This window comes from Pimephales promelas, chromosome 2 (genome assembly GCF_988280905.1).
Source record: "Pimephales promelas chromosome 2, fPimPro1.hap1.1, whole genome shotgun sequence".
NCBI classification, from domain to species: Eukaryota; Metazoa; Chordata; class Actinopteri; order Cypriniformes; family Leuciscidae; genus Pimephales; species Pimephales promelas.
The window spans coordinates 26,756,420-26,828,508 of record NC_142770.1 but is presented as its reverse complement, the minus strand read 5'-3'; the positions used below and the strand labels follow the sequence as shown (position 1 = coordinate 26,828,508).

At 40.6% G+C, this 72,089-nt stretch overlaps 2 protein-coding genes and 3 pseudogenes across 2 annotated transcripts; 2 read left to right on the top strand and 3 right to left on the bottom strand.

Moving 5' to 3' along the window:
• Positions 1-16,200: 16,200 nt before the first annotated feature.
• Positions 16,201-29,420, bottom strand: LOC148995892 (uncharacterized; annotated as a pseudogene).
• Positions 29,421-29,874: 454 nt separating this feature from the next.
• LOC148995891 (uncharacterized) lies at positions 29,875-34,183 on the bottom strand (annotated as a pseudogene).
• Positions 34,184-35,263: 1,080 nt separating this feature from the next.
• LOC148995890 (uncharacterized) lies at positions 35,264-36,807 on the top strand. Its single transcript, XM_089119171.1, has 4 exons — positions 35,264-35,304; positions 35,458-35,751; positions 36,004-36,131; positions 36,311-36,807. Exons 1-4 carry the CDS (start codon positions 35,264-35,266, stop codon positions 36,805-36,807), a joined length of 960 nt encoding a protein of 319 aa, XP_088975297.1.
• A 1,329-nt stretch (positions 36,808-38,136) lies between these two features.
• On the bottom strand, positions 38,137-39,670 carry LOC148995889 (uncharacterized; annotated as a pseudogene).
• Positions 39,671-65,171: 25,501 nt separating this feature from the next.
• On the top strand, positions 65,172-66,476 carry LOC148995888 (E3 SUMO-protein ligase KIAA1586-like). Its single transcript, XM_089119165.1, has one exon. It carries the CDS (start codon positions 65,172-65,174, stop codon positions 66,474-66,476), a length of 1,305 nt encoding a protein of 434 aa, XP_088975291.1.
• The last annotated feature ends 5,613 nt before the right edge of the window (positions 66,477-72,089 follow it).

The window sequence follows — 72,089 nt, the reverse complement described above, 5'->3', positions numbered from 1 at the left end:
TGGGGAGGATGAGGGTGGCCTAGGGGGCATCAGAGACGGGGAGGATGAGGGTGGCCTAGGGGGCATCAGAGATGGGGAGGATGTCCCTGGCAGGATGTCCCTGTTAGGAGTTCCTTGTGAGGAGGCCAATCTTTCTGCCAGTAAATTTGTTGTTCTCTGTATCTGGCGCAGTAATTCGTGCATGTCTTCTTCTGAACTGTTAAAATACATGCACAAATTAAAAACATTTACATACTTTTTATTTATTATATTTGTTTAATTTATGAACTTCAAAAGAACGGTTCACTGAAAAAATGAAAAAAAAAAGGTCATAATTTATTCACCCTGGTGTGCTACTAATGCCCCTTTTTTTCAGAACACTAAAAGGTAAAAAAAAAAAAAAAAAAAGTCCTGTTCATCCAGTAAATATTGTGACCCGCTTTTAAAATAGGGTAGCCTATCTCAAGGTATCAGCACTTCCAATTTAGTACTTTTTGAAACTTTCCAAAACATTTTAAGACTTGAAAATCACTTCAACTTCTATGCATACACACAAAATCACCCTGCTCAACAGAGATATATGAATAAACAATGGGCATTTTTGGCTTTAAATGCACTATAGTAGAGTAAATGTTACATAGGATTATATAGGTGACCATAGCAAAAAATATTTTTGATTTAAAATTTGCTCTGATGGTGAAATAAAAAAAATCCAACATTGCCTTTCTGTGACCTTACAATAGAGGGAAAAATATATTAAAGGGTTAGTTCACCCAAAAATGAAAATTCTGTCAGTATTTACTCACCCTCATGTTGTTCCAACCCCGTAAGACCTTCGTTCATCTTCGCAACACAAAGATATTAAGATCACTCCTGCATACCAGTCCATAGGCTTCTTGAGGGAATGACAATTGATGGCCTCGAAATGTCGTTAAAGACATCGTTAAAATAGTCCAAGTGACTTCAGGGCTCAATCTTAAGTTTATCAAACGACAAGAACACTTTTTGTGCGCAAAAACAACAAAAATAACGACTTTATTTCAACTTTCTTAAATAAAAAATGTATTTATCAACTTTACTTTATATCTCTATGCATGTTCGGAGAGCCCATTCCATGAGCATTCTTGGACACATCAAGGAACATTATGTTACATTAAAGGAATATACACTTATGTTTACACTGCATAAAGAAGGTATTTCTAATTTTTGTTTATACTGTGACCAAACAAAGTTATTTCACTGTGACATGGGGGGAAACACACATACATAAAAGCATTGAATACATTTGTTAAATGTCTTTAACACAACAGAAATGTATTTCTCTTTGTTCAGAGACACTCTGCCACATTCCAATTGTGCCCTAAAGTCTTGTAACTTGATACTCACTGGAGTAAGTGAGTGAGTGAATGTGTGCATGTGTGTGGGAGGAGGGTTGAGTCGCCTGGCAAAGTCCTTACAGAGACATCGGTAATAATATCTGCACGCTATTAATCATTAGTTAAGCATTAGTAAACAGTAGGGCTGTAGTCAACCAAAGAAATCCTTAGTCGACCAAAGTCTTGTCCTGCGCAACGATTAGTCGACTAAAAAAAAAAGTGATGTTTTGATTAAACATTTTTTAAACAATTGTCATTGAGCATTTATAAAACAACAACGAAAAAACATCACAAATAAATAAAACTATAATAATAATAATACAATTCTTTGAAAATTAAGTGATTTTTTTTAACTGCAAAAAGTGAGGAGCTCTAGGTCTATAGTAACAGTCACAATCGCGCACCTGACCACACCACACGGTGCAAAAAAATATAACTGCTAACGTTATCTGCCACATAATGAAAAATCCCAACAAAAGCTCTTGTTTATACAGACTTTATATTCTTCTTTACTTTCAAAGCTATGGGTTAACTTTCGTCCTGACGATCAAGGCGTTTTAAAACAACACACAAAAAACCCAAATAGCCTAAAAACAATCCTAACAATAGGCTGTAGGACCATGTATAGGTTTATTTTCGTTTTGTTGCATTATTTAGGCTATTTTCAAATGCGTCAAGTGTACAAATAAAAACGAAAACATTAAGAAAACACGATCTATTGAGTCAGCATGATATAGCCGTTATAGACCTTATTCAGAGCAGCGCCATGACAGATATGAAAGTGAGGCTGTGAGGGATAGACTTACCATGGCATCCGCTGTAGCGGCTAGATTACTTACAATGTTCCACAGCTTACATTGTCGGGAGTTTTTTGTCAACTGACATTTCTTTGAAAGATATTTTTCCAGTGTTTCATGAGCAGAACAATCTGAAAACACATTAAATAACAGTACAGCCCATTGAAGAGATGCAAGTTTATCCCTCACAGCCTCGCTTTCATTCTCATTAAAAATCAAAGATGGCACTGCCGTGAATAAGGCGTATAAGGCTGCTCACGTCTTTTGCGCGCTCAAGTTCGATTTCAAATGTAGGCGCGCGACATGCGCGCTCATAAATGGCGCCTCTCTCCACAGTCTTGTCGTCTTTGTTTTAAAATGCAGCCAGACAAAAGATTTAGATTTCCTGGACATTTTGTTGACTAAAGCCAAAACAAGCAGCGTTCAAACTGAATGAATACAGCATCCCTTACCAAGCGCGAAGCAGCAGCGCAGCCAGCCACAGGTGCGGTTCCCGAGTATTATGTGTGTGCGCTAAACTGTGGCGCAGTTACAAAAATAGCCTGAATTAAAGCATTTTAAAGTTGGTGACAAAACATATGCTAATTATATTTAGAAAACAGTAATAAATAACTGCTTATAAAGGAATAAATATCAAGGAGTAAATCATTGAAAAATTCTTTCTATTGGTAAAAAAAAATGCAACTGGTCGACCAATAAGAATGTCAGTCGACCAAGACGGCATCGAACGATTAGTCGACTAAACGAGTTGACAGCCCTAGTAAACAGATCATGCATCATTCATAAAGCATTCATAGACGTTAATAAGCGGTTTATAAATACAGCTAAATGTTGTTTTTTTGATTTATAAGCAGATATGTGTTTAATAATTGTATTTTTATACTTTATTAATGATCAATTAATAATTTCTAAATGTATAGATTTCACTATAAGTATAGCATTATTTAAAAACCAGTTATTTAAGAGTTGTCAGTCATGCATACGATCACTTAGAAAGTGTAAGTAAATGTAGTAAATGCATGTAGTTATAAACTTTTAGTAGTGGTCAGTTAAGCTGATCTAAAGTGAGGACTATTCATGCCTTGTAAAGCATTTATAAAGGAGATTTGAAGGTGCATCGGTCTTCTAAACAATAAAATATAATAAACACAACACAGAACAGAAATATTTAATAGCCTTTAAATCTCCTTTATAAATGCTTTACAAGGCATGAAGAGTCCTCACTTTAGATGAGCTCACAAACATAGTTAAATCAATCAATCAGTTTTTATTTATATAAACATTTATTTTATTTAAAAATATTTATTTTAACACCCTATTATAGTCTGATAACACACATTTTAACTACCCTAGGAACAAACATACAACAGTGATCATTTGATCATTATCAAAAAAAGAGCGTGTGTGTTTGCGTGTGCGGTTGCCAGGTTCAGCTGATACGCGTTACTCCACCACATCTGATTCCACCCGTAAGCTTGGAACCTAAAACAAAGTAACAAAATTTTTGTTGGGTCATTGTAAAACAATCAGTATAGGATCAATATTAAGGCCATGTTTTACATAACATTCATAATCAAATATATGACCACAACAATATTATCCTGAAGTAAAAGTACTTATATTGAGTGTTTTTGGTCAAAATTATCTTTCCTCAACATTTTTCTTTGCTTTCTCACGATGTGGAGCATGCTTAAGGGTCACAGCTATCATATCTTCTGCACTCTGGGTCTTGTGGTGTGGGTACACCTTACTGCGGGCACCTTCAACTAATACATAGTCCACAGCAATATTACTAGTACTTGACCCAACTTGAACCATGGCTTTGAAAAAAATTGATAAAAACATGGTTGGTAGAAAAAATATTCTTTTAATCAGCCAGAGGTGACTGTTATTCACTGGAGAGCATCTTCTGGCAACAAAGTAATGTCCATAAGATAATACAAGTTTAAAGTTTAAAGATAATGAGTTTAAAGTAGGGGTGGAACGGTACACAGAAGTCACGGTTCGGTTCATACCTCGGTTCAGACATTACGGTTCAGTACGAGTTCGGTACAATGGAGGGAAAAGCAAAACAAAAATGCAGAAGGCAATTTTTTTTTATTGGGCATGTCTCAGGCTGTAGGCTACCACCTAGTTTAATGCTACATTTGAGTAATTCAGGTAATTAATGTATTACTATTGGATTAAAGGAATATAAATGTCTTAAGCCTTGTATTTTTAAAATAAGTTTTATTAATAAAGTAAATGCATAGAACCAGTTTATTTGTAGTGCATTGACAATAGTTTTATATAATTAGTTTATTGATTAAACTAATAAAAAGACCTTGAGAGATGTTTGGTAATTGTACCTGAATTAATTTAAAATGTATTTGCTATGTTTTCAGATTTGTTATCCTTTATTGTCATCTGAATTATAATTAGTTTATTTCTGTATAAAATAATACTACCATTAAAAAACACATTTGATTTTCTTTTTTAATCAATGTAGAATGTGTAACTTTAAAATAAACATTAGTGCTCTGTTTGAGGACAATAACAGGGTTTCTGCAGGTTTCAGTAAGTCAAATTTAAGACCTTTTTAAGACATTTTAAGACCATAAACATTGAAATTTAAGACCTACACGACGCATTACCAAAAATTTAAATAAGAAAATATTCGTAAAAAATGATTTTATATATGTGTGTGTGTATAGGTGAAATTTGTACTTTGCATTTTATACTGTAAAAATAACACAGTCTCATCCCAAATCGTCATATAACTGACGTTTTGGGACGTATTTTGACCATACGTCAATATCCGCCTTTTTAGGGCCCCCTTAAACGTCGGTAGATGGCGATCCCGGGCCGTCATACAACTGACGCTTTACCTTTAACGTCGGTTAGGTGACGGGTTAGGTTTAGGGTTAAGTTTAGGTATGGGGTAGAGTTAGGATCCCATAACCTCATCTACCGACGTTTAAGGGGGCCCTAAAAAGGCGGATATTGACGTATGGTCAAAAGACGTCCCAAAACGTCAGTTATATGACGATTTGGGATGAGACCGGGTTGGTAAAAACACAATTATAGTTGATTTTAGTTGATCATACCCAGAGATGAAATGGCATGAACATTTAATTTCATGATTGTTATGAAATCAATTTGCCAAATGTATGTCTAAACCCAGCAAATAAAATTAGCATCAATATGCACTTTTTGTTTACATAAACATTAAAATACCATTAAAAATGATGGCCAAATTTTAAAAGAGTGTCTTGCAACAGGTTATCTAGTTAAAATAAAGTCTTCACAAAAATAGTTTTATATAAACCTCACATATTTCAGCCTTTAAATGATCTTTTATAAAAAGATTGAGTCAAAAAATGATAAATTACTGACATTCACATCCCCTTATCTTTAATTATTAATAGTAAAATTTGGGCCGATTTTCCTATATTTAAATGAACTTGAGCGTGCAAACCTGGTGTATGAACGGCCTCTTGGCGAGCTACCTAGTATCAAGCCACGAGCTAATGCTAGCGCGTGAGCGGCGTGTTTGAACCCCTCCCTGCACTAGAGCTCCGCTTAGGCTACGACTCAAATGAACGAGGGTAAAATCTTTTTAAGACCTGACTAAATCAAATTTAAGACCTCAGATGAAAATCTAGCCGTTTTTAAGACTTTTTAAGGCCTTAAATTTAAAGTTCAGAATTTTAGACTTTTTAAGACCCCGCGGAAACCCTGAATAAATTAAAACCAATGCAATATGATGAATGTCCAAAAGATGGCACTCACAGACTGTTTTTAAATGGGTTGGGAAAATAGATAAGATAACAGCTGTCAACATGACTCATGAATATTCATGGTAGCCTAAATGGGTTCCCTTAACATTAAATAGTTTACTGTTATATGTCAACAAGATTCTACAAGACATTTTCACCTGCTATACGCCTTATTCACGGCAGCGCCATCTTTGATTTTTAGTGAGAATGGCTGTGAGGGATAGACTTGCATCTCTTCAATGGGCTGTATTGTTATTTAATGTGTTTTTGGATTGTTCTGCTCATAAAACACTGGAAAAATATCTTTGAAAGAAATGTCAGTTGACAAAAAACTCCCGACAATGTAAGCTGTGAAAAATTTTAAGTAATCTAGCTACTTTATTCAGCTTTTTACAGCGGATGCCATTGGAAACACGGTAAGTCTATCCCTCACAGCCTTACTTTCATACCTGTCATGGCGCTGCTCTGAATAAGGTCTATACCCAATGTTTAGATCTGTTTAATTATATATGCGCTAATTTGCATAAATACCCAGATTATGCACCATTTGTCCATGTGAACAACCTATTGCAAAAAACTTGTAATACATTTTTTGTTTGTCTTGACGTAAGTAACAGTTTATTCACAACTTGATTTGAGTTGATATTAGATATAATATATATCTAAAGCTTAAAATTTTTACTCTTTTCACATGGGAAAAAGAATGAATATTTACTTGTTTTTTTTGTGCACAAACCACCTGTAAAATCCTCCAAATTATTTAAAACCTTGTTTTCTTTTATACTATAGCATCACAGTTTTTAATCAAGTCAAGTCAAGTCACATTTATTTATATAGTGCTTTTCACAATACAGATTGTCTCAAAGCAGCTTCACAGTGATAACATGAAAGTAGTACAACACAGATCAATAATATTGTTAAATATTAAATATTAAGTAACCCCGACTAAGCAAGCCAAAAGCAAGCCAAAAGCAAGGCGACAGTGGCAAGGAACCAAAACTCCATCAGATTGAGAACCCAGGCTCAGTCGGGGGCCAGTTCTCCTCTGGCTTACATTCATATTGTTTATATATAAATATTAAATATAAATATTGTTTATGTATAAAACGGCGCCATAACATATCGCAGGCGTTGAGTCGTCTCTTTACTGGCGTTGGTCTTCTCATCACAGGCGTTGGGGCATCCGAAATCCCCGTGAGAGGCTGGATACAAATCTGGACCTGACGAACGCCATTTTTCCCGGGACAAGCGTCCCGAGATAACAGCAGAAAGGCAGATGGGAAATAATTAGCATGGCTGATGTTCATAATGATTTCCATTATACGGGAGTCGGTATTAGAAAACCACTATCTCACAAACTCTCCGCAACCTGAACTCTTTGCAACCCAACCATACGCGCCGACCCGTTTGACTAAGGCTGTCGAGCCCCACTGTCGCGGAAATGCGTTTCAGTGGCAAACGGTTCCGTATGGCATAACAGAGGACTAAAAGGTAAGCATTATGTGAATGCTTGACTAAAGAGATTAGTCTTTAATCTAGTTTTAAACTGTGTCAGCGAGTCAGAGCCTCGGGCCGTATCGGGAAGGCTATTCCAGAGTTTTGGAGCTAAATGCGAGAACGCCCTCCCTCCTTTACTGGACTTCGATATCCTAGGAATGACCAGAAGCCTTAGTGATCTTAAGGAACACAGATTGTAGGGCGAAAGAAGGTCCGTTAAGTACATAGGAGCTAAACCATTTAGGGCTTTATAGGTCAGTAGCAGTATTTTGTAGTTGATATGTGTCACGAACGCCGGTGAAGATTCCCCTGTCGGCCACCGGAGGTCTCACTTTCCTGAATACTAAACATTAACCCTGAACTACACTTCCCAAGAACCCACATACAGGGACTGATTACAGCACACCTGATCCTCATCACCAGACTATTTAAACCCTGATTGTTCTCACACACATTACGAAGTCTTGTTTGCCCCGGCTACATTTCTGAGCGTTATTATCATCGTATATTCTGCCTGTGTTTTGACCCTGCCTTGGATTAACGACTACGACTCTTCTCAGCCTGCCTTTTGATCGCTGTTTCATCCGGACTTTCTCTCCTGTTGTCAGCTGCCTGTCCTGAATCTCTGCCTGTTTTGACTACGATTTATGCCCTGGCTCTGATACTGTTGTCTGCCCTGGTATTCCGACCCATGACTGTTTTGTACACTGAGCTTGCTATATTTGAATAAACTGCACATGGATTCTACTCAGCCTGCGTCTTCGTTACAGAAGACTTCGCCACCTACAGATCCAGCAGTTTTCAGGCATCTTACCAGCGAGCTTTCTGCCCAAGCGAATCAACTGGCAGCTCACCATCAACAACTAAGTCGACTCACCACCATGACAGAGGAGTTCATGAAAGCAGTACAGAGTCTCCATCAGCCTGTGTCTCCGCCCACTGCCCCAGCTCCGGTACCGACTGAAATGCCTCACAGCCCACTATCTGCTAATCCACGTTTAGCTTTTCCAGAGAAATTTGATGGTTCCCCAAACAAATGTAAAGGCTTCCTTATGCAGTGTTCCATCTTCCTGGCTCAACAACCGTTGCTATACTCAACGGATAACAGTAATATTTCGTTGGTGTGCTCTTTGCTCACGGGAAAAGCATTGGATTGGGCAACAGCCGTCTGGAACAACCAAGGATTCCAGCACACCACTTACAGTAACTTTATTCAGTGTTTACGAGAAGTGTTTGAACATGCTGAAGGAGGAAGGAATGCTGGGGAACAACTTCTTGCACTTCGTCAGGGAAGAGATACTGCAGCTGAATTTGCTCTGACGTTTCACACTCTCGCTGCCCAAACTGTGTGGGTAGACGATACATTAAAACTGCTGTTCCGCCAAGGATTAAATTCTGACTTGCAGTCAGAACTTGCATGTCGTGATGAAGACAAAACCCTAGATCAATTCATTGACTTGGCTATTCGCATTGACAACCTTATTCGGTCTCGGAGATCTTACCGACCTACATGTTCTTCAAGCCAAATGAGTCAACCTAGTGACCCCACTGAACCCATGAAAGTCGGGCGAACCCATCTTTCCACAGAGGAACGTGAACGCCGCCTCAGAAACCACCTTTGCTTATACTGTGGCCAAGCAGGACATCTGAGAGCTGATTGCCCGACTCGACCCTCTCAGGCACACAACCGCAGGGTGAGTTTGCTGATTTCCGCCATATCAACCAATAGATGTATGGAATTACCAATAAAATTAACCTGTCAGTCTAAAACGATCACCACTCAGGCTTTACTAGACTCTGGGGCAGCAGGCAATTTTATTGATAAAGGCCTAGTACGACAGTATAAGATACCACTAACCCGTTGTGAATCTCCTTTGGCAGTGGCCGCACTAGATGGGCGCCCCCTGGGGAGTGGCCATGTTCAGTATACCACCACTGATCTGTGTCTACAAGTTGGAGCACTACATACTGAAACAACACGCCTCTTCGTCATTTACTCTCCACATAACCCAATCATCCTTGGTTTACCCTGGCTGCAGGACCACAATCCACAAATTTCCTGGCGTGAGAAACAGATCATACGTTGGGATCCCACCTGCTATTCCAAATGCCTTAAGCCAACCCCCTTGATACCAGTAAAGACTACTTTCATTACTCAAGAGCTCAACACATATGTAGATATGTACATATGTACCCCCTGAGTATGTTGACTTGATGGAAGTGTTCAGCAAAACTAAAGCCTCAAAACTTCCACCACATCGACCTAGTGACTGTGCCATCAAACTATTACCTGACACCACACCACCTAGAGGTAGAATCTTTCCACTATCCGAAACTGAGGCTAACGCAATGAGATCATACATTGAAGAAGAACTGTCTAAGGGTTTCATTCGACCATCCACTTCACCAGCGGCAGCGGGATTCTTCTTTGTGGAAAAGAAGGATGGGGGTCTCCGTCCCTGCATTTATTATCGGGGTCTAAATGATATAACAGTCAAATTCAGATATCCACTGCCTCTGGTTCCTGCAGCCTTGGAACAACTAAGAACTGCTAAAGTTTACACTAAGCTCGATCTACGCTCCGCCTACAACCTCATACGCATTCGAGAAGGGGACGAATGGAAAACTGCGTTCTCTACCAGCAGCGGGCACTACGAATACCTCGTTATGCCTTTTGGGCTGTCCAATAGTCCATCTGTGTTCCAATCTTTTATCAATGACATATTCAGAGACATGCTAAACCAGTGCCTAATCGTATACATTGATGATATTTTGATCTACTCAGACACCATGGAGGAACACATCAAGCAGGTCCGGGAAGTCTTGCAGCGTCTCATCAACCACCAACTTTATGCCAAGGCAGAGAAGTGTGAATTCCTCCAATCTTCAATTTCCTTCCTTGGTTACATCATCAGTCCGGAAGGTGTGTCTATGGACGAGGGAAAGGTACAAGCGGTTCTAAATTGGCCTCAACCTACTACAGTGAAGGAACTGCAAAGATTTTTGGGATTTGCCAACTTCTACAGAAGATTTATCAGAAACTTCAGCTCAGTCGCCGCTCCGCTCAATGCCATGGTAAAAGGGGGGATCACCAAGCTTTGCTGGACTACCGATGCCATTCAAGCCTTCAATGAACTAAAGAATCGGTTTACCTCTGCTCCCATTCTGCATCATCCTGACCCCAATGTACCTTTCGTGGTGGAGGTTGACGCATCCAACACTGGCATTGGAGCTGCCCTCTCTCAACGCCAAGGTAATCCACCCAAATTCTTTCCATGTGCTTATTACTCCAGAAAACTCTCCTCTGCTGAACAGAATTATGATATGGGCAATCGCGAATTACTAGCAATGAAAGCAGCACTTGAAGAAAGGAGGCACTGGCTGGAGGGGGCTAGACATCCCTTTCTGGTATTGACAGATCATCGCAACCTGGAATACCTACGCTCCGCCAAAAGACTAAACCCCAGACAGGCCAGATGGGCCCTGTTCTTCACCCGATTCAACTTTTCAATCACCTATCATCCAGGATGAAAGAACATCAAAGCCGATTCGCTATCACGCCAATACGACGCCACCCCTCAAAATCCCTCTCCAGACCCCATTATCTCACCTTCTTTAATACTAGCTCCAGTTCAGTGGGACATCATGACCGAAATCACTCAGGCTCACGCACGGAACCCACCACCTCCAGAATGCCCGCTCAACCGAACCTTTGTTCCCCTAGGACTACGAGAAAAGGTAATCCACTGGGTGCATTCATCCACAAGCTCTGGCCACCCAGGCATCACTACCACAGTTAGATTATTGAGAAACGGGTTCTGGTGGGAGACTTTACAGACAGACACTAGCACGTTCGTGAATTCTTGTCACATCTGTGCTGCAGCAAAGCCCTCCAGACAACTACCAACAGGACTACTACAACCCCTACCCATCCCACAACGACCATGGTCCCACATCGCTATTGACTTTGTCACCGATCTGCCAGTCTCGCAGGGTAACACAACCATACTAACTGTCATTGATCGTTTCTCCAAGGCATGTCGACTGATACCACTATCTAAGCTTCCATCAGCATTCGAAACTGCAGAACACCTCTTCCACTTTGTATTCCGCTATTATGGTCTTCCCGAAGACATTGTCTCTGACAGAGGTCCTCAGTTCACATCAAGATTTTGGAAGGCCTTCTTTCAATTACTGAAGGTCAATGTAAGTCTCACTTCAGGTTACCACCCTCAATCTAATGGACAAACGGAATGACTAAACCAAGAGATCACTAAATTCCTCAGAATGTATTGTCAGCAGAACCAATCCGACTGGAGCCGCTTTCTTCCCTGGGCAGAATACGCACAGAACTCAATTCTCAAACCCTCCACAAGATTAACACCCTTTCAATGCATTCTGGGGTTCCAACCTCCACTGTTTCCATGGTCTGGTGAGCCGTCCGAAGTACCTGCTGTGAACGACTGGTTTCAACGAAGTGAGGCTGTTTGGAACCAGGCACATGTCCACCTACAACGGTCCATAAACAGGGATAAAGAACAAGCTGACCACCATCGTCGCCCCAGTCCCAACTACTCTCCTGGACAGTGGGTGTGGCTTTCAACTCGAGACCTCCGTCTGCGATTACCCTGCAAGAAACTCAGTCCCAGGTATGTGGGTCCTTTCAAAATTTTGAGACAAATCAATTCTGTGTCATACCACCTCGAATTACCAGCCACTTATCGCATTTCTCCTACTTTCTATGTTACTTTCCATGTTATTTGGATCTAATTGCGGTTTCTTAATGAGCGGTTTTATTACTGCCAGCTTGAATATTTTTGGAACATGACCTAAAGATAAAGACGAGTTAATAATATTGAGGAGAGGCTCTTCCACTACAGGTAATAGTTCTTTCAGTAGTTTAGTGGGTATTGGATCTAATAAACATGTTGTTGGTTTAGATGCAATGATAAGTTTATTTAGCTCTTCCTGTCCTATCGTTGTAAAGCGGTGTAGTTGTTCTAGATGGGCCATAATTGAAGCTGAATCATAAGACACCATAGAGGATTGTACATTTATAATTGTGTTTCGGATGCTTTCTATTTTCTCATTGAAGTAATTCATAAAATCATTACTACTAAACTGTAACGGTATATTTTGCTCTGGTGATGTCTGTTTATTTGTTAGTCTAGCCACGGTGTTAAATAAAAACCTTGGATTATTTTGGTTATTTTCGATTAGTTTGCAGAGATGCTCAGCCCTGGCTGTTTTTAGTGTCTTTTTATAACGTGACATACTGTCTTTCCACGCGATTCTAAAGACCTCTAAATTAGTTTGTTTCCATTTACGCTCTAAGTTGCGAGTTTCTCTCTTGATTGCATGTGTAGCACTGTTGTACGATGGTGCTTTAATTTTCTCTCTAACCTTTTTTAATCTAATTGGTGCAACAATATCTAATGTACTAGTGAAAATGGTGCTTAAACTGCTAGTCATTTCCTCTAATTCATCTGTTTGTTTGGGTTCACTTAGCAGCTTAGATCAGGTAAGCTATTTGAGAATCCATCTGGTTGGAAGGATTGTTCTGCCTGGTCTATAACGTGGCGCAACATGACATATTTCAGCAGTACGTATTATACAAGTCACCATGTAATGATCAGTGACATCATCGCTTTGCGGTATAATATCTATATCAGTTGGAATGGTTCCATATGATATAATTAAATCTAGTGTATGAGTTAGACGATGAGTGGGACCACTGACGTTTTGTTTGACCCCAAAGGAGTTCAATAAGTCTGTAAACGCAGCCCCTAAAGCATCATTTGTATTATCTACGTGTATGTTAAAATCTCCAGCAATTATTGCTTTATTGACATTCACCAATAGATCCGAGAGAAAGCTTAGACTCCGATTGAGATCAGTCAGTCAAGTCATTAAATGATGATCATCATCAATAGGCATGTGCCGGTATCAAATTTTCATGCTGTGGTTAATTGATGAGCTTTTATCACGGTATACGGTATTATCACGATATTTTAATGAAATTATATTTTAATGCTCAAGAAAAACAGATGCATTGTGGGTCTCTAAAAAAACCTCAAATTGTATCACAATGTGTAATTGTGATTTTCGAAACATATGGTAACTAAACCAAATTGTTTAAAGTTTAGTGACAACATGTTACAATGACTGGTAGGTTACTGTTTGTATTATTTAATTAAATTCTTGGATTTGATTTCAGTCTTAATTCAATATTGACTCATTTGGATAAATATTAGGTAGGCCCCAGTCTGTTAATGTTTCTCAAGAAAAAAAACCCCTCACATAATGCTGTAAACATACAGAGAGAAATTAAATATAATATTTAGCAAAATACTCCTTGATATTTTTTTCTAGTCAACTAATGTGCTGGTCATTAAATGGCTTTCCTGAGGTAAATGTAACGTTTTGTGACACAACTGTTCTCCTGCAGTGTTACTGACCTCTTTCCATGTTTGAAAACACTGATTGATCGTTATTATGTACAAGTAAATATACCTTTCGGTAAGTTATACTGTATCTTTAAATAAAAACAAAAGTAACATGTTGATCGGTTTACTTGAACTGAGGAGCAACGATCTGTGATCAGAAGAGCTGATTTATCAACTTCAATTTATCAATAACAACTTTCATATCAAAAGTAACCTGCTCTGTCTAGTCTGTCGGTGTCAGTGTCCTCTTTGCCCTGTGATTTTTCTCTGTGGGAGAGCGTGTGAAAAGTGTCAATTGCGTTAAGCGCCTTTCAGACAGGACGCGGAATGCGCGACGCTGCGGCCGCTTGGTTCAACGTTGCCCTTCAGATACAAGGCGATTTGCCATTTTACAAATAAAAAGTTTAACTATTTTGAACTTTAACACCGGCGTGGTCGATGCAGGTCAACGCAGCAACAAAACAACCCTGCGCGTCGCGCGCGTATTCCGCGTCCTGTCTGAAAGTCTCAAGCTTGAGTCTAAAGCGGAATGTCTGAGAGTTTGGCAGCCCTGCGGGGATAAATCGTCGGGAGTATTCCGCCATGCTTGATCCATGTGAGGACTGTTTACAGTAGACTAGTGCGCACTGCTGCATGCACACAGTGCTTATACATAATGGGGATTGTTTACATCAGAGTGCGCGCGTGTTCTGCGCAGCACGCAGTGTTTGAGCGGTTGAAGGAAAATAAGCAGCTAATGCGCGCTTTAAAAGTCTAAATTCGAATCTATTATTTTTCACGGTATTTTGAAGAGCCCGCGATAACAATATCGTGCATATTCATTACCGCGATTTATCGCATTACCGAATACCGGCACATGTCTAATCATCAATCTATATCTGAAATAATAGATGAGTTTGGCACCAAACATATAAATCACTCTAAAATTAACCATAACCACTTCTTTGTCTGACTGTCTAGTGGCTCTGCGCGCTTGTACTAAACTCGGTCTACTGGCATGAAGTTGGTTTGACGTTGGACGTTCGATATTCGCATATTTAGGGACCGTCTCTAAAGATACATGCGATATTGGTATAAACGTTTTTTAACTTCAATAGCATTTGAAGACAATGACTTACAGTCATAAAACATACTGTACAATGTTCACCCAGGTCTCAGGTATGATGCACACCTTTTAGATTTTTGATATTTATAACAATAAACTGTTAAATCATATGTAAATATTGATATGTATTTCACTACTGTATGGGATCATACACACAATATGACAATATTTAAAGCTCAATAGCATTTGAAGACAATGACTTACAGTCATAAAACATACTGTAAAATGTTCATCCAGGTCTCAGGTATGATGCACACCTTTTAGATTTTTGATATTTATAACAATAAACTTTTAAATCATATGTAAATATTGATATGTATTTCACTACTGTATGGGATCATACACAAAATATGACAATATTTAAAGCTCAATAGCATTTGAAGACAATGACTTACAGTCATAAAACATACTGTACAATGTTCATCCAGGTCTCAGGTATGATGCACACCTTTTAGATTTTTGATATTTATAACAATAAACTGTTAAATCATATGTAAATATTGATATGTATTTCACTACTGTATGGGACCATAAACAAAATATGACAATATTTAAAGCTCAATAGCATTTGAAGACAATGACTTACAGTCATAAAACATACTGTAAAATGTTCGTCCAGGTCTCAGGTATGATGCACACCTTTTAGTTTTTTGATTTTTATAACAATACACTTTTAAATCATATGTAAATATTGATATGTATTTCACTACTGTATGGGATCATACACAAAATATGACAGTATTTAAAGCTCAATAGCATTTGAAGACCATGACTTACAGTCATAAAATATACTGTACATTGTTCACCCAGGTCTCAGGTGTGATGCACACCTTTTAGATTTTTGATATTTATAACAATAAACGTTTAAATCATATGTAAATATTGATATGTATTTCACTACTGTATGGGACCATACACAAAATATGACAATATTTAAAGCTCAATAGCATTTGAAAACAATGACTTACAGTCATAAAACATACTGTAAAATGTTCATCCAGGTCTCAGGTGTGATGCACACCTTTTAGATTTTTGATATTTATAACAATAAACTGTTAAATCATATGTAAATATGGTCTCATGTGCAAAAAAATATGATACAAAATATTTTAATATTTCAAACATGTTTATTTGGTTGTCTTTATTTTATTTCCGTCAGCTTCCAACAAGACTCTTTTTTCGCCGTTGACTCTTTTTTGGTAATTGTAGGGAACTGAACAAATACCAATGACCAATCCACAATTATTTGCATAGGCAGCACTTCCAGTCAACTTTCTGAACTCTCTTAAGCTCCTTTCGTGACATAGAAAGGCATGCTACCTCTTGCAGCGGTGACATTCAATCTGTCAAAAGATATTAGTTACCTTATCAAATTGTTCAGTAATCAATTAATCTGTACAAATTAAGTTTCCAGTGTTTTGTGACATAATATAAAGTAAAACAATGTACTCCTAATGATCAATTATTATTATTTTTTTTACTACGAGCTGATTAAACAATAATTATTGTGTTACAGTGACAATGAATCAAGAACTCACAATTTCTTTATATCCTATTAAAAATTAACAATGTAGAGACTGCATTTGTGACGCTGTGCGGAGAAACAGAGCTGAGGCTGGGTCCAAACGCAGTGTAGCTTTATTAAACAAACTTGAAACAAGACACAAAACTAGAAGCAGGACTCGAGAAACTTGAGAGCACCAACGTAACACACATAAATTCAACAACCAACCAAGACAGGGCAGAAACACAGGGCTTAAAACAGGTGAACTAAACAAGATGATAAAACACAGGTGCATGAAATAAACCATAATCAGTCCAGGGTAAAACATGAATGAAACAATAAACTAGGAAGGAGTGCCCCCCAGAGGCTCAAGCGGGCACTCCAGCCGCAGATCGTCACATAACCCCCCCTCTAAGGAGCGGCTTCCAGACGCTCCTAGAACGATCCAGGCGGGGGGCAGAGTGAAGGTGATCCCGGGGGAGGGACGGAGGGCCAGGCCCGTGCAGGGGAACAGGACCAGGAGGTAGCCAAGGCGGGCCTGGGCCGCAGAGCATGGGCATACCAGACTGGGCCGGAGACCAAGGCGGAGCAGGACGAGGCGGAGGCCAGGGCGGAGCAGGACGAGGCAGAGGCCAGGGCGGAGCAGACTTTGGCGGAGCAGACTCAGACAGAGACGAGGGCGGAGCAGGACGAGGCGGAGGCCAAGGCGGAGCAGACACAGGCAAGGTCCATGACAGCCTCGCCTCCATGGCCCTCACAGACTCAGAGGTCCATGTCAGGATCACCTCCATGGCCCCCACAGAGTACCTACTGCCCCCCCAAAAAAAATACTTGGGGAAATTCACGGGAGGAGCCTCTGGGTGGTGAACGGGTACAGGAAAGGCCTCCCGGAGCTTGAAGGGTGCAGGCAGAGCGAGGCGCAGAGGCGGGGCCGGCAGGGCGAGGCGCAGAGGCGGGGCCGGCAGGGCGAGGCGCAGAGGCGGGGCTGGCAGGGCGAGGAGTCTGGGCACGCTCACCGGGGCCTGGCGAACCAAACGAGTCCTCCTTCTCCTCCTCCTGCGGCGGCGCGTCACAGGGCTAGACACACTCGCTGGGCTGGACAACTCACTCACTTGAACTGGAGATGCAGCGCTCACTTGAAGAGGAGATGCAGCGCTCACTTGAAGAGGAGATGCAGCGCTCACTTGAAGAGGAGATGCAGCGCTCACTTGAAGAGGAGATGCAGCGCTCACTTGAAGAGGAGATGCAGCGCTCACTTGAAGAGGAGATTCAGCGCTCACTTGAAGAGGAGATTCAGCGCTCACTTGAAGAGGAGATTCACTCACTTGAACAGGAGACTCGCTCACTTGAACTGAAGATTCGGCACTCACTTGAACTGAAGACTCAGCCCTTACTTGAACTGGAGATTCATCCACTTGAACCGGAGATTCATCCACTTGAACAGGATCACTCACTTGAACTGAAGATTCACTCACTTGAACAGGAGACTCGCTCACTTGAACTGAAGATTCGGCACTCACTTGAACTGAAGACTCAGCCCTCACTTGAACTGGAGATTCATCCACTTGAACAGGAGATTCATCCACTTGAACAGGATCACTCACTTGAACTGAAGATTCACTCACTTGAACCGGAGACTCATCCACTTGAACTGGAGATTCATCCACTTGAACTGGAGATTCATCCACTTGAACAGGAGATTCCCTCGCGGGGCTCACGTGAATCGCGAGTTCGGCTGGGCTGACGTGAAGCGCGGGCTCGGCTGGGCTGACGTGAGTCGCGAGCTCATCAATGCGCACGTGAAGCGCGGGCTCGTCGTGACTGACGTGAACCAGCGGTGAAGACGACGAGGGCTTCGCGGGTAAAGTACACTCGGCAGGTGTCGAGTAGAATAAGCGTGCAGTAGTGAAGAGGTCCTGCAAGGAACAAGCCCGAGCGACATACCCGTCAAGAGTCCAGTTGGCAAGGTCCCGCGGCATCCATCGAGCGATCTCATAATCCAGCCCATTCAGAAACAGGCCCATGAGCTGGATACAGTGGCGGTTCTACTTTGAATTACACCCAGGGCGAGACCCCCTTCGAGCGCCCCCCCCCCCCCCCCCCCCCCCCAAAAAACCAACCAACCAAAAAAAAAAAAAAACTAAACCAAAAATAAAATCACATTCCGTTTATTTGAAAAACACAGTTAATAGAATCCACTTATTTTGCTAGATTTATCTAACTTTAAAGGGAGGAAGTAACCATTCGCGCATTGGTTATTGCTTTTGTAGCCCTATGTCACTCTTAAAATGTCAGAGAAAAGGACAGAATCAGAGATTATTTAGAAAATAGAAAATTGTACTTTGCATATTATAGGCTACTATAAAAACACATAAAGTTGACCATTATGTAAATTATTTTCATGAATATAGTGACCAACATGATCACATACACAGAATCTTGTTCAAAAAGCCTAATACACAATGAAATCAATTCACCAAGTTAATAACATTAAAGATTTGTTTTAAAGGAGTGTATCTTACCTACTAAACTTAAAAAAAAGGTTAACACAAAAGATTTAAAAAAAATATAAACCTCATATTTCAGCATTCAATCATCTCTATAAAAAGAATGAGTCAATAAAGATACATTCCTGACATTTATAATGCACAGTAGCTGATCTTTTATTATTAATAGTAAAATTCGGACCGATTTGCCCATGGCTGTCGTTGCTATACAACCATGCACTAAGCTCTCCACAATGGCAAAGAAGTTTTAGTAGCGAATGTATTTCCACCACAGAAAAACGCTTGCTGAAGCTCTGCTAAAAGATTTCTTTACGGAGAAGAGAAAAACACCCAAGTGTTTGGGTGCACGTGCACTCCCATGCTGAAAAGATTATGAGCGCGCCTCCCGCGAGCGCGTAATGAGCGCGCTTCCCGTGCGCCTAATCGCCTATTTGAAATAACGACCTCGAGCGGCAAAAGACGCGATACGTGAACTAATCAAGAGACCCCCTTCCCCTTGATATCGCTTCTGTGCACGGCACCTTCTCCGCAAGCAGGGGCGCCATTGCCAATAATTGAATTGAAATGATACAAAATAGAAAACCTTAGCGGGACAGAGGATTTTTTTTAACTGCTCGTGCCGCCCCCCATGTGACATGAAGAGATGCCGCCCCGGGCGACTGCCCGGTTCGCCCGTGCCTAGAACCGCTACTGGCTGGATATCATCTAGCGCTCCCACACTGCAAATGGACAGGAACTCCTTCGCGTACCTTTGGACAGACCGGCCCTCTTGCAAGACTGACGACAGGTATTCTATCATAGCCCGGTTGCTGACGACTGCTGGACCCATATTGTGGTTGGTTGTTCTGTGACGCTGTGCGGAGAAACAGAGCTGAGGCTGGGTCTAAACGCAGTGTAGCTTTATTAAACAAACTTGAAACAAGACACAAAACTAGAAGCAGGACTCGAGAAACTTGAGAGCACCAACGTAACACACATAAATTCAACAACCAACCAAGACAGGGCAGAAACACAGGGCTTAAAACAGGTGAACTAAACAAGATGATAAAACACAGGTGCATGAAATAAACCATAATCAGTCCAGGGTAAAACATGAATGAAACAATAAACTAGGAAGGAGTGCCCCCCAGAGGCTCAAGCGGGCACTCCAGCCGCAGATCGTCACAGCATTGTATAAACTATGAATTGACTATAAATTATAATAAATAATAAATAACAATTTAAAATGTGTATGAACTTTATTGCTGTACTTATTATAATGTGCTACCAGTATAATCAGTGCTACATTACCCACCCAAAATGTTTTTGTACCACCACTGGGGGGTTTTGAGGCAGCACATAATGAGCAACAATGTCCCCTCTTGAATACTGAAAACACAGAGTTATTTGTTAGTTGTGTTGACAAATGGTTCATACTGTAAATAGTATAACATACACTACCATATGTTTACTACTTAAATTTTTATCGATCTTGCATTCCTCATGTATAAAAGAATAGTATGGTGTTACAAAGTGTGTGGCTTAATGTGATAAAACAAATCTACACTTTAATCTACACACAATAAATAAATTACCTGAGCCTTTCAGAAGTTCCTCTGTCATCGTCAGTCGCAGATGTTTCATGTGCTTCCTGGCTGAGTTTATTGCAAAATGGGAAGGGATACTTGGAAAAGCACCAACAACCTCTTTTGCCATCTACATAATTCAAGATAAGTTCAGGTTTTTTTTTTTTTTTTTTCAGGGGAGATTGTTTCACCACATTAGCAATACATAAAAAAAATTAAAATATACATACTGTACATCTAAGTCCATAAATAATATTTAGTAGACTATTTGGATCATCATTATGTACAGTGACTACTAAATCTAAAAAAATTACTACATTTACAGTATATAGCCTCAATTTACCACTTCCATTCTGCTTTATTGTCTTGGTGCATGTTGATTTAAGACCAAATCAACATTTTGCACCACAAATTTACAGTATAAAAACTGTTAGAGTTTATTATAAGAATTTGTTTTCAGAGTTTAATGAGGAAAACCAACCTGCATTACAAACACTCCACAGCTGTACCCGTCTCCTTGTTTGGAATGGTTAATTAGTCCTCCATTCCATTTTATGTCCGCCCAGTCATTTTTACTGAGACAGATTCGTCTCATCTTGAAGAACTCTCTAGGCAGTGTAAATAAAGACAATCATTAACATACTAAATTTAGTCAATCTTTGAGTTTGTTACTTTGAGTCTAAATTTAGAGAAATGTAACAAATCAGAGACAAATCCCTTTCTGCTGTTCTACAGTGAGAGGTTTGTTTCCCGGCTCATATTTTCCCCATCACATCCCCACTCTTCTCCCTATATTGTCCAGTCAATTCTCTATTATCCATAATTATTGTCTTATATCACTTTACACTTAATGATTGTAAGATGCTTGCTATATACATTGAAAGTTAATAGGTACATTCATTGTAAGTAAAAAATAATGAAATAAAAACCTTATGAGAAGGCTAGTACACTTACACAACAGGAACACCCTGTCTCTGGAACACTAACAGGAAGGATATATTTTAAAAAAAAAATTGTAACATTTTTACAGTAAGATGATTCTGAAGAGCACTACAAACATTTTGGTCTAAAATCTCATATACAATATGTGTTTAGTTTCCCCCATGACAAGAAAACAGAAAAAGTGTCTTCCCACTAGGGGCATATAACAAGCAAAAATCTAACCGAAATCTACTGGCTGCATGCATGGATTTCGCTTCTTCGTCATGTCCCTTTGGATCTATCACAAACACCTGGCTGGATTCTGCATGGAGATACTGTGCAAGATAAATAAAAAAGATGAAACTAAATAGATAATAGATAATTAACAGATAATAGATAACTAAATAGTTAAATCAATTTCATATTTACATTTCATGAAACTAAACTTCATTTATTCATTCATTCACACCACCCTCTTGTGTCTGGTGTAGACACAGACTTTGTTTGTTTATATTTGAATTTTGATGGTTGGTATTTGAAGTCTTGGCTCATCTGAATTCACCTGAAATATGAACATCCTTTATAGAATAGAGTAACTATGTCTAGTTTATTACACAAGGACCATAAAATGTATTCACCAAAAACATCCAATGATTCTCGTTGACATTCAGGAAACGTCTCGGTTACGTATGTAACCCTCGTTCCCTGAGTAGGGAACGGAGACGTTACGTCAGAAGTGACGGAGATTGGGGGATTTCGCATAGAAAGCCAATCCTCTTCGAGTATTTAAACACGAGCCAATGGCATGCAATGCCTTGGGGCTGCGGAAATTTGCATAGCGTACTCCGCCCTACTCCGTGAGTATAAAAGGAGGAAGTGAACGCAACCGCAGTATGTCTTCGCTGAGGAGCCAAGACTGAACTCGGCATCTACCCAGCGATACAGCAGAAGTGGCAGGGAGACGTAACGTCTCCGTTCCCTACTCAGGGAACGAGGGTTACATACGTAACCGAGACGTTCCCTTTCGTAGTCACTTCGAGTTACGTCAGAAGTGACGGAGATTGGGGGTCTGTGCCATCACGCCAACTTCAAGCTGTCTTCCAGTGCCCTGCGAAAATCTGAACCCCACTTTTTCTTTTTTTTTTCTTTTTTTGGGATCTACTTTGACACAGGATTACCAAGGTACACTGGGAAACATATCCCGGAGGGGACATGTTACCAGATGCCTGCCAGAGGGAGGACTTAAGAATACTCATATGGTATAAGAACACATATGGAAAACTGGAGTACCAGCAGAGGTGGCAAGTTTTAAACTCCAGGGTTGGCAGATGGCTTGCCAAGGGAAGACACATGCTCAGAGAGTCTCACAGTGGATAATACACATGAGACGGTTACCAGGGGGGAACCGTACGCATGGAGGCACCTAGCTAGCATCCAGAGCGACAGCAGTGGAGCCCGCATCGTCGGTGTTGGAGGACTCGAGTCTTCAATAGAAGAACTGAGAAAAATCGCACTTATCCAGTCCGGGGAGTGGAGTGGCGAGCAAGCGAAGACACCTGAGCGGGTCCAGTACCGGCCGGAACGAGTACGAGAGAGGACACTGGCTCAATTCGCAGATTATAGAATCTGGCGAAGGTGTTGGGTGTCGCCCAGCCTGCAGCTCTGCAGATGTCTGTTAGCGAGGCGCCGTGCGCTAAAGCCCAAGAGGAGGCCACACTCCGAGTGGAATGGGCCGTCACACCAAGGGGACACGGACGGCCTTGCTGCTGGTAAGACAAAGCAATGGCATCCACAATCCAGTGGGACAGCCGTTGCTTTGAGAGAGCCCTTCCCTTCTGGCTCCCTCCATAACAGACAAAGAGCTGGTCTGAGGTCCTGAAACACTGCGTTCTGTCGACATAGGTGCGGAGAGCACGTACCGGACAGAGCAGTGCCAAGGCTGGGTCTGCCTCCTCCAGGGGCAGCGCTTGCAGGTTCACCACCTGGTCCCGGAAGGGAGTGGTGGGAACCTTGGGCACATATCCAGGCCGGGGTCTCAGGATCACGTGAGAGTAAGCCGGCCCGAACTCCAGGCACACTTCGTCAACGGAGAATGCGTGCAGGTCCCCCACCCTCTTGATGGAGGCCAATGCAACCAGGAGTGCTGTCTTCATGGACAGAAACTTTAACTCTACTGATTGCAAAGGCTCAAAGGGATGCCTCTGCAGAGCACTTAAAACTACTGAGAGGTCCCAAGAGGGTACGAGGGGAGGACGAGGCGGATGCAGCCTCCTCGCTCCCCTCAGGAACCTGATGACCAGGTCGTGCTTCCCTAAGGACTTACCTTCCACTGCTTCATGAGAAGCGGCAATGGCCGCGACGTAAACTTTAAGGGTGGAGGGCGACAGCCTGCGCTCCAACCCCTCTTGCAGGAAGGAAAGCACAACACTGACCGGACATCTCCGGGGGTCTTCTCCGCGAGAAGAACACCAGCTGACGAAGAGGTTCCACTTCAACGCATAAAGGTGTCTCGTGGACGACGCTCTTGCGGAAGTGATGGTTGCCGCCACCGCAGGTGGCAGCGAACTCAAACCCTCCTCGTCCCGTCCAGGAGCCACACGTGCAGCCTCCAAAGATCGGGACGAGGGTGCCATAGAGTGCCCCGTCTCTGAGAGAGTAGGTCTTGTCTCAGAGGAATAGGCCAAGGAGGTGCTGTCGCGAGGAGCATGAGATCGGAGAACCACGTCTTGGTGGGCCAGTAGGGGGCTACCAGCAAGACCTGCTCCTCGTCCTCCTTGATCTTGCACAACACCCGTGCAAGGAGGCTCACTGGGGGAAACGCATACTTGCGTGGGCCCCGTGGCCAGCTGTGCGCCAGCGCATCCGAACCGAGAGTGCCCCAGGTCAGAGAATAAAACTGGGCGCAGTGGGCTGAGTCCCGAGAGGCGAACAGATCTATCTGTGCCTCCCCGAACTCTTTCCAGATCAGCTGGACCGACTGGGGATGGAGTCGCCATTCGCCGGAGATAGGACGGACCCGAGACAGCTCGTCGGCTGCCCAGTTCCGGTCTCCAGGAATGTAAACTGCACGAAGGGACCTCAGGTGCTTCTGACTCCATATCAAGAGGTGGCGGGCGAGCTGCGACAACTGGCGCGAGCGTAGACCCCCCTGGTGGTTGATGTACGCTACAGCCGTAGTGTTGTCTGAGCGGACAAGCACATGCTGGCCCTTGAGCAACGCTCTGAAGCGGTACAGGGCGAGCCGTACCGCCAGCAGCTCGAGGCAATTGATGTGCATGAGGCGCTGGGCTCCTGTCCAGGAACCGGCGGCTGCATGCCCATTGCACATGGCACCCCAACCCGTGGTAGATGCATCCGTGGAGACGACGAGATGTCTGGAAACTCGCTGAATAGGGACACCTGTCCGTAAAAAAGCTGAGGTTCGACCACGGGAAGAAGGTTCGCCGGCATGCCGGAGTCACTGGGACTCGGAGCGAGCCGCGATGCCATGCCCACCTCGGGACTCGATCGCGAAGCCACAGCTGAAGCGGTCTCATATGAAGCAAACCGAGCGGCGTTGCCGCGGCCGCGGATGCCATATGCCCCAGGAGCCTCTGAAAAAGTTTCAGTGGAACCGCACTCTTGCCCTCGAACTGACGAAGGCAAGCCAGCAGTGAGTGCGCGCGCTCGTTCGTGAGCTGCGCGGACATGGCGACCGAGTCTATCTCCATGCCGAGAAAAGAGATCCTCTGCACGGGGCAAAGTTTGCTCTTTTCCCGGTTGACCCGAAGGCCCAAACGGGCTAGGTGCCGGAGCACCAAGTCTCTGTGTTCGCAAAGCTGAGCTCGAGAGTGTGCTAGTATCAGCCAGTCGTCGAGATAATTCAGGATGCGAACCCCATGTTCGCGAAGGGGAACAAGGGCTGCCTCGACGATCTTCGTGAAGACGCGAGGGGACAGAGCTAACCCGAATGGGAGAACGGCGTACTGATATGCCTGGCCCTCGAAGGCAAACCGAAGAAACGGTCTGTGTCGAGGTAAGATGGACACATGGAAGTACGCGTCCTTCAGGTCGATCGCTGCAAACGAATCCTGATACCGAACACATTCGAAAATGCGTTTGGCCGTGAGCATTTTGAACGGTAGTCGATGGAGAGAACGGTTCAAAATGCGCAGGTCCAGGATCGGCCGTAACCCACCGGTCTTCTTGGGGACAATGAAGTAGGGGCTGTAAAACCCGGACTTCACCTCGGCTGGAGGGACCATCTCGATTGCACCCTTCGTCAGCAGGGTCGCAATCTCCGCTCTCAGGACTGGGGCATTGCCACCAACTATCGTGGAGCGAACTCCCCTGAAGCGGGGAGGAGACCGTGCGAACTGAATCGCGTAGCCGAATCTGATCGTTCTGATGACCCAGCGGGATATCCCGGGAAGCGCTATCCAGGCTTCCAAGAAATGAGCCAACGGGGTCATGCGAACCACAGACGTCCCCCCGGAGGGGCAGCGGTGCGGGTCGACTGGCACGCGTGCAGGAGTTACCCCGCTCGGATGCGTCGAAGCCCGCTCCCCGACAGAAGGGACCAGGGAAAGCGGAGCGTTCCACGGGGGTCTGTTCTGCTGGGGGTCTGGCGACAGAGGGGGAAGGGATTGGTGTAGCCCGGGGACGACACACGCACCCTTCTGCGCCCTCAGAGACAGAGAGGAGTGTGTGGGCTGACGCACGGGGGCATCTAGCGCACCCACTCCAGTCTGTGAGCTCAGTGAGGATGTCAAGTCTTTCTTTAACCAGTTCAGGGTGCTGCCCACCCGTGGGTGAGCAGCGGGGAGCTGAGAACAAAAGATTCTCCCCCGGCCCTCCACCGGGGGAAGGAGGGGGCCTGCTACCGCCTCCTGGGAAAGACTCGAGATCGTCACTGAGCGGCCCGTGTCAGGATCTTCGCTTGGCCTGGCGTTTAGCGGGGCGAGCGGCCTGAGGGGGCTGTGACGCCGGCCTGCGGCCTCCTCGACGCCGGGGCCCGGGTGAAGGCTGCTGCTGGGGCCGGGCGGGAGGGAGGGGAGCCGCAGGGGGGCGTCCTCGGCGGCGAGCAGAGGGAGGCACCTGCGCCGGTGACTGGGTGGAGGCAGCAGCTGGTCGCCGGGGCAGGATGTGTTTAATGGCCTCCGTCTGCTTCTGGGCGGTGGAGAACTGCTGGGCGAAGTCCTCGACCGCACCGCCGAAAAGGCCAACCTGAGAGAGCGGAGCGTCGAGCAGACGAGTCCGCTCAGCGCTCCGCGTGTCTGCCAGGTTGAGCCAGAGATGGCGCTCCTGAACCACCGAAGTGGCCATCACCTGACCGACGGCGCGAGCGGCCACTTTCGTTGCCCGGAGAGCAAGGTCAGTGGCGGACCGCAAATCTTTAAATGCCGTCGAGTCAGTCCCGCCCTCGTGCATGTCTCTGAGCATCTTCGCTTGGAAGACCTGCAAAGTGCTCATAGCATGCAGAGCGGAAGCCGCCTGTCCCGCCGCTCTATAGGATCGCGCCGCCATAGCAGACGAGAACCCACAGGCTTTGGATGGGTGCTTAGGAGGACCACGGGTGGAGGCGCTCTGTGGACACAGCTGCATCGCAACAGAGCGCTCCACCGGGGGCATCCCAGTGTACCCACGGGCGGCCCCACCGTCGAGGGGGGGAAAGGCGGGGGAGAGATCGCGCTCTCGAGTGGACAAAGGAGCCCCCCAAGAGCGCGATAACTCCACATGCAGCTCGGGGAAAAAAGGTATTGGAGTTGGCCGTGGCCTTGCGGCGGCAGCTTTGTCCAGATACCAATTATCCATCCGCGAGAGATCGGGGCAGGATGGAGGTTTCCATTCTAGCCCGATACTCCCAGCGGCTCGAGACAGCATGGCCGTCAGCTCGGGATCTGACACGGGCAACGCTGGCACTCCCGAAGGGGGCAACGCAGCCGCATCTTCCTCTCCCGAGGACTCAAGCCCGCCTAGTGATGCTGTGATAGACATCGCATCATCATCTGGAGCGCTGCTCGAAGCAGCCGGTGCCGCCGAAGAGACAACCGACCGAGTCGAGCTAGCGCTCGCTGGCTCACGCACTGAGGCGGGAGGTGTGGCCCGAGGAATTGTCGGGGCTTTATCCCACACCGTCACCGTTAGATCGCCGGGTCCCCGGGTCGACGGGCCCCCTTTCGTGAAGGAAGCCGATCGAGTAGGGGGGACCGGGGCTCTTACTCTAGTGAGATCATTGAGCCTCGACCTCAGTGTGGAGATGGTCATGCTCCCACAGAAGGAACATGAGTCATCCACGAACGCTGCTGCTGCATGCTGAATGCCCAGGCATACAAAGCAGCGTTCGTGACCATCAGATGATGACAGAAATCTACCACATCCAGAAGGGCACGGGCGAACCATCTTTAAAAAGACGTGCCGCGTGCAGCTCTTTCACTTTCACTTTTATGAGAAAGGAGAAATTCACTCTTCCAGCGCTGAAGCTACCAGGGAGAAGTGCAAAGTCTGGCAGACCACTGCTCAGATCGCAGGCAATGCAAAATCTCGCTGGGTACCGCCGTCACACCAACACTGAAGAGGACGCTCGTTCTCGAAGAGTCTTGAATCAGCTTTTAGGAGTGAAGAGGTTCTCTTGGCTCCGAAGCGAAAACATACTGCGGTTGCGTTCACTTCCTCCTTTTATACTCACGGAGTAGGGCGGAGTACGCTATGCAAATTTCCGCAGCCCCAAGGCATTGCATGCCATTGGCTCGTGTTTAAATACTCGAAGAGGATTGGCTTTCTATGCGAAATCCCCCAATCTCCGTCACTTCTGACGTAACTCGAAGTGACTACGAAAGGGAACTTATAATTCCCTCGTAGTCATGAAAGTCCACCTGCAATTTCATTGATACATTTCATTGTTAATTAACTGTCTTAAATGATTAAAGATAATAAAAGATAAAGATCATGTTTACCTTTGAGAGAATGTTTCTCCGTACTTTGTCTCTTTCGTCATTAATTATGACATCTGCTGTGTATTGATCTAGTACATAAATTCTATGTCCCTGGTCACTGTTGTTCACTAACACATGCAAATAACATTGGATTGTCTAAGATCAAAAGAGGAAAAATAAATTATAATTTCTTCATTCAGTGTTTCATTGCCATTGATAACATTGTCATCTTTAAATTTCTATATTTCCATATGTTCACAGATTAATTTTCAGTTGCAAAGCATTTCCCAAAGATATGAATAATTTTTTCTTACCTCCCCCATCAGCCATTTATGTGGCTGGAGTGTTTTCAACTCTGAATGATGCAGGATATAAGACATTTTTTTGTCCTTTGACAGTATGATGGCAACAACTATCTCACATGCTTTCTTTGACCACAGAGCTTTGACCTGAAATGGGATATTTGTATATACGTAAAAGATTTTATGAGTTACTTTAATGTAAGCAAGTTTTATTTTCAAATTAGGAATTTAAGATCTACACTCGCTTGTGTCTTTATAATAAATTACAAACGGCTATTACTGTTACAAATCTTTCGTTCTTAATTTCATGATTTGATCTTTTTTAATTGTTGAACAAAAGCATGATTATGGCATTATTGAGAATGTCATAATACCTGGGCTGATGTGACCTCTGAATGACCCTCTGATGTTTTCTTTGTTTGGCTTATTTTAGGTGGCTTATTTTCTGGTGGATCAAAATCTGACTGATGTCCCACTGATGTTTTCATCTGATGATAGATAGATAGATAGATAGACAGACAGACAGACAGACAGACAGACAGACAGACAGACAGACAGACAGACAGATAGATAGATAGATAGATAGATAGATAGATAGATAGATAGATAGATAGATAGACAATATTACAGTAAATGTGTTATGAGTTACAGTAATATGAACAAAAGCTTTATGGCATGATTGAGAATTTCATATTACCTGGGCTGATGTGACCTCTGAATGACCCTCTGATGTTTTCTTTGTTTTGCATCTTTTTGGTTGGGGCACTACTTCTGGTGGATCAAAATCTGAATGATGTCCCACTGATGTTTTCATCTGATGATAGATAGATAGATAGATAGATAGATAGATAGATAGATAGATAGATAGATAGACAGACAGACAGACAGACAGACAGACAGACAGATAGATAGATAGATAGATAGATAGAGGACGGACGGACGGACGGACAGACAATATAATATAAACATTGTTATGAGCTAATGTGAACAAAAGCTTTATAGCATTATTAAGAATTTCATATTACCTGGGCTGATGTGACCTCTGAATGACCCTCTGATGTTTTCCTTGTTTTGCGTATTTTTGGTTGGGGCACTACTTCTGGTGGATCAAAATACTTTGAATGATGTTTCACTGATCTTTCAGATAGGGATCTCTTGGCCCATTGCTCCTCTTGTTGGTCAATGGTCTGTTGCTTTGGAGATTCAACTTAGACTACCAAGATTATGCATCATCTGATGTTGTGTATACCTTCCTTGCAGAGAGTTAAACATCTTTGTAATGAAATCAGCTGGCCACAGGAACCTCTTTCTGTGTAATATGTGATTCTTCACGATTGAGAACCATTGCTCCACATGGCAATTTGTCTTCCTTGTTTTGATTTCTTTAGGTCTCTCTTTGGAGAATCTGCTCAGGTCCCCAAGCAACAAGCCACTCCAAAGGGGGAAAATGCCCATGTAATTGGTCATGAGGAAATTGATGATCCCTGGGCAGTAGAATTCATTATTTGTGCCACTCTCAGTCTGTGTGGACCTGTTCTTCTCTAGAACACCATTGAATAAGCGTGTGAAGGGAGATGTGCCACATATTGTATTGATGTTGCTGCTCCTCTCCATGTCTTCCACGTATGGTGGAAGTGTTTCAACCATAGTAGTAGGACTGGACTTCAGGATTTTTTGGTCCAGTGTGTTCTTTGCTGCCATAACTGCATTGGACTTGTTTGCTGACATGAACAACAAAGCCATATCCTGAAAGTGGTTAAGTGCTTCTTGTAGGGTGGTGCTGTTAAGAAGAAGGCCAAAACAATAGGTGGCATATTCCTTTACAGCATACTCGCCAGTTTTCTTAGAAAATCCTTGAGTTACAGCCTTTATTATATGAGAAGAACAAAGATGGATCACTTTGAAATTGAATGAAATTTTCACTTTTTGGCTGACAATCAAATGTGCTCTGTTTAAGTAGGATGAGACGTTTTCTTTATTGAAGGCCAGAAGGACACTACCAATGAGTGCCCAACTAAAATCAGTCTCAACCTGGTGGACCTTCCGTGTTGTTATCTGGCCCAGTTGTCTCTGTGTTTCCATCTGCCAAAATGTGAGAGTTGGTATGGAGTGCTCATTTGATACGAACTCAGACACAGGAAGAGGTGGCTTATCCTTCCCCTTTCCAGGGAGAACAAGAGCATAATAGAGGATCCTTTTGGTTTGATTCGGGATGTGTGACATAACACTGCCTGTAGCATCTAGATGCAATGTGACTGGGGCTGAGTTTTTAAATGATCTGCCAGTATTCGTAGGCCACAATCTGTGTACAAGTGGACACCAAATGGGTCTACTTGTAAGTGTTGAATATAGCCTGCCACTTGAGAAATAGTACCACTGCACTCCTTCATTATCTTCTGACAGAGCATCATCTCCATGATAACATCATCGTGGAGTCTGGTGCTTTTCCTGACTTCACTAGATATTACCCTTAAGACATCCATAGAAAGGCATCTGGAGATGTTGCCAGCCAAGATCTCGTCTGGTGGTGTGTTTCTCAGTGATTTATAGTAATGCTGGCTTACTCCTTTTTCTAATGCTGCAGCAATTTTGCCTCTTTTGGTGAATTTGGCATTTCTGAATTTTACAACTTTTTCTTTGTGGGTCACTTCGCCAATTCGTAAAACATGGATGTCAATTTGCTTCTGGCATGGTTTGGGCTTTGTATGAATGGTAAATTTGTATTTTGCTGATCTTCAATCTTCAAAAGTACAGTTGGCAAGTGCCTTGTAATAAGGTGCTCTTTTTTTACGACTTTTCCTGCATTTTACATGCTGATATTTAAATGCCAGTACACAGCAGGGATTTACTTTTGTGAATGCTTCATACAAGACATCTGTCCAGGGCTGTTGTAACTGAGTTAGGCCTGCATGTGGCTTTATTTTTTTCCAGGTTTTTGTTTTTATGGCCACTACAAAACTCTTTGGACCTGGTCTTGTTTTCCTCCATTTTCCCGTGTCTGTCTCATCATCATCATCTTCGTCTGCAATTTTGTTTCTGTCTCCAGCCTCATCTTTCCTGTCACAAGTGTGATTCTCGTCCCTTCTTTCCTCGGTACCGATCAGCCTACTGTGCCCTGAAGTCGTATCATCATCCTCATCTTCGTCTGCACTTTTGTTTCTGTCTCCAGCCTCATCTTTCCTGTCACTAGTCTGATCCTCGTCCCTCCTTTCCTCGGTACCGATCAGCTTACTGTGCCCTGAAGTCGTATCATCATCCTCATCTTCACTTTTGTTTCTGTCTCCAGCCTCATCTTTCCTGTCACTAGTGTGATCCTCGTCCCTCCTTTCCTCGGTACCGATCAGCTTACTGTGCCCTGAAGTCGTATCATCATCCTCATCTTCGTCTGCACTTTTGTTTCTGTCTCCAGCCTCATCTTTCCTGTCACTAGTATGATCCTCGTCCCTCCTTTCCTCAGTACCGATCAGCCTACTGTGCCCTGAAGTCGTATCATCATCCTCATCTTCGTCTGCACTTTTGTTTCTGTCTCCAGCCTCATCTTTCCTGTCACTAGTGTGATCCTCGTCCCTCCTTTCCTCGGTACCGATCAGCTTACTTTGCCCTGAACTTTTTTTATTAATAATATTCTTATTTTCATCTTTATCACCAGTGCTGTTCCTGGCATCTTCACTGTCACAAGTATAGTCTTCATCCCTTCTTTCCTTTGTCCCTTCACTTGCCTCATCAACTTCATAATTTTTCTCAAAATTTTCCCTATCTTTAAATAAATAAAAAATAATAATAATTTGAGTCAATCCCTAATTGCATTTTCTCTAATTGCTTAATAGCTTGCATTTTACTATTACTATTATAATGCACATATAGATGCCTTATTCTGCATGACCATATTCTTACCCTAACCATAACATCCCTTAATTCTAAACTTAACAACTTCTATCAATAAGCATTTATTGCTTGAGTAATAAGACACTAGTCACAAGCTAATAAATACGATGGTAATATGCTGTAAAAGTAGTTTATTATTAACTAGTTGCCTATTAGCATGCCATTACCTTCATAATTATTATGTAACTAATGTCTTTCTGAACAAACATGTACTTACACACACTTACTTCCACTATATATATATATATATATATATAAACACATAGTTACTGCCAATATCAATATATATATAGCATTTACACGATTGATGCTTGTTATTTTGATAGTGGCAGTAAGTGCTTGTGTAATAAGACATTAATTACAGGGTAATAACTATGATGGTAATAAGCTATGTGTGCTTAGGCCAAGCTGCTTAATTACTTATGGCACATGGCTCAGCTAATGTCAGGCTACATGAAAAAAAAAAGTTAAGCTAGGTACTATATACTAGGTAGCAATATATTTATATTTAGCTATCCCCTAAACCCGAGAACCCCCTAAAACTGAGAAAAATACATACTCAAATAAATATGATATTTACCAGAACTGCCTGTTTGAAGCACCTGTTCTCGAACACCTTTTCTGTCCTCGGTCCAAACAGTTTGCAGCCATTTAGCCAGTTTCTTGTCTGGTGAGTGGGAGTTGAAAACGGCTACAGCAAGGGTGGACCACTTTACCTGTCCTTTTCCCACACCATGTCTGAAAAATGTCTGAATAATTTTTTTTCTGCCACCAGCCTTTGTCCAAAGATCATTTTCTTTTTTGTGTTTCCCTTTTTTATATCTGGCCATGATGCCTATAACTGCAGTATGCTAACAACATGCAAGTCTTTCTTAACTGACTGTTGAGCCCCTCCCCCATTGTATATCAACGGGGGAGGGGCTCAGAGTCAATCAAGACAGTTTCTAGAACTCAGAAGTCCCTCACCAGGTCATATGACATTATAAATTTTATTTATAAATATCAAAAATCTAAAAGGTGTTCATCATACTCATTGCACATGAGACCTGGGTGAACATTGTACAGTATGTTTTATGACTGTAAGTCATTGTCTTCAAATGCTATTGAGCTTTAAATATTGTCATATTTTGTGTATGATCCCATACAGTAGTGAAATATCAATATTTACATATGATTTAAACGTTTATTGTTATAAATATCAAAAAACTAAAAGGTGTGCATCATACCTGAGACCTGGGTGAACATTTTACAGTATGTTTTATGACTGTAAGTCATTGTTTTCAAATGCTATTGAGCTTTAAATATAGTCATATTTTGTGTATGATCCCATACAGTAGTGAAATACATATCAATATTTACATATGATTTAAACGTTTATTGTTATAAATATCAAAAAACTAAAAGGTGTGCATCACACATGAGACCTGGATGAACATTTTACAATATGTTTTATGACTGTAAGTCATTGTTTTCAAATGCTATTGAGCTTTAAATATTGTCATATTTTGTGTATGATCCCATACAGTAGTGAAATACATATCAATATTTACATATGATTTAAAAGTGTATTGTTATAAATATCAAAAATCTAAAAGATGTTCATCATACCTGAGACCTGGATGAACATTGTACAGTATGTTTTATGACTGTAAGTCATTGTCTTCAAATGCTATTGAGCTTTAAATATTGTCATATTTTGTGTATGGTCCCATACAGTAGTGAAATACATATCAATATTTACATATGATTTAAAAGTGTATTGTTATAAATATCAAAAATATAAAAGGTGTGCATCATACCTGAGACCTGGATGAGCATTTTACAGTATGTTTTATGACTGTAAGTCATTGTCTTCAAATGCTATTGAGCTTTAAATATTGTCATATTTTGTTTATGGTCCCATACAGTAGTGAAATACATATCAATATTTACATATGATTTAACAGTTTATTGTTATAAATATCAAAAATCTAAAAGGTGTGCATCATACCTGAGACCTGGGTGAACATTGTACAGTATGTTTTATGACTGTAAGTCATTGTCTTCAAATGCTATTGAATTTAAAAAACGTTTATACCAAATATCGCATGTATCTTTAGAGACGGTCCCTAAATATGCGAATATCGAACGTCCAACGTCAAACCAACTTCATGCCAGCGTGCTACATTTGCAGCAGAGGTGTGGGAGAAGATGGTAGCATAGCCGAAACCAAAGAAATATAGTTTGGCTTTCTCACCCCAAATGCCAAATGGATCTTGATCAGCAGTGGCAGCACGGTTAGTATTTTTACCAGCATTTGTTGGTACATCGCATATGAACAGTCCAGACATAAGCACCAAGATGCAACAGGTAGTTAAGACTGCCATAGTGTAGTTGTCATACTCATGTTTGCAGTTTCTCTTTTGTTTGAGAAAGCATTTGTTGTTATAATACTGTATAAAAAAGCATTATGCCAAAACTTTAAAATACCAATAGGCTTGTTGCATAAACAGAATGTTCGATATTTCCGGGTTGAAACGGTAGGCTGGACGACTTCAGGTTACGTTGACGTTACTCCTGTCAGACAGAGCGAGAGAGTGATAGCTTAGTTAGACAGCAATTATGAGTTTCTCAAAAGTAAAAGAAAAACGAATTAAATTACAGCGTCAATCCAGACGAACGTCTTTACACTGTTGTGTGCCGATGTGTGGAAATTCGTCGAAATACAATGGAACGATTAGTTTTCATCGCTTCCCTGTGGATCTTGAGGTAAGATCAAAGTGGCTAGTCAAGATCCGCAGGGATAGCTTCACTCCAACTGAGTTGTCATTTCCTTTTTGAGGATTTTGTTACAACGATTGGGGGGTGGGGACGACTGAAGAAAGGCAGTGTCCCTTGTTTGTTTGCGTGGAATGAGTTCAGCGTACCGGCACCTCGGCTTAATGTCTGGCAACGTCGGCCAAGGCCTCCTTCCCCTGACCTACAGATAGAGTCTGACAACGAGGTGGTCACAGAGAAGGAAGTTGTACATCGTGATCACGCCTACTGTGTCACCCCCACTACTGCACTTGTCACACATCAGCTGGCAGATGAAAACAAAGCCCTGAGGAGAAAGGTAGAGGAGCTGCAACAAGAAGTCATATCATTGCAACTGCTGTCTCGATTTGGCCTCCAACACCTCCAAGGATCTGATGAGGATATTCGTTTTTACACAAGGTTGGTCCATGCTATTATGCAATTGTATGTAGTAGTTAACTCTGTGTGTCTGGGTTGCAGTGGGGGTTATAGTACTGAAAATCTATACTAAATTTAAAGTACAATTACTCCCTTTTAATGTACTCGAGTAAAAATAAAATTTTCTTTTTGAGAAACCGAAGTAAAATTTTAAAAAGTATGTTGTTCCATGTCAGTCATCATTTCGTATTATTATGAACACAAAGTTTTAAAGTGATTATAATTTCATTGCAGATTTGCATCATACAAGCATTTCCAGGCCTTTTGGCAATTGGTGGAGCCTGCTGCAACAACTAAAATGGTCCGGATCACCAGTGTCCATGCTGCCTCCAAAGAACCTAGCCTTCTGAGACCATCAGTAAGTTATGTTTTTAGTTTTAACATTTGTTACAGTTTACTTGACAAATCTTGAATGTCAAAGGCTCCAGTATTAATCAAGGGTGTTTTCAGATGATTTGTTAGGGCGACATACATTAATACTACAAGTTATTTCTACTGTGTTATGTGTTTTTGTTTTTTTAACAGAAACTAGCACCAATAGATGAGTTGCTGCTTTTCTTGATGCACCTTTCTGTGGGCCTGCATTTGAGGGACCTAGCCAAACGCTTCAACATCCATACCACCACAGCAAGCAGAATAATTACATCGTGGACACATTTCCTCTATTATCTACTGGGTTCCATCCGCCTGTGGATACCACCTGAGGAAATAAAGGCTCATCTACCACCTGAGTTTGCTTTGTTCCCAGACACACAAGTGGTGCTTGACTGCACAGAAATATTTTGCCAAACTCCCTCTTCTCTTCTTTTGCACAGCGAAGTCTACTCCCCGTACAAGTCACACACCACTTTCAAGGCCATGATTGGCATTGCACCTCATGGTCCCATCACTTTTGTGTCACCTCTGTATGCAGGTTCCATGAGTGACCGGGAAATTTTTAAGCAGTCAGGAATAGCCAAACTCCTCACACCAGAGATGGCCATCATGGTCGACAAAGGCTTTCTTGTGGACAATCTCTTTCCTGGAAAGGTTTACTGACCTGCTTTCCTTGCAGGAAACAAACAGATGACCAAAGAGGATGTCCAGCAGACACAGTCTATTGCCCGTGTGAGAGTGCATGTTGAGAGGTGCATCAGGCGAGTAAAAGAGAACAAACTGTTTGATAAAGTAATTCCTCTGTCAGTGTGTGGGAGCATTGACCAGTTGTTCACCGTCGCTTGTCTCTTGGTGAATTACCAGAATGGTCCGCTGGTTAAGGCATGGGCAACACAGAAATGAATGGTCTAGAATTTTTATCAATCAGTTTACAATCAGTTCCAATTACTTTGTTCAAGTTTTATTGTTCAAAAGAACAATAAAACTTGAACAAAGTAATTGGAAGTGACTGTAAACTGATTTCCCGGTAAAAAAATTTCCCGGTTTACAAATCTATACAAAACTTGAACTGGTACTGTATGTTTACAAACATCCAAAAATGTGGAATCTATACTTGGAATCTATACTATCTATATCTTTGTAAATGCACTTACACACTCACTCTCTCTCTCTCACACACACACACGCACACACTTACTCATTTGTTATTGCTGTTAAATTCATTCAATTTTGATGGTCATGTATTTTTACCCAATATGTAATATAATTGTTCATTTCTATTCATTTTTGTTTTGTTGGATATAGTAATAGATGATTGAAATAAATAACATCTTAAAACTCCAATATTTCTCTTTGTAACATTTTGTTCAGATTTGATTCTAATCATAACGTTACATTATTGAGAAACTTTTTTTCTGTACGAAAAATGCTCAATTTTGACTATTTTTAAAAACATTTAGATGTGAATCCAACTTGTGAAAATATATCTTTCAGGTAGTCAAATAATATAATGGAGTCATATAGCTGTAACGCTTCAGGCAGACCTCAAAGTTTAATATTCCAACAGGCCAACAATCGAAACAGTGTGCATGAACACAAACAATGACCCGCCAGTGAACAGAAAAACCAAAGACAGATAATGACAAAGACAACAGGTGATGATGATGACTGAAACACAGGTAAAGGTGGTGATGACGATGATGATGATGATGAACAGGTGATGTTAATGATGACGGAGGATCCTGGGTTAATTGATTTTTGATTGATAAATAATTGATTGATAATTGATTTTTTTAAACTATTTTCCAAAAAATGGGCATAAATGTTACATTAAGCTATTTAAAATGATCCATGTTATCCCCATGAATAAAAACCATAGCAAATTAACAAACAGTAAAAGTACCTGAACTGATTTAATTTAATAAATACATACAAAAATAGAACTGATTTACTGTAAATTATTCTAAGAGTAACAGTAAATAGTAACAGTATCTATTTCAAACACACAGGCATGTAAAAATAAAAAAAGAAGTGATCCCCCTTCTCCCTAATGATTTGTGCGACCTCTGCATCTTTGTAAATTCTTTGGATGACCATGTCATCCTCTGCAAAGACCACAAAGTCACACCACTCCATTCCGCTTATTAGAAGCTGCCCTTGGACCTGCCAGTAGTAGCTGTGCTGCCGTTTTAATTTCATTGTGTTGCCATCCAACTTCAAGTACTTGCAATCAACATAGCTCTTGCAATTTGGACATTTAATCTCAACCAGACCATAGGGAGGGTTTTCGGTTGGGTCAAATACAACCCCGTCAGGAGAAGACCCTAACCAGGGGGCATCAGGGTGGATGATAAACCCACAGGGCCAATAGTTTGTGTTCTTGACCCTGCAGTACTCCTCAATGGCAACAGGTTCAAGTACCAGGCCCCTCTTCATGGCAGCAGTTTGAACAGTGCCCTTCCAAATCCTCTGAGCGAGCTGCTGTGCTGTACTCCCACCTTCGAACATGGCACAATTCTCTGAAGTGTGAGGATGTTATCCGTGGTCGACGAACCCGATGCCACTCTGCAGACAAGCTCTGGTCCCGCGTGGAAGCCTCCACCTGTCTGGCCATTTCACTACTTGTCTGCAGGGAGACAAAATGAAGTTGTTGTTGTTCACTGCAAACAAATTGACAGGTTGTAGGCTCCAACTTGTAATCAGCCAATGGCAGAATTGGAGGTGGAGGTGCATCTGAGTGCAACTGGATGGTCCTGGTGGGTGCTACTGGGTGCTGAGAGGCAATGGCACTTCCTTCCTGCACTTCCTCTAGTGCTGACTGGACTAGCGGAACATCAGAACTTATGGCCATGGTGGTGATGAGTGGTGCCAAGGTCGCAGGGAAATCACTATACACCTCAGCCACTTTGAGCATGTCCACATCTGGCAGTTCTCCCCTCAGTGCTTTGTAAAGTGTGCTCCTGTGTACAAGGTAACATACTGTGTTTCAGATGTGCTTATTATCATATTTAAATCATGATTTATCTAAATTATAGAAATATGATATTACCTCACACCATTTCCAACCGTCTTTTGCTTGGGTTTGGCTGCCAACACGACCATGTCTCTGACCCGGCCTGGCTTCACACCCTGTTGATAGTAATAGTCTTTAATGAAAGCAAGCTTTGCACACATAACAATTCAGCTGACTGACTACACTATGAAACAGTGTGGAAAATTTTGCTCTAAGACTTACCATAGACCTTGGCTTGTGCCAGCGTTGCTCTGTTTCAGCTATAGATTGTATAAGCTACGGGGTTTTTTTCCAGATGCGATCCAGGTATACAACACCGAGTAAGAAGTGACGAAAGATTTAGCTGACAGGGGATTTCCCATCACTGTCATTCAGCCTCCTGGGACACTGATGGAGCGAATTCAACGTCTCACCTGGCGCACGGCTGGTAAAAGAGCAGAACGAGGCCGCACCAGAGACAAACCAACCTACAAGGAAAAGCTTCAGTTTCACCTCTAACGGTACCCCGATCATTGATTCTATTAAGTTGTTTTTATTGTTGTTGTTTTTTTTTTCTCCGAAATAGTTTGAGCCGTTTATAGTTTTCTGACACTAGTGTATCACCTACAAGAAAAGTATCAATGAATGTCGGAGGACAGCTGTTGATCTGACACATGAGCGCAAGCTGTATTGCCAATGTGATCAGAAAAGCGGGCCCTTCCCTATTGGACTGTGAAGGTTTTCCCTCAGGGCCGTTCTGTTTCGGCTCATCCGTGGTCAGAAAAGAGACCTCTTTATTGGAAGTCTTTGAAGTTTTTGTTTTGTTAATGGTTCTTGATTGTTCTCATTTTGTTTTGAGTGTTCAACTGCTGTGCACTGCAGTAAAGGGGGTGTCTGCTCATTTGCTGAATCATAAGAATGGTTGTAAGATAAGGTGTATGTTAAATGGAAAATATATTAAATAATATTAAGGTGATCTCTTTCAATGTGAACGGGGTACTCAATCCAATTAAAAGAAGCAAAATCTTCTCAAAACTCAAAAAAGAGAATGTTCAAATTGCTCTCTTACAAGAGACACATCTTACACAGGTAGAACACAGCAAGCTGATTAGGTCTGGCTTTAAACATGTTTTTCCATCCTCTTATAAATCTGGCCATAAGAGAGGAGTGGCAATACTAGTATCAAAACAAGTACATTTTAAACTTATATCTACTATCATGGACAAAGAGGGTAGATATGTCATGATTACAGGAAATTTAGAGGGCTCCCTAGTTACTTTCCTCAATGCATGCTCCTCCAGGATCCGATTGGTCTTTTTATAAAAATATATTTGATTTAATGGCTATTAAAGCACAGGGGATTACAATTTGTGGAGGGGATTTCAATGTTAGGTTAAATCCTAGATTAGATTCTTCTGGGAGTTTTTCAAGTCAACCTAAACCTATAAGTAAGAAAATGAATGTGATCATGAAAGAGCTGGGAGTAACAGATGTGTGGAGATATCTTAATCCCTCTAGGCGGGTATATTCCCATTTCTCTTCACCACATTTAGTTTATTCTTGAATTGACTATTTCTTTATCTTTAGTAAAGACAGAAAGAGGATAAAGAGCTGCGAGATAGGAACAATAGATCTCTCTGACCACAGTCCTGTCTACTTGACTTTCGAATTGAATAACAAAGCAAGGACTACGCTCTGGCGTTTAAACGCTAGTATTTTAAATGGACTTACAGAGCAGATGAAGGCAGAAATTAACACATACTTGGAAAATAATGACAATGGGGAGGTTTCGCCACCTATCCTCTGGGATGCATGTAAAGCGGTGATGAGGGGGAAAATTATTGCCATCACTTCGCTACTCAAAAAGACCAGGCAGGAGAAACTTAATAAATTACAGGAACATCTAGAGCAGTTACAAAGACAACACATGAGGAATTTGGACTCCAAGGTGAAAAAAGAGATTAAAAAGACTCTTAATGATTTGTACATGCAAGAAGTACAGAGAAAGTTTATATTTACTAAGCAAAAATACTACGAAGTGGGAGGCAAATCTTCTAAACTCTTGGCATATAGATTACGCAAACAACAGGCGGAAAATTCTATCCACAGGATCCGTAATCCTACTACCAAAAAAATAGAAAATGGCTTGGATGAAATTCGTAAAAATTTTGAATTTTTTTACAAGAATTTATACTCCCAGAGGAAAATAGATGAAGACTCTCAGGGGACAAAAATACTTGATTCTTTGAATCTGCCTACAATCTCTCCAGAGAATAACAATAGACTATCTGAAATAACGGAAGAGGAGTTGAACATAGCTATTAGGAGGTTGAAAGTAAACAAGACTCCAGGCACTGATGGATTCATCTCAGAATGGTATAAATCCGTTAGAGAGCCATTGTCCCCTATGTTACTTGCCACCTTCAATTGGATATTAAAAGGTGGGGTGGTCCCTCCCTCATGGAGGGAAGCCATTATTTCAGTTATATCGAAGGAAGGTAAAGATAAAACTGAGTGTGGAAATTACAGGCCTATCAGTGTCTTAAATTTAGATTACAAACTATTTACATCCATTCTGGCTAGAAGATTAGATGTAATTATTCCAGAACTTATTCATCCAGACCAGACTGGGTTTGTCAGGCTGAGACAAACTCAAGATAATATTAGGCGTTCTCTACATATTATGAGCTATATAACTAAACACAATGTTGAAGCTTTATAGTCGGATTAGATGCGGAAAAGGCATTTGACTCTGTTAGGTGGAAGTACCTCTTTATGGTTATGAAACGATTTGGGTTTCCCCAATCTTTTATTAATGTGATTCAAGCATATGATAAACCACTAGCGAGAATCAAGGTGAATGGTGATCTTTCTAATCAGATTACTCTAGAACGAGGAACACGTCAGGGCTGTCCAATTAGCCCTATTTTATTTGTCCTATTCATAGAACCCCTTAACCAGTGGATAAGGCAAAATGACAAAATTATAGGTATAGAAATGGGGACAGGAGTGCACAAGGTAGCTGTCTTTGCAGATGACATTTTAGTTTACTTAAAACAGCCAACCCAGTCTTTTCCAGAATTGATGTCACTTCTCGAGACATACGGTTCATTTTCAGGCTATAAGGTGAACATACAGAAAACCCAGGTTCTCTCATTTAATTATAAGCCACCTGGTTTCATTACCAGGAGTTTTTGTCTCAACTGGGATTCAGTTTCCATGAGATATTTGGGAGTAATTTTATCAAAAGATACATCACGATTATTTCAAGTTAATTTTGCACCTCTATTTTCAAAAATTAAAACTGAAATATCTAGATGGAATCTTATCCCCTTTTTAAGCATGAGCTCTAGGGTCGAATCAGTCAAGATGAACATTCTACCGAGACTTTTATATTTATTTCAGTCTCTGCCAGTGAATATACCAATACAACAGTTCATAGAATGGGATAAATTGTTTTCAAGATTTATCTGGAAAGGGAAGAAACCCAGAATTCGATTTAAAACACTTCAGCTATTGAAGGGAAAGGGGGGAATGGCACTACCATGTTTGAGTGATTATTATTATGCTGCCCAGATCAAACCCCTGGTGTATTTATGTAATCCAGCATACCAATCTAGATGGAAAGAAATAGAAAGTGTCATATCTCAGGATGTTCCAGTTCAGGCAGCTTTGGGTGATATTGGACTGATAAATAATTTATTAACTATAGATAATCCTTGGTTAAATGTATCTAAACATTTGGAAGAAGATAGGGAAATTACGTGATGTGAAAGATTCAATGGTATTGCTGCGCTGGTGTGCCTATGATACGGATTGTTCCTAATAAAACAGATAACAGGTTCAAAAGGTGGACAACTAAAGGCTTAACTGCCTATTGTACATTTATGAACAAGGGGAATCTCCAGAGCTTTCATATGCTTAAAGGAAATCATGGGCTGGAGAACCAAGACTTTTATAGATATCTACAACTGCGCCACTATTTAGAACATGCTAAAGGAGATGTGTTAAGGAAAGCAGAAAATGGGTTGTTAAAGGTTTTTTTTTTAGCCTATCAATCAGATGTCTGTAAAAACATAATCTCAAAGCTATACGGTGGGCTACAACAAGCTAGGCCGGTTGACACATTATACATAAAGATTAGATGGGAGCGAGAAGGTAATCTGAGTCTTACGGTAGAGGAGTGGGAAAGTATATGCGAGTCACAATGGAAAACTACACATTCTTTGTTCTGAAGAGAGTTTGCGTGGAAAGGTGTTTCTAGGTTTTTTTCTACACCTGCCCAGATTAAGCAACAATCATCCAATTGCTGGAGAAGTTGTGGGTTAGACAAGGCAAATCACTTTCATATTTTTTGGAGTTGTTCTTCCATTAATCAATATTGGTACGAGATACATACTTGTTTAGAAATAATTTTTAAGATTCAAATTCCTTTCAGATTTGAGGTGATGTATTTGGGTTTGATTAGTAGCGCTTTTCCAAACAAATACCTGTTCAGAATCCTAACTATAGCAAGCAAGAAAGCAATTACAAGAAAGTGGCTGCAACCAACTTTGCCTACTCTCGAAGACTGGAAGAATATAGTGCATGATATCTTTACAATGGAGAAGCTAACCTATGCTCTAAGACTAAAGTCCCAGTTGTTTTCAGTTCTATGGAGAGATTGGATTGATTATATAACCCATATACAACCAGATTTAGGTTAATTGAATAAAATAAAGACAGTTGCGATTTAGTGACCTTGGGCAGACACTTTAAAGGAATTGGGTTAAATGTGTTGCAGTAGTGGTAATTTATTTATTTATTATTTTATTATTATTATTATTATTTTTTTTTTTATTATTATTATTATTTTTACTCATATAGGTATTGTATATTTGCTATTCTTTAAATGTATAAGAATGTATCCCTTGGGTTCAAGTCATTCAATACTTTATTGTAACAAAGAATACCTTTTTGTGACAATCTGTATACTATGCTTATAATGTCGGTGTTTCTCTATACTGAGTAATTTATTTATTTATATTTTGTCTGTTTTGATTGTGTTTTGTTGATGTTTTGTTCCCTTTTTTTGTTGTTGTTTTCTTGCTTGTGGAAAAATAACGAAAATAAAGAATATAAAAAAAAAAAGAAAATTGTTTAGCGAAACCTAGCAGTAGCTCGTGGAGTTCGCCATGTTTGCTGACACCGAAGTCAGATGGTTCTTCTCGTTTGTGTACGAATTTCAGAAAGGTTAATGCAGTCACAGTCCCAGACTCGTTTCCATTGCCCCGTATGGAAGACTGCATAGATACCATTGGTTCTGCTGTCTTTATCACCAAGCTGGATCTTCTTAAGGGATACTGGCAGGTCCCGTTGACTGAGAGAGCATCTGATGTATCAGCATTTGTGACTCCAGATCACTTTCTCCAGTACACCGTGATGGCTTTTGGCATGAGAAATGCCCCAGCCACATTCCAAAGGCTCATGAACATAGTGTTGGGAGGTGTACCCCAGTGTAATGTGTATTTAGATGACATACTGGTCTATTCAAATGATTGGGAAAGTCATGTGGCGAGCTTAGCAATTGTGTTTGAACGGCTTGCTAAGGCAGCATTGACGCTTAACCTAGCCAAATGTGATTTTGCTAGGGTTACTTTCACCTATCTAGGGAAGCCGGTAGGACAGGGACAGGTCAAGCCGGTGGATGCTAAAGTGGCTGCAGTATTGGCTTATCCCGTTCCTACAAACAGACGAGAGCTTCGACGGTTCTTAGGTATGACAGGATACTACAGATGTTTTTGTAAGAACTTCTCAGTGGTAGTGGCTCCCCTTACTAAACTCTGTAGCCCAGTTATACCGTTTGTATGGACAAAGGAATGTGATTATGCCTTTGACGCTGCTAAGTCCCTGCTGTGCAGTGCTCCGATATTGGCTGCGCCAAATTTTGTTCTTCCTTTTCAGCTAGAAGTGGATGCAAGTGGTACTGGAGCTGGAGCTGTCTTGTTGCAGGTTGGAGAAGATGGTGTGCATCATCCTGTTTCATATTTCTCAACAAAGTTCAAACACCACCAACTGAACTACTCCACTATTGAGAAAGAGACGTTGGCCATGTTACTCGCATTACAGCACTTTGAGGTATATGTGTGTTCCAGTCCATCTCCTGTGACTGTATATACTGACCACAATCCTCTAGTTTTCCTGAATCAGATGTACAATCATAACCAGCGTTTGATGCGTTGGGCTCTGATGGTTCAAGGGTTTCAGCTAAACATCAAACACAAGAAGGGATCAGAAAATGTGGTTGCTGACGCTCTGTCTCGTGGGTGAGATTTATTTTAATCTGTATAAGTACAACACAAGTGATACAACATTGATGAATATAAATGTGTTGGGGAAATTATATGGTGATTTTGTTAACAAAACCCATGGTTTTGGTCTTAAGGGAGGAGGTGTTACAATCATAGGGCATATGTGTTGTGTTGGGTTGGGTTGTGTTTTTTTCCTTCTCTCTTTCAGGCTGCATGTTTAGGTTCCATGAGTGAGTACCAGCAGGCGTTCCCAATGAATGCTCAGTTCCTGGAGGATAAGAAGGCTTGGGTTTGCACACTGCAAGAGCAAGAGAAACGTCCGTGAGCAGAGTACTACCAACCAGTCATTCAAAGAGAAACCTCTGTGAGCAGAGTACCACCAACCAACCAACCAACCAACCAGTGAGTCTGTGAGCAAAGTACTATCAACCAGCCAGACCAACAGAACAGAGAAAAATCCAGTCAACCAGTGGGTTGATCATTGAGTTAGATCCTTGTGAGTCCAGAACGGTGTCTGGAGCTTAGCCTCCTTGGTGGAGAGAGGACTACCTAGCTGTTCATATAGGGTTTGATCTGGTTACTGCAGTTATTAAGTCAGTTTATTGTTGTCTTACACTGTTTATTGTTGTCTTATACTGTTTATTGTCGTCTTAGGGCCGGTTCACATATCGCGTCTTTTGCGCGCTCAAGTTCGTTATTTCAAATGTAGACGTGCGGTATGCGCGCTCATAATGGAAGCGATGCGGTCGCGGTGCGACGCGCTCATTTTTTCCATGCCGAAAAAATGCGCGCCGCGCCGCGTCGAGATAAAAACATCTCAACTTTTCAGAATACCGCAAGCGCACCATACGCACACAATTAGGTCATGTGACAAGAACCAACTGAAGCGCAACCGCCCTGGCGCTTTGGAAAATGGAGAATGCGGCGCGCCCAGCGTTTTCTACGCGTTTTAGGCGCTATATGTGAATCCGGCCTTACACTGTTTATTGCTATTTCCTTCTGAGAGACTAGTTTTGAAGTGGTTTTTATTGTCAATCTTGTAATAAATACACTTCAGTTTGCATTCTAGTCTGACTTCCTGTCCTCTTTTGCCCTGGTTTATTTTTAAATATTGTTGCACCTCCTTTTCCCTGGATTAGCCATCAGGAGGAACGTAACAGTGCCAATAAATACAGCATAATCATTCACAGGATATCTATTTACCTGGCTGGTCTCAGGACTTTCCTCAGGAGTGGTGCCGAAGTCATCTTCCGATGCTCTCACCCTCTTCCTTGGTGTGTCCGTGACGTACTTGCTTGAGTCCCACTCCAGTGTTGTCTTCTCCTTGAAGCGCAGCCTCAAAAAGCTGCCGGTGTTCTAGGGCCTGCTTGGCAGACAAGTTTGTGACATAAAACTTGTCTGCCGTCTGAGTGTCGTGACACATGAATTTTGATATTTTATTTCTGTCCGTTTCTGAATTAGTGAATTTGGCCTAGAAATGGAGGGAATAAAGTAGAAAACATAAGCAGTTTTAGGAGACAACACCAAACTGAATGTCTCTGAAATAGGAACCCCCAAAACGAGAGAAAACACTTACATGGCTGGCGATGCAGGTTCTCACATCGGTGAAGTTTGGATTTCCTTCTAGGCCCATCGACTTCCAAGCGCTTGAAATATGTCACCAGCTTTTTGCAGACATTTGTGGTGGATGTGAAAAAGAAATATTTTGCTGCACTACCACCGGGAAGTCTTTGTCTGATGTTCAGGAAGCGCTGCATCCAGTCGAATTCCTCTCTGGTGAGTGCAATTTGTGCAGGGCCAAACATCTGGTTGGTCTTGTGCTGGAGTATCTGTTGACACACACAGAAAAAAGTTTCAGAACAGAGATTAAACAATTTGAGGTCACCTGATGTCTAAAAAAGAATGTAATACACTCACGTTGATCAGGAATACATTTTCCATTGGGCATTCCTGAGCCTCCTCAACCTCCTTGATGGTCATATTTTGGTAGACCATACATGGCTGCCAGGTAGGCAGATATATGACCATAAAATTCCCACTGATGGGCTGTGGAGGGATCATCACTTTCCAGGAGGGCTATAAACAACACAGACCACAATCTCAGTGTTCATGTTGCACATTTCTTATTCTCTGTCAGTACAATGAGTTAAATGGGTGAAAAAAACTTACTCAATATTTTGGGGATGGCCTGCTTGGCCTGGCTCAGACATTTCAATAGGGTGGCTTTGCTAAGCACCTTTTGTTCTTTAACAGTCTTTACCGCAGTCCGGTGCATGGCAACCTTTCTCTTCAGTGACTTTCTGATGCTCATCATCTCCCGGCGCAGACCAATCAGCACTGTCTTTGACAGTCGATAGGAAGGCGGAGGAGTTTCACATACGTAATTCAAGAACTGAGACATGTTCTGCACATAATACTCAATTGTTGTTTCGTTTTTGTGGGCCTTGCGCAGGGAGGTGACCCACCTGCACACAAACAAACAAACAACAAACGCCCTCTATGAACACTCATTTTTATTATTATTATTATTATATATTTTTTTTAAAACAGCATTAAAAGAGGCACATAATAAGAAAATGACTTACGCATGAATCCTGCTCGTCTCGTTCAGGAAGATCAGGGTGCTCAGTCTCGTCTTACCCTCACTCATGTGTGTTAAGAATTGATTAATTCTATACATTTTGGCATTTACATCGTCAGTATGTTTAGAAGATGGGTCTGGCCCTAATTGGTTGAGCCGAAACTCTTCCGTGATGTTATCTGTGCACAAAGAAAAATGACTTACTTTAAATTATACATTCTGATATCTAGTGCATTTTCAAGTAAGACACAGAGCAGTGATTGGTATTAAATAGTGACTTACTTTAAATTATACATTCTAATGCAGGGGTTGTACTGCACTGCAAAAAAAGCTTTTCTTATAAGTTTTTGCTTAAAAAAATCAAAATCATCTGCTAATGGAACAATAAAAATCATTTTAATTCAAACAAAAACAATATTATTTTTTTATTATTTCCAATTCGCTTAGTTTTGATTTATTTCCCATCTTCATTTAAGACTTTTTAGATATTTGGACTGGAAACAAGACCCAAATACTAAGTAAAAAAAAGCTTTTTCTGCAGTGTGGCAATGACATTTCAGAAAACACGCAGTTAAAACAATGCAAGTGCACTCACTCAGTGTCACCCCATGATCTGGGGGGCTCTCCGGCTCCTGAAAGCTGGGTGGCTGCTAGCTGATGGCCTTGGATGCTGACCTCTTCTTCAACAGACGGTACCGCCGGGTAATGTCGCGCAGGGCAGTGGTCAGCGTGTCAACACATTGATTTAGGTTGCTGTTCTCAAGCCGCAACTTTTCCACCCTCTCATTGCAGTCAGGGTTGCTGCACTCTTCCTCGTCCTCGTTTAAGGGCACATCAGGATCCTCAATTTCTGGAAGCAAGTCTAGAATGCTTACCAAGGGAACCGCTGGGTTAGTGGCCCTAAGTGCTGTAATCTGTGAGAGAATCTTCTTCCTCTTAACAGTCTGGAGTGCGTTGCTCCTTTCAGCACTGGACAGCTCCACGTGGTATTTAAGGTGCCGGTCGATCCTCGTTGTTGACCTGCCACATCCAGAAACAGGGCAAACGCAGTTCCTAACATCCACCCGTTCAGAATTCAAAGAGAGCAGAAGCTTCCGCTCTTCTTTATTCTCGACCTTATGAAAAACCACAAGATGCTGGCTCATCCGAGAATACATCCTGAAACAAAGCTGGCATAATGTAACAGACATTTTCTTTTGAGATTGAGGGGAAAATTTTGCAGAGAAGAATAGCAAGAATGTCTGCTTCCAACAATGCTCAACTCAGTACTGAGAGAACGAGGGAGTGCCTTGCAGAAGCTATGCCAATATAACTTCAAGTAAGCCACTATGTAAACCCCAACTCTGGTAGGGCCAATCACATCGTAAAGAGTCAGAGGGCAAGCTTAACATAATGATGACAGAGTTGCGACGGTCAGAGCAAGCTCGGACATATTCGGTTTGAAGTCGTGCATCCTCGGATGCGGCCGGCGCCGCGCGCGCTGTTACAAAAAAGCTGTGGCGAAATGATCAACTTGTCATATTTGCCGCGCTCGTGCTGTCAAGTCGAGTATAAAGGCTTTACTCTGTGTCAGAGCGCGCTCTGACCGGTATAGGTGCACGGACCTCTCCCGAATCATCTCCACCACCCCGAAGCAGCACTACTCCGGCTCCGTTTCCCTCGTAAGCTGATAATAATATTTAAACATTCTCTATGATATTATTTTTTTAATGACACACTGCCTCTTTCTCTCTCATACATTCTAATTGGATCTTATTAGATGCTTCTAATCCTATTGGACATTCTGATTTAATTTAATGGAATTTCAGTTTGTCATGTAGTACCTTACTGGATTCTTATAGGATCTTATTGGATTCTTAGAATCTTTCATTCTGATTTATTTTCATGGAATTTCAGTTTGTCCTGTAGTATATATTTTTTAAATTCTACATCATTTCTGTACATTGTGCTGCTTTTCCAGGTAATTACAATTATATATTATAAACATTTATGCAGCAAGATCATTTTAATTATTTCGATTTAGAAATTATATACATTATAGATAGATAGATTCATAAATAAAAGAACATAAATACAATTTAGGTAGAATGTCATATAGTCAACACAATAAACGTATTTATTTACACTTTCAGGAACATCATTAAATATTAAATACTGTATATTAAATATATAACATTCAAAATTAAATATATAATATTAAATATTATAAGCATTTATACACCAAGATCGTTTTAATCATTTCAATTTAGAAATTATATACATTTATAGATAGATTCATAAATTTCATTCATTTGACTAGGCATGTGTCCGCCTTTCAGGATCCTTTGCAATTTGCTTATAGGAAGGGTGTGGGGGTAGATGATGCACTGCTATTCATGCTTCACAATATTTATAGTCATCTTGAAACTACTGCCAGTTCCGTTAGGATCATGTTTTTTGATTTTTCAAGTGCTTTTAACACTATACAGCCACATATTTTAGTTAATAAACTAATTAATTTTAATTTCCATAAAACAACCATTGCCTGGATTCTAGGCTACCTTCTAGTACGACCACAGTTTGTTAGGATGGGTAACAAACATTCTAATACCATTTTAACTAATACGGGAGCACCTTAGGGTACAGTTTTATCCCCCTTTTTATTTTCACTTTATACTGCTGATTATAGGCATAGTTAGCCATTCTGCTGAATACAAAAATTCTCTGACGACACTTCTTTAGTAGGTCTACTTAATAAGGGTGATGATCTTGCTTACCGGATGGAGGTTCAGTCTTTTTATAACTGGTGTGAGTCAAACTTTCTGAAATTGAACATTGGGAAGACTAAAGAACTTGTAATTGACTTCAGAAAGAAAAAAGAGAAGGTCCTCCCAGTTAGAATTGATGGTCAGGTGATCGAAATTGTGCAGTCATATAAATTTTTGGGCGTTCATTTGGATGAAAAACTCAACTGGAAAGAGAACACTAGTGTTGTGATGAAGAAGGCTCAGTCGAGACTGTTCTTTTTGAGAAAACTAAGATCATTTAATATCAGCACAAAGCTCTTAAATGTTTGTTATCAAGGGATTTTAGCTAGTGTTCTTTTTTATGCTGTACTTTGCTGGGGGGGCAGTATATCTGTTGAGGACAAAAATAGGATAAATAAACTGAAGAGAGCTGGTTCAGTTATTGGTCTTAACCCAGATGCATTGGAGGTTACTGTGGAGAAGAGGATACATTCAAAATTGAAAACTGTCCTGCTTTTTGAAGGCCATCCACTACACAATTTGTTTAGGGGACTCAGAAGCTCTTTCAGTGAGCGATTGGTTCTGCCTCGGTGTTCTAGTGAGCGGATGAGAAGATCTTTTGTCCCAGCAGCAGTCAGATATTTTAATGAACACTGTTAATTATTGAGTGACATCCAGGCCTTTAATAGTGTTAGTGTTTAATAGTGCACTGTGAAATTGAATATTTCTTTTAGTTGTGTCTTATAATCAGGTTTTTGTCATTCTTTTAATGCATATTTATTTATTTGTTTGTCTGTTAGTTGTGTACTGTGTTTATGGTTGTACGGTTGGTGGCAAACCAGTTTCCCTACCGGTATTAATACATTTTCAATCAATCAATCAATCAATCAATCAAATAAAAGAATATAACAATTTGTATAGAATGTCATATAGTCCATACAATAAAAGGATTTATTTACACTTGCAGGAACACCATGCAGCTCAGTTACTATAAAAATACTCAGCCATCAGCTGATCTCAATGCTAGGCCTATGCATTAGTCAAGCTCTATGCTGTTTGGCTGTAATGCAATATAGCATGTGTTTTTCAAGCAAATGTGCACTACTTTGCGGACAATTTCCATGGGTTTTACAATCATACGTGTTGCAGTTGGCATCACTTCTTTTATATGGGAAGGAGGTCCTTCAGACACAAAACCAGCAAGTGTGGTTTGTAAAAGCTGAACTTGGATGAGCGGATTGTTTTTGTGATCATGTATGATATTTACAATTGACTCAATTTTTCCAATGCAACCATTCTGTAGCTGAACAGTAAAACTGTTGTGTTTGTACTCTTTTCCATATTTCTCTGTCGTTAACAGTTGTCCATTCACAATTGCTCTCTCATATGTCTCTGCAGAGTACTCATCACTTTCAGATAGATCACAGACTGGGAGCATTAAGAACTTCTCTTTGTGATCTAACATTTTTTGTCGAGAACATCCCAGCAAAACAAGACTTTCTAGCTTTTGTGCCTTAGCAACAAGAGGATAAACACCTAGCCAGTCATTGACATATTTTGCCACCCTATTTGAGACATCAGCACTAGTCGTTGTTTGTTTAAGTAGTTGGGGAATTGACTGAAGTAATTTGAATTGGCGTGCAATTTGAGATGGGATAGAATTTGTTCCATGACACAACCTCTTCAGTTTCTGGTTGTGATCCTCAAATGAAAATGCAGATGTACACCAAAGAGGTCCATACATCTTGACAGAGAAGGGCAAATGTGTAAGTTGATGGACATTGAAGGACATTTGACACAAGCCATATGTCGTCGGTATCTCCTGCACAACCTTTGTGATCTTGGATGTTGCTGCTGCCAAGTCATTTTCTGTGACAGTGTCTTTCAGAAAGCAAAAAATGGCAGTGACTAGAAGGAGCCAATGTTTCAACATTTTTGTTGGAAGAATCTTGTACAGAACAGGACCACTGTAAAATAATAGCCAGCTTCTGCATTCTGCAGCCTTCCACCTTTGCGCAACTTTCACAGTCCGTGGTATTCTTGGTATATCAGATGGAGGTTTGATGGTAAGTAGCCTTTGATCAACAAGCTTATGTGATGTCCCAATGTACCAAGGGCTGTCATGGTACTTGCTATTGAACCACAAGTCCAAGAATTGCTTTGTCACTCCCAATAGAACACAGTGCATGTAGTCAATTGGAAAGCTGTTCACAATGTCAAAACCAGTAGAGGGATTCAGGAGGACTAATGGTGATACTGACTTCACCCCAAACACATGGTCAACATCATTCTCAATGGCCCTCTGCCCACATTCAATGACATGGTCATGGGTTCTTTTCTGTGCCTCAGTGGGTGGATAGACTCTGGCATATCCTCTTCCTTTTGGCACTGTTTTCCCTTCATTTAAGCAATGTCCACATCCATATGCACCATTGAACTGATGTATACATTGAAGCATACATCGGGCTACTGCGTCACATGAGCATACGATAGGGAAAACTTTAGACACCACAGTCCTTTTTGAATGTGGGTGTCTCCATTCCAGACCTTTTGAATAGATTTTTAGAATGTCATCCACAAATTGCTTAAGGTAGGTGGACATGTCAGGTTTACCACGCCCAAACCAGACACCTGCGAGTATCATGTTTTTGAAACGAACATTTGGTTGGAGTTCATTTATTACACATCTGATGGGCCACAATGAGAAAGCTGAAGATTTAAACATTGGAATGCCATCACAGTTCCATAGTAGTGAGATGTCATTCGCCGTGAAATTGGGGAGTGTTTGATACATTTCACCCTTTCTCACATCATTTATTCCATATTCTTCTGATTCAAATGCACTATCATCTTTTTATATAATAGACTTATATAAAAATTGCCTTCTGCAATATTCTTTTTTTGGGTCGTTTATCTCATTACACTCTGGACAATGCATGTTGTTCTTTGAAAGATATGTTTGGCAAATGTTGCAGAACAGGTGAACATTTAGAGACGGATTATGGAATATTTTTCGGAAGAGGTGGAGAGACTCTGGCAATATGTTGCTACTCAGGAGAAAGACATTTAAGAGCTTTAAAAGGTCTTCCACAGCACTTGTTAAACTGTGCCTGTTAAACTGTGCCTCAGAGAGAAGGACAAAATTAGAACTATTGCCTGTGCAATTGTTATCTCTGAACCTGTGTAAAGATGGGCACCAGATTTTTCAAATTGTGAATTTGAATCAGAATTTGTTTCAGCAGTGTCATCCATTGTAGAGTCAAATTCTCACTGAGTGTCACTCCACTCATCTTCACCATGGTCCATTTCATCAATAGAATCATAAAATTCCTCCTCGTCTTCCTCACTGTCTGCAGGGGATTCATTCTGATGGGTAAGATCATCCCAATTGTTTTGAGGAGTGTTGTTTGTCCGCCATCGACTTGTCTTTGGAAGGGGGCAACTCGATTCTGGATCCAAAAATCCAGTAATATGATCAAAGACTATTTTAACATGTGATATCATTTTTATTTAACCCATGGTACTTTTCAGTCATTTTCGTGTTTTGAAGTTGTTCTATTTTTTACTTCAAGTATATTTATATAGCGCTTTTCACAATATAAATTGCATCAAAGCAGCTTCACAGTATCAATAAAAAACATAACAATGTTCGTTTCTTAGTTGAAAAATCAAAATGGTACAAAGCTTTGTGATTTTTTGGGCACTTGCTGCAGTAAAATACACAAATAATTATGTAAATAACTGAACATTGTAGATATACAATGTTTATGAAAAATAGTTTATGAAAAAATAATAACATTAATATTTTAAATTTACTAATTAATTATTTCAAATGTTTTGAATATCTATACTCAGCTTCAAGCTGCAAAAATAGGGTACCTTTTGTAAGGGCCTCGTTGTTTTACATTCATTTCAATGTGGGTATCTTCTTGTTTAGAGGAATCATTTGTGGTCACTGTTGTGGAAACATTAAATATGTGTATAACATACTGCATGTGAATAATAATAATGATAATAGTACAAAAGCTTGGCGTTAGAAAGTCAACATAATAAAAACTGAATGGAAAATAAGTTGTATATTCATTCAAAGCACCGCCCCCTACTCACATTGGCATGAACATTCAATTGCGCATGCGCATCCTTGCTCACTGGCAGTGGCACTGCAGCGCAACGGTGATGGTCAGAGGAGACGATCATGATACTTTCGTGAAGACGACGAGCTGTGACGAACAATCGTAAGTAACATATTTAAAAGTTTGTTTATATTAACATTTGACACAATCTAGACATATTTATGTGTAAACCTGCCTAAATTTTTTTTCGTAACATTTTAAGACTTGTGGGGTCAGTTAGTCATCTGCTTTTCGCTATATAATTATATAATGTTCAGCGGTCTTACATTTATCAACTACTTACATCATAAGTAGAAACTTTTGAGCAGAAATACACCATATGTAGAAACTTAAGTAATTTCTTAAACGTTATCTTTGTAGCTAACATCAACAGTGGGCTTCATCAGTGACTGTCGGTTAACTTAGGCCTCGGACGTAGGCTACGTTACGTTTCTGTTGCTGGTTGCTTAGTGACAGTTTTAAACATCATTTTGGAGGGAAATTACCCTTATCTGTTCTAAATCCATTGTAAAACTCGCAATATACATGAGAAATAACTTGTGTTCTTGGACCTTGGCTTGAACATATCTCTCCTAAAAGCAAGCAGTTGTCATAATGTACGAGACTCGTACAGGCACGCAACTACACGGCTAGATCACCGGCTGGTGCGTAGCCTGATTGAGGTCCAGATCGAACAAAACCTTAACAAGAGATTAATACATCTATAAAACATTAATGTCTTTTTACATTAAACATTAAAGCATATTATGGTACTATCCTGTTATCCGGACCCACTGATGGGCAGTGTAATCCAATTACTTTTTTCTAGTAACGAGTAAAGTAAGGGATTACAATTGAAAAAACAGTAATTAGATTACCGTTACTTCCCCGTAAACAGCCTGCGTTACTGCGTTAGTTAACCGTGATTTTGTTTAGTCAGACTGTCTCGTGACACGAGTCGTGCGTGAATAACAATGATGTATGAGCGCCACGACATCATCAGAGACGAATAGAGCGCGGGAGAGAGCAGCCGAGCTGCCAACTCTCACACACGCTCACACGACACACCCCTGATTTCTCGCGCTGAAGTGTCAATCCCGTCGGTCAAATGCCTGAAAGATGAGTTTATCTATAAATCTAACCGTTGAGCCACATTTGTGACTAGTTATAGCGCAAATTAGTTAAAATCTCCCGGAATCTAGAGCGAGCGCGCATGCGAGACTGTGTTCCAAAGTCCAAACTTCGTATCGCGCGCATGACGAGGAGAGCAAGAGAGACTTGCGTACTATGCAGAGAGCATCCTGATCTAGAAACTGGACCCCCGTTGGAGAATGTCAAAATTCTACCTCAAATCTGAGCAAGCATGTCACGAGACAGTCTCACACGGTTAACTAAAGCAGCAAGCCGGTACAGGAATGTGAAACTTACTGAAAAAAACCCTGAACCCCCGTCTGACATGAAACTCCGAGAAGAAACTCCGAAAGAAAAAAACAAAACAAAATCTTGAAGCCAAAATACGGCATGCAACAGCATTTTCTGTTTTGATCAACTAATTTTTACTCCTCTCTGCACTTTACTGTTAAAAGACGTACGTGTTAATACTTTGTAATATAGTCAGGAGCGACTTTCATGATTTTATTGCTGTATTTTTACATCTATTCAAATGAAGGATTTTACAAAATATATTTATTTTATATGCTGGAATATGTAGAAATGTATATTAACAGAAGAAGGGCTGTCTTTATTTCATTCAAATGGTGGAATGTGCAGAAAATAGGTTTAAATGTTCAACAATTTTTTTCTAGTCTGAGACTGTTGCATTTAATTTAATTTTTGCTTGATGCAATGTGCATAAAGTTAAAATATTGAAACAAATAAAACAAGTTTAAAAAAAGAGAATGTTTAATTTGATTACATTTTAGATGACGGAATATGCAGAAAGAATAGAATTAGGCTGAAAGGTCTATGCTTTAGCGTATTCAGGTCGTACATCATGTTTTTGAAAAGTAACTTAGTAAAGTAACTAGTAAAGTAACTGATTACTTTTGAAAATAAGTAATCAGTAAAGTAATTGGATTACTTTCTTGGAGAAGTAATCAGTAACTAATTACTATTTCCAAGTAACTTGACCAACACTGTCCGGACCCCACCATATACCATTTCGGAACTAGTCATCCCTGATTGGTCTTAACCCCAGTGACGGTTAGGTTTAGGGCGGGGTTAGGGGTAGGCCATCGTGGGGTCCGGATAACAGGAAAGTACCCGTATTATATTTGGATAAACACTCTTTGTTACATATCAAACACATATAATTGACAGAATATTGTCTATTTTTTTATCCTATTAAGAAAATGAGGTTTATGTTAATCCAGTGGATTGAAGATCCCCCAACATGGGATGTGCTTTCAACTGATAAAATTATTAATGGAAAGTGTGAGATTGGTGGTGTACTGTATGTGATGTCCAGTACGAGGAAAAGTCCAGCCCTGCAAAAATTCTAGACATTGGTAAGTATGTTTACTCTGTGCACTGTGACAAAATCGATGCATGTTGTGATAATTAGTTATCCTTTCAGGAACTAGATCTGCCATGCTTAAGCAGCTTCATTCTGTAGAGAAAAATCAGTCCATCAAACAATCCAGACCTGAAGGGAATGAAGAATTAGGGAGAGGGAGGCGCCAGAAGTATAGAAGAGTACTTTCTGAATCAGTAAGCAGTGACGAATATGAGGTAAATTAGGATGATGTGGTTTGTGGTAACCCTAACACCATTTTGTCACAATAATAACTCCTTGTTTATTAAATATAAAAAGTGCTGCAGTAGATCCATTTCATTTTTAGCACCAAAACTCTGGAACAGTCTTCCTAATATTTTCCAGGAAGCAGACACAATCTTTCAGTCCAAAGCTAGACTAAAAACACATCTCTTTGCCCTAGCATACACATAACACACTATAGACTTCTATAATTCAATGTTAGGCTGCATAGATTAGGTCAGCCAGAACAGGGAACACGTCCCTTAAATCCTGATGTACTCGTTACAGCATAAGTCAAGTCAAGTCACATTTATTTATATAGCGCTTTTCACAATACAGATTGTATCAAAGCAGCTTCACAGTGATAACATGAAAGTAGTACAACACAGATCAATAATACTGCTAAACAATAAATAACCCCAACTGAGCAAGCCAAAAGCAAAAGCATAAGAAGAATGGCATCCGAAGGACAAGCACATGACATGACAATATGTAATGTCGAAACCTGATAAGCTATTGTTGCTTAGACCCAGATAATTGCCACTATCAGCTAATTTGAAGGTTATATTTGTAATTGTACAATTCTCATTTATTTACAGGCAGTCTGTAAACAAGTTTCTGAAAAAAACGTCAAAAGAATAAGATCCTTTCTGCATCAGTATAATCGAGAAAAAGTAAGATTATTTCAACAAAGTTACATATATCAGGGCTCTAGACTAGGGATGTAAATTTCCATAAATTTGCATGATCGATCGTCGTTTAAATTAATGATCAATTAATCAATTAATCGTTAACTAGTGTACAATATGCTGCAAGATGGGTCTGCTGCTGCGTGATAGACTGTGCAATGGCATTCAAAAAACGCAAGCATCCTTGCCCAGAGGAAAGATTTGATGTAAATACACAGCTAGATTATAATATGTATCGATGATTGATCATTTAATATAATTATTTAATTATCAAATATTAATATTACGCCGTTGCAGGTGCGCTCTGTCAATCCGTGATGCGTGTGTCAAATTAGTTTTTGTTAATGTAATAAGTGTGTTGTTATCTTCCCACATGTGAGAAGTCTAGAGAATGTGAAAAGGCCACGTTTACTTGTAAATGCCCATAAGGCCTGCTAAGAAGACCTCAGGATTTAGAGTTTCTTTTTCAAATAAAACTTTTATTTTAATATCATTTTCCCAAAACACATTCAACAGTTTGTTACTTGTAAAACAAAGTTACAATATGTATATTTGTGCCCATTTACACTTTAAAGCTAACAAATAATTTAACACATTTTAATTTTTTGATTAACTTTCGAAATCCCCCACCTTGGCAACAAGTCATTTGAAATCATTTCATAGATTCGTTCTGTAATTGCTTCTGCCTTTTGAGCTCCAACTTTTTTCCCGGCTAAAACTGAAGTAATTGTAGGCTGTGTCGATTGTTCAAATCCTCTTGTCTCGGAGACCGCTGAATGTACTTTCTGTAAGTGATATATCATAGTACTAGTTGTCGTGTTATATTTTAAAACACAATCAAAATGTTTGCAGTTAACATTATCAACATTTGAAATAAAATGATCTCAAACAAAACTCTTGCATGCTCGCTATCATTTTCCCCCTTTCATCTGCTGTACGCACGTCACGCTTAATCGATCATGGATAAGGTTTATCGATTAAAAGGCTCATTGACAATTAATCGATCGTCAATTAATCGTTGACATCCCTACTCTAGACTCATTCTTCCCACTGCTTTGTTTTCTAGCAACAGTTGATGTATTTAACAGTAGCATACAAGAAAGAATTTAAATGAACAAATATAAAAAATAAAACACTACATATACTTATTAAATCTACTATTAAAGTTCTCACAAGACTCTTATTTTCACAGCACCCATTCACTGCAGAGGATCCATTGGTGAGTAAATGATGTAATGCTAAATTTCTCAAAATCTGTTACAAATTATGAAACAAACTAATCTACATCTTGGATGGTTTGGTGTTGAGTACATTTTCAGCAAGTTTTAATAAATGTTTTACAATTTTAGGAATCAAGCAGGGAGGCAACAACATCAACAAGGAATAACAGTGGAGTCAATCAACAAATCTTGGCCGATATATAAGAGAGATTAAGAGTGTTCTTGTGGAAACTCTAACACTTTTAAAAAATGGTAAACCTATGAAAAGTTAAATTTTTCTAAGTAATTGCTTCAAAAGATATTAAAACCTATTTTGTTCTAGGATGCACTCCATTAATGACTGCACCTGCCCACACTCTCCCTGCCTGCACTTCGGATTTGCCAGCCCCAGAGTCTTCCCCTGTGGTACCTGCCCCGCCTCTTCATGTAAAGGAGACTAGGAGTAATAATGACTGCAAAAAGGTATCGTTTTAAGCAAAATTCAAAATGCCTTCTTACTAGGGCTGCATGGTTTGGTCAAAAATTTATATTATGATTCAGTGTTTCCCACTGGAGTTTATATATTAAAAGAAGTCAGAATTGTTAGAATATGTTTGGTTCATATTTTCAGCCTTTTTTCTCTTTCATAGAAAAAACAAAAATGCCATTTACATGAGAGGTGATACAGATTACGGTTTGTAAAATGGACAGAATTATAAATCTGAGACTTTAATGGAACAAAATCTTTTAATGGACTTTAATGGAAAAATATCGCATTGGTTTTCATTTCTTGTCCTTAAAACAGAGCACTAATCTGTTTATTTTTAAGTTACACATCAAGAAAATCAAATGCGTTTGTAGTATTATTTTATACAGAAATAAATTATTTATAATTCTGATGAGAGTAAAGTTGGGGTTCATCCAATGTTTTTTTATTAATTTTATTACTTTTGTTCTAGAGATATATGCAAATTAGTGCATATTTAAACATAACATTTCAGAAAACTTGTATTACAAAAATGTTTGCAAATAATCAATTATTTGGAGAAGTATGTCAACAGAGGGTCTTCGTGTGACGTCACCATCGGCAGGGCCCTATGAAATACGTTTTTATTTTTTACCAAATTCAGATTTTTTTACCCTTTATTGTTTTAGTCGTAAAAAGAGTGTGCTTTTAAAGTTAATTATTAAAATGTACGGAGTACTTAAAGGGATAGTTCACTTTGAAATTAATTTTTGATATGTTTTAGCTTACCTCAAGGGCATTCAAGATGTAGGTGTCTTTGTTTCCACAGTATTTTCAGTTTTGACATTTTTCGGTCAAACCGTTCTTGTCTGTCAGTCATATAATGCAGGTCTATGGTCACCACGTCAAAGAGCATGCACAGAGAAGTCCAGATTAAACATGATTTAATGACTCGTAAATTTAAGTACACATTGATGGCCTAAGACACGAAACGAGCATTTTTTGTGAGAAAACGAACAGTATTTATTTCATTTTTACCTATTGTAACCACAGCCATGTCCAACTGATCTGAATCAGTTGTTCAATATCCAACTGAACCATGTCCAACGTTCCGCCGGTAGTGATTGCTTGTGCATGTACGTCACTCATTGTTTACTCAGAGATTTCTGAAGTTTTACCTTTCACTGTGAACATCTAAACATATTTAGATATACAGGAAATCACAATGGAAGATGATTTCGATATATCAAAATATGATTAGTGAAAGTTAAAACTTCAGAGAGAGACGGAGGGAGAGCAGGGAAAAGAAATGCAACTGAAAGAATACACTGTGTGTTTTAAATAGCGTTAAAATGAACGAAACACAATAGGCTATGTGGCGGCCAGTGTTGATTCTGTGGCTTAGCAAATTAGTCTATAGCTGTGTCCCAATGTGAAGGCTGCATCCTCCGAAGTCCGTATTTGAAGGACGCTTGGCCGTATTTGAAGGCTGATTGCGTCACAGCCGCGCGACGAAGGACGTCCCAATTCAAAGGCTGCATCCGCGAAGGCCGCATTTAAAGGCCGATTGCGTCATCGCGGTGGGATGAAGGCTGTCCCAATTCAGTTATGCATCCTCCGAAGGCCGTATTCGAAGGCCGGTTGCGTCATTTCAGTACGACGAAGGCTTACCTGATTCAAAAGCGACGCCAAATGCACCCTTCGTTTCCCTGTGAAAGGAAGGATACATAAATGGACACTTCGCGGACTATCCTACCCGATCAAGCATTTTTATTTAAAAAAAGGGTGGCCGAGAGTTCAGTGGTGGACGGCAAATTCACATTTAAATGGAAAAGTGTTATGTTTTTATTTACTCAAATAGCCAGAGAAACCAGTGTTAACAGCCAAAAGGTTTTTTTTTTGTTTTTTCTTTTTTCTTATTTATCTTAACTCATTCGTCAGCATTGCATGGTTTTGTCAAGTGGAAATGTGAAAACGGCTTTTATCTTGTATTGTATTTCTTGTACATTGTATTTCTTTATTATTCATTATCTCATTATTTTATGCAACTTTATGTGTACACAAAAGAGAATTCATAGCTCTGGATATTTGTTTATTTTTGTAAGGGTCTCTGAGTGTTTGCAAGGTTGATACATTTAAACTATAATATACTTTTGTTTTGTGTCGTTTAATGTAAAATGTGTAGTGTTGTTGTCCTGTGAGGGAAAAAAGTAGGCTACTTCACATTTGTACATGAATACTATCGCAGTATGAAGTTCCTTACATTCTCCCAGACTCCCACTGGTTATTTTAAAAATTAAAGTAACAAATTGTTGGTCCATTGTCACAATATTAACAAATTGTTGCTAACTTCAACTTCGTCCCATATCAAAGTGCGCACCTGAAGCGCTCGGACCGGTCTAGCCTGCAGAGGATTGTTCTTGTCGCCTAGCAACTGTGACTGACAGCTGACCACGACGAGCGGGAGTAACGACGTTTGCACTGGACTTTTTATAGACCCTTTTCACAAAAAACGGAAATACGTAATCCTTGTGGAAACGGGGTTCCCGTCAACTATCTACACATCAGAAAAACCTACTCTGGGAGGAGAAAATTGATCAGAGAGTCTTCAAAACTTTGAAAAAATTTAAACTTGTCATGGTCCAGTTGTTGATGACTTTGTAAAATGCTGTGGTGATGCTTGTCTGCAGCTGATGTATCTAAGACCAAAGATATGATATTGATTTCAGAACTGAAGATCATTCTTCCCAATATACGTTCATTAAAGGTAAGAAGGTGGAGTGTGTGGAAAGTTATTAATATTTAGGGAGTATTATTTACAATAAACTGCATTTTGATGTGAATACCAGAAAGAAGTCTGTCAGTTTTATTCAACAGTTATCCTCTAGGTAATGAATTTTTTGCACTGCTGTTGCTATAGAACGATCAAAGATGAAGAACAATTTATACAAATATTAATTTGTCCCTTGTACACTCAGATTGTTAAATACTCAGAATGGTATATATTAATATTTTAAATTTACATGTAGCCCACTGTTGTGTGTTCTTATTTATCTTGTTTTATATTGTGGTGTATATTTTTATGTGTTTATTCCACTGGATACAAATATCTTAATAAAGTTGAACATGAACTAACGTTACTTCAAAATACACGAATCATAAAACGTAAAAAATAAACAATGACGGCTTAGTGAATGCTGACATGAGAAGTACATAAGATCACAGGATCAATAACATCCCGCCAGATTGCCTGAATCCATTTCCGTCGAACTTCATCGACAGGGAACTGACGAGGGAAGGAATGAAAACGACAGGTATGGCTGCTTTTGGGAATAACAAAAAAGATCGGTACGCAACAACTCTCACTAGTTGCCTGCGGCGCTATCTGTTATGAATGGAGCGGAAGAAGATAACCAAGACAATTGCGTATTTCCGGTCACAAATACGGAAGTTGTGAGAAAGGTCTATATCCAACTGGTTTAAAATATTCAAATAGGATTGGCATGTCTGTATAAATATTTCTCCAGATGTCTTGTTTCTCCAGATGTCTTGAACATTTGCCGAATATTACAGTCGATTATGTTCATCGACTGGCTAATGATTTTCCTCCAGCTCCCCAGAGCAAGAGAGAAGGGTTTTAAATATTACATTTCTCAGTATTTGCATAATTTTGAAGGGAACGTTAAGTCACAACAACATCCATGCTCAGACTGATCTCATGAAATTGCGTATGTATGACACGTATCGCGTATTTTTGGCATGCCATCAACACGCATAATCTCTTTTCAGCGTGTTTATGAATACCGTTGACTTAACGTTATTATTGTATGTGTGTATATATATATATATATATATATATATATATAAAACATCACAATAATAAACATCACAATCTGATTATCTGTTTCTATGATAACAAGCAAAGTTAGCGTCCCAGTCACACCACTGAGAATGGCCATGGCCGAAGTTACACATACGGTGTTTTCACTCAATTTATGCTAAAGCAAAGGTTTTTTTTTTTTTTTTGATTACTCACTCACTATTGAGCGTCTGCCGCGAGTGATTTCAATATTAAGTCAATGTAAAGACACGATTTTGCGTGTCTAGGTGTTCTGCAGCGCGAATGAGGCGAATTGATTAACACAGATAATGCATCTTCTATCATTTCATTGTAGATCAGCATCGTGATGTAACCTTAAAGTTATTATTTTAACAGCAGCAGTAAAACCGTTTCTACTGTGATGGTTTAACTTTGCAATCAATCCGTGGTTCAGCGGAGGCTGATATTAAAGCCTATTAAACTGTGTAAAGCGCTGTAATGTTGTGAACTGTCAGTGAGATAGAACAATAAAATCCGAAATGGACCACCCACTGTCAGCGCTAGCTTTCTGAGACAATAGATTACATTGCGGCTGATTATCTGATCCTGTACATTACCTTTGATCCATTTACGGCTTTTCAGAATGCAATAAAGTACAAGCGTAATATTTCAGCGCGAAAACTCTAACGTTAGCGTGCTAGTTAGGAACAATGAAAAGGTCCAGAGCAGCATATCATCATATTTTACAGGACCGTCACAAAAAAATCCTAAAACTGCAAATGAGAATGTTACTACAGGTAGGACGGACGGCAACTCCCAGCCTCAGCAGGACTCACAGTCCCAGGTTGACTCAAATGAACAAGGTCCATACAACCCAGACTTACACGCTAATGATTCGGTTTCTGAGGCTATTGTTGGAGGTTGCATTGAGCCAGGGCGCTTTGCTAAATGGAGAGAGGGTCGAGAGTGGCTTGCTGTCACCACAGACAGATCAGTTCAGTGTACAGCTTGCTCTGACATTAGAGATTTAGGCCCATATACACAAGAGAGGCTTCACATTGACTCTGCATTTATTCATGGCATAAAAGCAAAGTCTGCAAAAAAAATTAAATGACAAAATAAGCAGACATGGAAAGTGTCAGTCTCACATCAAATGCATAGAAATTTTGCAGAGAAGACGCAAGGCAGCAATTGAAAAGGCAGTAGATAACAGTGCAGCTCTGTGGAGAAAACACAATGAGAAGACTTTAAAAGTAACTGAGAATTGCATATGTACAGCCTATTTTATCTGCCAAAACAACCTCTCATTCAAAATTCAGCCACAGCTGGTGGAACTGCAACAACTGAATGGCGTAAACCTGGGATGTATGCTGCATTCTGACAAGGCTTGTCGTAATATGCTCATGTTTATTGGAGAAAAAATGAGAGCTCAGCTAGTGGACTTTATCAAAAACTCATCCGATAAGTTCAGTATTCTCATTGATGAGAGCACAACGGTGTCAAACAAAACATGCCTAATCATCTACATTAGGATTCCTTATGAAGGTGAGGTCTGCAACTTCTTCCTTCAACTTGTTGAGCTGCAGTCGTGCACTGGATCGGCCATCTTTGACATCCTGCTCCAAAGCCTTTATACACAGGGCATCTCTGAAGACATGTTGCGCACCCGGCTTATTGGCTTTGCAACAGATGGGGCCACTGCTATGATGGGCCGATACAGGGGAGCAGCTACACTCCTACGTGAGAAGATAAACCCTAACCTGACTGTCATTCACTGTATGAACCACAAGTTAGAACTTGCGGTCCATGATGCTGTGAAACAAATTACAGAGGCGAGCCATTTTCAGATGTTCATTGACTGTCTGTATTCATTTTTCTCTCAAAGCCCAAAACACATGAGAGAGTTTGAGTCTGCAGCTTCTGATCTGGGCATGCACGCTCGCAGGATAGGAAGAGTATTTAATGTGCGCTGGCTGTCCTCATCCTGTACGTCTGTGACAGCTCTCTGGCAAAGCTATCCAGCCTTGGTCAAACTCTTTGGAGTGTTGATGGAAGACAAATCCAGATCTTCCGTGGAAAGAGCCAACTGTCAGGGCATTCATGGTAAAATGACACAGTGGCTTTTTTTTGTGGAGATGGCTTTGGTAAAAGATGCGCTGGAAACCCTGCAAGCCTTGTCCCTATTTCTGCAGAGGAGAGATGCCACAGCTGTCAGTGCCAATGCTGAGGTGGGTGTTGCAGTGAGAACACTGAGATCTATGCGGCAAGCTGATGGTGTGAACGTAAGAGGCCTGAAGGAGGAATTTGAAAGTCTCCACTCTTTCAAGGGAGTGAATGTGTCTCAGCCAAGTGACAGTGATCATCGGAAAGCAGAGGTCTTTCGTGAAAGACTGTTTGTTTCCCTGGCCGACAACATTGAGCACAGGCTGGATGACAATGGAATTATTTCTGATGCAGCTGTTCTTAATCCGTCAAATTGGCCATCTGATGAAGATGAGCGCATCCTATATGGAGACAACAAACTTCTCACCATTCAGAAGACTCTTGCTGATGAGGCTACAACCAGTACTCCTCAAGGAATTCCACCAATTCAAGTGTCATGCCATCACAGGAGACAATCTGCGCAAAGTGCTCATCACTGTCTCCACACTCCCAGTGTCAACAGTCAACAGCTGAGTGCGAAAGGGGATTCAGCGCCATGAACCGTATTCTCACAGACGAAAGAAATCGAATAAACGTCTCCACACTGAACAACCTACTGTTCATTTCCGTAAATGGGCCAGGGGTTGCCGACTTCCCTGCCCAGAGATTCGCAGAAATGTGGGTAAAAGAGGGACGGCATGCCGCAGATGATGCTCCCACAGGGAAGTGTAACATATTCCCATAGGGAATTGTGTATTATTGTGTAACCATTGCTATCGCTATAGAAGGTGGTAAGTAAAAATTGGGCTACAGAAGATAAGGGTTCGTCTCAAGGAGGCATTGATAGAGTAAATAAAGACACAAAACAGATCAGTTCAGTTTGGTGTTGGTACCATATATTAAGTGAACATAAAGACAAAACAACAACGACAACGCAATACCCAAAAATCTCCAATCATGCAGAAAGGTTCAATAGTTCATAGAAACCCAGGCACAATATTACTCAGAACTGGAGAATATATTCATATAAAAAGACCGGTCCACAACACACAAGAATTTCCATAGGATGCAATAGTCCATGAGCCAGAATTCATCTAATGGCTCTAAGTGTGTAGTAGTGTGTGTGTACGAATAAGAGTAGAAGGGGTGAGCAGACTACAACAGCCTCCTACCAACCCCACAAGGCAATGAGGTTACTGGGCCGGTTCTGTTCCAGGTAAATAATGGCTCGCCATCAACTGGCCCGCACTGGTCACACCTGGCCTGTATTAAATAAACAGGACCCATGATTTAGTCACTACTCATACAATTGATCTACTAGCTAGGTTTATAATAATATATATCTTGTGTACACAATACAATAGTATTCAAATACTGCATAAATAATTGTCATAAATATGTTAAATGACAAAAATAATACAAACTGAAATGCATATAAATAACACACATATTTAGGATTATTTACATTTCACTCAATACAATTTGTCATTCAGAATATAAATAACGCCTTTAAATACTTAAGACCTTTAAACGCCTTTAAATACTTAACATTGAATAAAGTGCATGGTTATGATTTACATAATTCATTGAACCCAAAAGAACTCCATAGGAACAATTGGGAACCTAATACTACCAGCTAGAACAGCCCATAGAAATACATTCAAAGATAAATGCTGTTAGCATTAAACCAGCAGAACTTCACTAACAAGATGCATAGCATGACTAATGCTATTAGCATTAAGCTAGCGGAGAATCCCAGTGAACACATACACAGTAATGCCAAATGCTAACAACAACATGCTATCGGACACAGCAACAAACAGACTCACCAATTCCCGCAGATAATTGAAACCCCGCGGCACCAGTCGGCTTCTAAACAACGGTAATGGACACTACAAATACAAAATCGCACGCTAGAGTCAACCGAGCCTTTAAGATGGAAAATAACATTATTTGTGCAGAGACGTACCGAGTGCAGCTGCTCCGGTGGCTTCCCCTTCATACTACTGATTGGGGAACTCACCGCAGCTTCTAAACCCGCGCTTGAGTGCTAGGATTGGTTGAAGCGCTCACTGAACTATCATGTGACTCCTGCATGAAAAATATAAATGAAGGGTGTGTTCAGGTGACCGGGCAAAATTAATAAAATTTTGGACAGAATTTTTCCCTGGGTTACAGAAGCAGAAAAAGACGACAGAAGTCCGTCATCAAGGCAGACTGTTTTCCTAGTATGATGCATAAGCCTACAATATAGCCTATTTATGTTTAAGTTGACACTACGTTATGCCATTTAATTTTGCCATTCATAAATAAGTGTTTTAAAATGTCTATAATAGCCAAGTGGCACTCTCCATGCTTCTGGGAGGGGGATTTAATTCATGCATGTTTTTTCATTGTGCACAGTTCATGTGTGGGGAAAGATAAGTTATTAGAATAAAATATTGCGTTAGGCTAGTTAATAAGAAAGAAGATTTGGTAACACTTTATTTTGATAGTCCACTTTAGACATTCTACTAACTATAAGCAACTTTTCAACTACATGTCAACTAACTGTCATTAGAGTATTAGTAGACTGTCAGCTTAATATCTGCTAACACTTTATTTTGTTGGTCCCTCAACAGACATTCATTAACTATAAGTAACTTGGCGACTAAAAGTAAACTTATTCTCCTAACCCAAAGCCTAACACCTAACCATAACCTAACAGTCTACTGACAGTCTACTGTAATATACTAATACTCTAGTGAGAGTTAGTTGACATGTAGTTGAAAAGTTACTTATAATTAGTAGAACGTCTAAAGTGACTATCGAAATAAAGTGTAACCGAAGATTTTACAGTTCCTGCAAATGCAGGGATGAAGTTCATGATCTCATGATTTATTTTTATGAATAAAAATTTTACAAATCGGACCCTGTATATAGCATATGACCTCAACCCCAACCTACCCGTCACTCCTACCATCCTAGGAAAAAATAAATATCGCTCCCCAGATGTAGATCTACATTTTGTTTTGTTTCGCTCGGACATTTGACGGCGTGTACATACGAGGTACACGTGGAATCACTCGGACATTAATGTTGCCATGCTACGTGCTCAAGCTATGCGATTTGGTAACTGTTATATCTCTCTATACATTATAAAATGCGAAATCATGCGTTAGAAAGTGGATTTTCCAGAACAGTTTGTGTTGGCCATTGTTTTGTTTATGATTTTCAGAGGCTATGTTGTTGACAACCACTGTCTATATAGAATGTCATATAGATCAGTGTTGACAACCACTATACATGTCATACAGGGAGTAAAGGTATCCGACGTTGGTTCGTTCGTTATCAAGTTAGGCTGTTTAACACATATTAGGCTGTTCACACATATTTCTAAACAGGTCTCCCTTGCAAAATAGGTTCTAAACCCAGGGGCTTCTCCTGGTTAAAGGGTATAATATAATAAATAATTAGTAGCCTAAAAACTTCCTCCTAGTTGTCATGGATACGCAACTGCTTGGGTGCGGTGACAAAATGTGAAATATCGTTTACTTTTCACAATGCAGCAGCGCCTGGCTCCTCTCCTTCCGCCTCAAGGCGGAAGCTAGCTTTTTTCTCGTGCACAGAGTCAATAGCCTGTCTCCATAGCTGTTTACTCAGTTTCATTAAATGAATGATCAGGGTGGCAGCTGTACTCTCGCTCCATTGCTTGGCGCCAGGAGCAGTAATAGGGAACACCTGGTTGCTCAATTAGGAAATCCCACGAAGGCTACATGAAGCGTCCTTCGAAGGCCAAATAGGCTGAATCCTTCGAAGTCTACAGCCTTCGAAGTACGCAGCCTTCACATTGGGACACAGCTTAACTGTGGGAAACACTGCATAAAAGTCAAACTGGCAAACTGCTCAGCTCGGCACTGAGGGCTTAGGGTTGAGTTTCTTAACTTTTTCGCCAACTAAAGCGACCCGTGGAGAGCCGCTTCGCAATGCTTTCATTGTTTTGATTTCGTCATTGGAGCAGAAATGATGGGGTGGGAGGTTGTGTTGCCCAGATTTGCTTCCCCTGGTCTGCATTTTCCCCAGACATGCGTTCTTTTCCCACACAAAAACATTTCAATTTCATTCCAAATATGTAAAATTCTGTGTTAACACTTAACACTATGCGTTAATTTGCCAATTTTGCAAATACGTCCGCGATTCCGTGAACGCAGAAACGATAGGGCCCTATATTGACTGTGGTCACACCCACTGAGTGGCAAAAAGCGGCAGCATTGGTTTCTTTTATCTAAATTTTCTATTCACAGCAGGAAAGTGACATCATAGCATTTCCTCTATATCTATGAATCTATATATATATATATATATATATATATATATATATTTTTTTTTTTTACCCTATTCACCTGGGGTGTCTTATCGTAATTTAGTCCACTCACAGAATGAATTAATCATGGCTGACAAAAAATAGTGCTTTTTACAATCAGTAAATTTTGCTCTTGAATGATTCTAAATCTACGCTAATAGGTTTCATCATAACAAACAAAATATTATTAAGTTCACTTTAACACTTTAACTGTTACTGTTTCATTGTTCGATCACTGTTTTCAGGTTCGAATTGGTCCCAACACATCCATCGGTGCCGAACAGTTTGGCCACATTAAATGGACCGAAGCAAAAAAAGCAACAAAAGACCTCCTGGTGGCTGTTTTTGGAAGAGCAACACTGGCAACACACTGCTACACAGGAAAAAGTTCCAATGCCTTCAAAGACAAAATAGCAAAGCCACAACTGGAGGCTCAAAAAGTGTCTGACATAATTGGTGAGTTTATTTTCCTGAAAATCAAGTTTTAGTAGGATTGTCATATTATTAGATATATAAAACAACAGGGTATAATTATACTCAGGAATTTAGAAAAGTACTTTTTTAGAGCAATATACTTTAGAGCAACAGGGCTCGACACTGAGAGCATTCCACTTGCATTTGCGACTAAAAATAGATCTGTGCGAGCTGTAATTTTTTTTTCAAGCAAGTCATTTAATACAAATTGTGTGAACAGATAAAACTGCAGTGGCTGTTGCTGACTATATAAATCTAGCAGTTTGGTGTCTTGTGTTGTAAATCCTCTGACCAATCAGTGATCTGTAGTGTTTTCACGTCACTTTATAGTGTCGGTACGGTACACTTGGAACCTCAGCAGCTTGCCGGACTGAATATAGTCATACCAGATGTGTCATAAAAACATTTAAAAGTCACTTGTCGCTACTTAGTGGTGAAACAATGTAATCGATAAATGCGTTATTTTAAGCACAAAGTTTCTATCACTATCGTAGACATCGGTGTTCATATTTGAACTTTTTATCCCAGTACTTCTATGATAATTTGAACTATTGCATCACAGAAATAATGATACTATGAGGCTGAAAAGACTGTTTGTGAAGCTGTTTTAAAGACGACTCTCTCCTGGTCAGCGCCAACACAGTTTTGAATGTTGTGATATGATTAGATGAATTGAAAGATCAGGTGGGTGTTTGAATCGAGATCACAGTCTTATAAAGATGAATCGTGCAGCTCTACTGTCTTATCTCTCTCTCTGCATACGAGTAGCGCAAGGGCTTTTCAGTGCCTTTAGGCCCCGTTCACACCGCAAGTCTTAAAGGGGTGATGAACTGAGAAGTCAAATTTTCCTTGAGCTTTTGACATCTAAGAGGTCATCATATTATAAGAATATTCTGTAAGTTTCAGAACTGAAAACGTCCTTGTTAGTCCAATAAAAGCTTTTATTCACACAGCCTCTGAAAACGACTCGTTTTTAAAAGTGGGAAACTATGATGACAAAGAGGATAAAACACCACCCCCACAGAAGATGATCAACGCCTGCTTCACCACGGCAGGTTTAGCCCCGCCCACCGATTCGCGCATTACACGCATAGCTAAGTATCACACATGTACATGCTTACCTCGTGATGACAAACTGGATCGCTACCGAGCAATACAGAATATTGTGCAGTGCCTGGTTGTGGAAGACAGTCGCTGCATAAGCTTCCTGTGGATTCCAATAGGACTGCATGGATAAACTTTATTTTTAATGACGTTCCAGCTGATGAGGGTAAAATATCGTCGTCTGTTCGCTTCATTCACTGAGGATTGTTTTGTCAACAAGACTGGATTTGCAGACCGATTAAGAGTAAAGAAC

Bases quoted from the DNA above. Each gene is read 5' to 3' on its own strand.
- LOC148995890 (XM_089119171.1), top strand. From the start codon at position 35,264: ATGGAACGATTAGTTTTCATCGCTTCCCTGTGGATCTTGAG. The intron at 35,305-35,457 runs GTAAGATCAAAG...GAATGAGTTCAG, and splicing joins GCTTCCCTGTGGATCTTGAG to CGTACCGGCACCTCGGCTTA. The intron at 36,132-36,310 runs GTTATGTTTTTA...TAGCACCAATAG, and splicing joins CCTTCTGAGACCATCAGTAA to ATGAGTTGCTGCTTTTCTTG.
- LOC148995888 (XM_089119165.1), top strand. From the start codon at position 65,172: ATGCTCATGTTTATTGGAGAAAAAATGAGAGCTCAGCTAGTGGACTTT.